The 71536-nt window shown below is 43.4% G+C and overlaps 3 protein-coding genes across 7 annotated transcripts in view; 1 reads left to right on the plus strand and 2 right to left on the minus strand.

Moving 5' to 3' along the window:
• Positions 1 to 6025: 6025 nt before the first annotated feature.
• Positions 6026 to 18641, minus strand: LOC109887474 (ribonuclease ZC3H12A). Its single transcript, XM_020507060.2, has 6 exons — positions 18536 to 18641; positions 15257 to 15841; positions 12757 to 12896; positions 9424 to 9658; positions 8829 to 8929; positions 6026 to 8635 (listed from the first exon to the last, which is right to left on the minus strand). The coding sequence occupies exons 2-6, from the start codon at positions 15796 to 15798 to the stop codon at positions 7560 to 7562; spliced, it is 2094 nt and encodes a 697-aa protein (XP_020362649.2). The 5' UTR covers positions 15799 to 15841; positions 18536 to 18641; the 3' UTR covers positions 6026 to 7559.
• Positions 18642 to 41504: 22863 nt separating this feature from the next.
• On the plus strand, positions 41505 to 51113 carry LOC109907150 (protein eva-1 homolog B). Of its 4 annotated transcripts, none has more exons than XM_031795070.1 (4): positions 41505 to 41759; positions 42274 to 42456; positions 48489 to 48614; positions 49195 to 51113. In XM_031795070.1, exons 3-4 carry the CDS (start codon positions 48548 to 48550, stop codon positions 49617 to 49619), a joined length of 492 nt encoding a protein of 163 aa, XP_031650930.1. In that variant the 5' UTR covers positions 41505 to 41759; positions 42274 to 42456; positions 48489 to 48547; the 3' UTR covers positions 49620 to 51113. The 4 variants fall into 4 exon arrangements, with proteins under 4 accessions (XP_031650930.1, XP_020360531.1, XP_020360532.1 ...); XM_020504942.2 differs by having other exon boundaries at positions 41507 to 41759; positions 42274 to 42562; XM_020504943.2 differs by lacking the exon at positions 41505 to 41759 and having other exon boundaries at positions 41984 to 42456.
• Positions 51114 to 51724: 611 nt separating this feature from the next.
• LOC109907151 (thyroid hormone receptor-associated protein 3) overlaps positions 51725 to 71536 on the minus strand; it is a 26946-nt gene continuing 7134 nt past the window's right edge. The window contains exons 3-11 of one of the 2 annotated variants that reach the window (XR_004203840.1): positions 63356 to 64192; positions 61857 to 62492; positions 60508 to 60683; positions 57795 to 57906; positions 55677 to 55752; positions 54727 to 54890; positions 54190 to 54469; positions 53641 to 54037; positions 51725 to 53367 (exon numbers count right to left, since the gene is read on the minus strand). Coding sequence is in view for 1 of the 2 variants with exons in the window: in XM_020504944.2 (XP_020360533.1) it covers positions 53131 to 53367; positions 53641 to 53808; positions 54190 to 54469; positions 54727 to 54890; positions 55677 to 55752; positions 57795 to 57906; positions 60508 to 60683; positions 61857 to 62492; positions 63356 to 64192 (2686 nt within the window). In the remaining variant the exon portion in view is untranslated. The remainder of the gene's footprint in view (positions 53368 to 53640; positions 54038 to 54189; positions 54470 to 54726; positions 54891 to 55676; positions 55753 to 57794; positions 57907 to 60507; positions 60684 to 61856; positions 62493 to 63355; positions 64193 to 71536) is intronic. The other variant, XM_020504944.2, reaches the window with a different exon arrangement.

Raw genomic sequence — 71536 nt, forward strand, 5'->3', positions numbered from 1 at the left:
TAAATGATGTTTAATTGTTGGAGTGTGCCCCCTGGCTGAGTGTAAATGTTGTCTAATTGTTGGAGTGTGCCCCCTGGCTGAGTGTAAATGATGTCTAATTGTTGGAGTGCCCCCTGGCTGAGTGTAAATTATGTCTAATTGTTGGAGTGTGCCCATGGCTGAGTGTAAATGATGTCTAATTGTTGGAGTGCCCCGTGGCTGAGTGTAAATTATGTCTAATTGTTGGAGTGCCCCCTGGCTGAGTGTAAATTATGTCTAATTGTTGGAGTGTGCCCCTGGCTGAGTGTAAATGATGTCTAATTGTTGGAGGGCGCCCCTGGCTGAGTGTAAATTATGTCTAATTGTTGGAGTGTGCCCCTGGCTGAGTGTAAATGATGTCTAATTGTTGGAGGGCGCCCCTGGCTGAGTGTAAATGATGTCTAATTGTTGGAGTGCCCCCTGGCTGAGTGTAAATTATGTCTAATTGTTGGAGTGTGCCCCTGGCTGAGTGTAAATGATGTCTAATTGTTGGAGTGTGTCCCTGGCTGAGTGTAAATTATGTCTAATTGTTGGAGTGTGCCCCTGGCTGAGTGTAAATGATGTCTAATTGTTGGAGTGTGCCCCTTGGCTGAGTGTAAATGTTGTCTAATTGTTGGAGTGGGCCCATGGCTGAGTGTAAATGATGTCTAATTGTTGGAGTGTGCCCCCTGGCTGAGTGTAAATGATGTCTAATTGTTGGAGTGCCCCCTGGCTGAGTGTAAATTATGTCTAATTGTTGGAGTGCCCCCTGGCTGAGTGTAAATTATGTCTAATTGTTGGAGTGCCCCCTGGCTGAGTGTAAATTATGCCTAATTGTTGGAGTGTGCCCCCTGGCTGAGTGTAAATTATGTCTAATTGTTGGAGTGCCCCCTGGCTGAGTGTAAATTATGTCTAATTGTTGGAGTGCCCCCTGGCTGAGTGTAAATTATGTCTAATTGTTGGAGTGTGCCCCTGGCTGAGTGTAAATGATGTCTAATTGTTGGAGTGCGCCCCTGGCTGAGTGTAAATGATGTCTAATTGTTGGAGTGTGTCCCTGGCTGAGTGTAAATGTAAAAAACAAGAAAATTGTGTTGTCTGGTTTGCCTAATATCAGGAATATGATGTATAGTATTTCCTTTTACTCAAGTATGACAGTTGAGCACTATTTCCACCACTGACTAATCTACACTGAGAGTACAAAACATTAGGAACACATGCTCTTTCGATGATATATACTGACCAGGTGAATCCAGGTGAAAGCTATTGTAACCGATGTGAAATGGCTAGCTAGTTAGCGGTGGTACGAGCTAATAGCATTTCAATCGGTGACGTCACTCGCTCTGAGACCTTGAAGTAGTGGTTCCCCTTGCTCTGCAAGGGCCGTGGCTTTTGTGGAGCGATGGGTAACGATGCTTCGTGGGTGTCAGTTGTCTATGTGTGCAGAGGGTTCCTGGTTAGAGCCCGGATAGGGGCGAGGGGACGGACGACAGTTAATACTGTTACACTATGATCCCTCATTGATGTCACCTGTTAAATCCACTTCAATTCGTGTAGATGAAGGAGAAGAGACAGGTTAAAGAAGGATTTTTAAGAGACATTGAGACATGGATTGTGTATGTGTGCCATTCAGAGGGTGAATGGGGAAGACAAAATATTGAAGTGCCTTTGAACAGGGTATGGCAGAAGGTGCCAGGCGCACCGGTTTGACTGTGTCAAGAACTGCAAAGCTGCTGCGTTTTTCACGCTCAACAGTTTCCTGTGTGTATATTTAAATCCTGTTTCCATTGATGATCCTTGAGATGTTTCTACAACTTTATTGGAGTCCATCTGTGGTAAATTCAATTGATTGGACGTGATTTGGAAAGGCACACACCTGTCTATATAAGGTCCGACATTTGACAGTGCATGTCAGAGCAAAAACCAAGCCATGAGGTCAAATGAATTGTCCGTAGAGCTCCCAGACAGGATTGTGTCGAGGCACAGATCTGGGGAAGGGTACCAAAACATGTATGCAGCATTGAAGGTCCCCAGGAACACAGTGGCCTCCATCATTCTTAAATGGAAGAAGTTTGGAACCACCTAGATTCTTCCTTGAGCTGGCCGCCCGGCCAAACTGAGCAATCAGCGGAGAAGGGGCTTGGTCAGGGAGGAGACCAAGAACCCAATGGTCACTTTGACAGAGCTCCAGAGTTCCTCTGTGGAGATGGGAGAACCTTCCAGAAGGATAACCATCTCTGCAGCACTCCACCAATCAGGCCTTTATGGTAGAGTGGCCTGACGGAAGCCACTCCTCAGTACAAGGCGCATGACAGCCCACATGGAGATTGCCAAAAGGAACTTAAAGGATTCTCAGACCAGGAGAAACAAGATTTTCAGTTCTGATGAAACCAAGATTGAACTTTTTGACCTGAATGCCGAGCATCACATCTGGAGGAAAACTGGCACCATCCCTATGGTGAAGCATAGTGGTGGCAGCATCATACTGTGGGGATGTTTTTCAGCGGCAGGGACTGGGAGACTAGTCAGGATCAAGGAAAAGATTAACTGAGATCCTTGATGAAAACCTGCTCCAGAGCGCTCAGGACTTCAGACTGGGGCGAAGGTTCACCTTCCAACAGGACAACGACCCTAAGCACACAGCCAAGGCACCGCAGGAGTTGGTTCGGGACAAGTCTCTGAATGTCCTTGAGTGGCCCAGCCAGAGCCCGGACTTGAACGCGATCGAGCATCTCTGGAGAGACCTGCAGCAACGCTCCCCATCCAACCTGACAGAGCTTGAGGCTCCCCAAATACAGGCGTGCCAAGCTTGTAGTGTCACACCTAAGAAGACTTGAGGCTATAATCCCTGCTAAAGTTGCTTCAACAAAGTACTGAGCAAAGGGTCTGAAAACTTATGTCAATTTAATTTCATTTTTTTGTGGAATTTGTGTTTTTTGCTTTGTCATTATGGGGTATTGTGTGTAGGTTGATGAGGGAAAACAATATTTAATCAATTTTAGAATAAGGTGTTGTTTCTAAGCGGAGAAACACAGGGGAACTCAAGAGCAGACTCAGATGAGGAAACAGGGATGAGTGAATCAAAATATGTATTGTTACACAGGGATATATGGAGTGCAGAACCGGTGAAGCTTAGATGAGTTACAGAAAAACCAGATGTGGAGACTGAAGTTGGAGTTGGCTGAGTAGAACAGGGTAAACAGGTCCTGAGGGGAATCCAAGGTAGTGGTGGTGAGGAAAATCAAGAGCAAGGAGGGCCTCAAGGGAGGGGCAGTGGACTGACTGCATCTCAGTGCTAGCTGTGCCACCAGAGACTTTGCGTTCGCGCCCAGGCTCTGTCGCAGCCGGCTGCGACCGGGAGGTCCTTGGGGCAACGCCTAATTGGCCTAGCGTCGTCCAGGTTAGGGAGGGTTTGACTGGTAGGGATATCCTTGTCTCATCGCGTACTAGCGACTCCTGTGGCTGGCCGGGCGCAGTGCACACTAACCAGGTCGCCAGGTGCACGGTGTTTCCTCCGACACATTGGTGCGGCTGGCTTGGTTGGGTTGTGTTTTGGGAAAATGCATGGCTTTCGACCTTCGTCTCTCCCGAGCCCGTACGGGAGTTGTAGCGATGAGACAAAAGAGTAACTACTAACAATTTGATACCACGAAATTGGGGAGAAAAGGGGGTAAAATTCACACAAAAAAAAAAAATCCAGAGCAAGGTAGTTGGTTGGTGAGATGTGGATCGGGAGACAGGAGCCAGAGACAGAGCGGTAACTGCAATGAGAGGAAAACCGGTGTCAGGCAGAGTAACAGGATCTTGAATAATCATAAATGGCTATAATCATGAACTGACTGAGCAGAGATTATGATCTGGCAGAGTGGAAGTGGCAGGACGGTGTATTTGTAGAGGTCTTGATTATGGAACGAGTTGCAGCTGGTAGGGATCTGCTCTGACTCCAGCACACCTGTCTCCAACCACACAATCGCACAGAGAGGGAGAGAGAGAGCATGTACTGGGGGAGTAACTGCAGGTCAAGAAGACACCGGATGAATACCAGAGGGTGTAGCAGGAGCAGATGTGACAATTGTGGGTTCTGCTGCCATGTTTGTAATAATACGCATTTTATTTGAATTCACAGATGGTGCCTAGAGGAGGATGGCTAGGCTGACACACCCATCATCTTCTTCGGTGTTGATATACTCATGTGGGGTATCTATTTGTGCCATCATGCCACTCCTTGGTAGCCTGGGTACCAGTCTGTTTGTGACATCATGCCACAACTTGGTAGCCTGGGTACCAGTCTGTTTATGACATCATGCCACAACTTGGTAGCCTGGGTACCAGTCTGTTTATGACATCATGCCACAACTTGCAAAACATTAAAATATTGGTCACTATGAACTATTTCTGTATTCAAAAACCAGGAACTTAATTCAGTAATTCAGACCATGTTTTACAAATAAATCTGTGAATGCCATTCAAAGCAGGTGTTAAATTGTCTTGACAAAGAAGACATGCTTTCACCTTTCACCTTTCTGCTTCTCCAGAACAACCACTTTACTCTCACACAGACCTCTCTCTTTCTCTCTCTCTCTGTCTGTTTAGGCGAGTTCACAGGTCAGTGCTTTCAACTCCCTGCCCTGAAAGTTCACTGACATACAGTATACTCCGTCAGCTAAGGACAATCTTTACGGTGATGCTAACTGAAGGTTAAGTGATCTCCTATGACTCTAGTATGCCTTGTCACTTGTCAAAGGGAGAAACCTGTAAAGAGAACACAATGTAATGTACTCTGAGTACCACACCTAGTTTTACAATAGATACAGTACGTAATGTGCTTCCTCCAGTAGCCTAGAGCAAGTACACCACGTTTTACGATCAGTGCAAATAAAAACGTATTTCTCCACAATGGAATGTTTATGAGTATCGTGTCTGAGCTAGCTTCTTTCAAACATGTGATCGTGTTAAAATTGAGTGACAGGGGAATTCACTTGTGCAGACGAGACACAGGCTCAGCTTTTGTAACAGTACAATAACAACACTTTATATAACGATGAACTGTATGTGCGGATGCGGCATGTGCCTCTTAAAGGGGCAATCAGCAGGTGAAACAATAACAAAGCAGTTTTGGTAAAAAGCTGAGGGACAGGGCTGGAGAAATGTAACCACTCTCAAATTCATAGACTGAGCTATGGATGTAAGACTGACCATCCATGATATACAAAGTATAGTTTTAACCATGTTTTGAGGCTATATAGTGTTTGTTTACGTTTACTTTGTTTAAAAACATTGGAGTTAAACAAGCTTATATTTTGGGGGTTCTGATGGGGAACGACAGTTGAACTAAGCTCATGAAGCATTTCTAAGTTATATTCTTAAAGAATCAATGGGTGCATATGATACATTTATCAAAAATACATGTAGAAATTGCAGATTGCCCCTTTTAAGGTTTTGTTCATACCTTTCCAAGTTGGGTTGTCTGTGGTTGGATAGGTGCGTAGAAGCCTTTAAGCTATAAAAATCACAACATGTTGTGGTCCTATCAAAAAATAATTAGGCAGGATTCCATCCCAGTGGTGTTGTAGAGCGTTGTCAACAAGGCAGTATAAAGGAAATGTCCCAGTGGTGTTGTAGAGCGTTGTCAACAAGGCAGTATAAAGGAAATGTCCCAGTGGTGTTGTAGAGCGTTGTCAACAAGGCAGTATAAAGGAAATGTCCCAGTGGTGTTGTAGAGCGTTGTCAACAAGGCAGTATAAAGGAAATGTCCCAGTGGTGTTGTAGAGCGTTGTCAACAAGGCAGTATAAAGGAAATGTCCCAGTGGTGTTGTAGAGCGTTGTCAACAAGGCAGTATAAAGGAAATGTCCCAGTGTTTGTTGAGATCGCATTCAGAGTAAGCGCTGCAAAATACCTTAAAATGTCAATCGCTCTAGAACGCACCTCGGGTTGAATCCCGGCATTACTATAGTTATAAAAACAAGGCGATTTCCTATATTCTGTATATTGTGAGAATCCATATGTCAAAAACAGCAAGATTCACAAACCTTTAAATATATTTAGGTTTTTATTTAAAATGTTTGCACAAAACACTGACATGATTAATTGACTAATTGATTGACCACAATTCCATGTACACTGAAGAAAAGAAGAAACAAAAGCTCACAGCAGGGAACTAAAACAGGGAACTAAAACCTGTCACAAATCAATGATCTGGAATTATAGCCTGTTCTCTCATTGCTGCACACAAGTAGATTTTAAAAAGGTTTTGTTATGGTTATTTATTAGATAGTGGCAAATCACAACGTCTTTCTACTCTTCTACTTCTGACTGTAAATATTTGTATTTTATTTTTAGACTTTAGATATATTCGTGTGCTTTTTTTGTACTACTTCAAATGCCTTTTTATCATTAAAAAGAAATGCATATGTTGTTCTGCTCAGAACATTACAACTGGAATCTGCATAAGGTGAAACAGCACCACTGTTATTGTTGTTGTTTTTGTTGAAGAAAGGAGGAGAGGAACGTCTTGAAAACACAATTCATATTCTGCCGATTCTATCTCTGAGGGGGGGGGGGGGGGGGGGAGAGGGGGGGACTGTGTTGGTCGTTTGAAGTAAAATCTTTGTTTTTGTAAGGTCTCAAATGGACGTGGCTGTATAGCCATGAATTCCAGCTTTAATGTTATTCAAAAACACAAGACCCATAGGGCATCTACTTCACTAGCGTACTAGCTAGATAGTTAGCTGTGACCCACCATAATGGCACACAGTGCCAATAAAACTCTTTATGCCATAACTCATCTTGATACATAGACCTCAGAACACATCATACATATGTAAATGCATACATCCATTTTTTTTTCCTATTGTGTTATTTGACTGTTCGTTTGTTTATGTGTAACTCTGTGTTGTTGTTTTTGTCGAACTGCTTTGCTTTATCTTGGCCAGGTTGCAGTTGTAAATGAGAACTTGTTCTCAATTGGCCTACCTGGTTAAATAAAGGTGTTCTCAACTGGCCTCCCTGGTTAAATAAAGGTGTTCTCAACTGGCCTACCTGGTTAAATAAAGGTGTTCTCAACTAGCCTACCTGGTTAAATAAAGGTGTTCTCAACTGGCCTCCCTGGTTAAATAAAGGTGTTCTCAACTGGCCTACCTGGTTAAATAAAGGTGTTCTCAACTAGCCTACCTGGTTAAATAAAGGTGTTCTCAAATAGCCTACCTGGTTAAATAAAGGTGAAATAAAAATATAAAAATACTGTAAGAATATTGTTTCTCAATTACATTACATTTTCCCATCAAATACATTCAAGAGTCTAGAAAAAAAAAAAAAATCCCCCCCAAAAGATGCAATTTGCATCAACAATCCATTGCCTCAGGTTCCACGCTATCAGAAGCGCTATAAGCAACATAGTTCCTGAAACACGTGGCAAGAACACATTGAGCAGAGCACATACAGTAGGAAGATCAATGCACATGCAGTAGGAAGATCTTTACAGTAGCTTGCAGTTTTTTACAAGAGATTCTTTCAATTGAAAGAAACTAAAATTCCCAGTCCCCACCATAGCAGAGCAACGAGCCAATCACAGGCCCGGAGACTGCAGGATGAGGATCTCAGCAGCCAATCTCTGTGGGTCCATGAGCTGGGGAAACATGTCCATGACCTTGTCCACCAGACGGCCGTTAAAGATAGCCAGCAGCTTCTTCCTGACCTCCTCTCTCTCCCTGCTCTCCCCGTGGGGGTGGGGGTGTGTCTGAGGGAGGAGCCAGTGTCTCTGCTTCTCCATTTGATCAGTGCTATGGAGAGTCTGAGGATAAGTCCCGAACGGATCGGACCAGTAGGTCTGCTGTGGAGGGTGGGCCCTGTTCTCCTGTTGGAAGTCATTGGGATACCTGTACTGATGCTTCCCAACTGGATATATCGGTGCCCCATAGCTGAGGTAATAGGTGGGGCTGTAGGTTATCTTGCCTGGGTGGTAGGTGCTGGCTGGGCCCATGCTGTGATGTGGGCTGTGGGTGTTGTTGTGGGTGCTGGCTGGGCCCCTGCTGCGATGTTGTTGGTATCCTGTGCTGGGGCCCAGTAAAGGCTGAGGAGGATGAGAGCTGCAGCTAGAAGGCAGGTTGCTAGGCAGGGAATAGATTTGTTGTCTCATACTGGGGGGGGACAGGCAGTTCCTGAACCCAGCATTCCCATAACGGTCACAGTGGTCCCTGGAGGGGTCAGACACCTGGCTCTCGAAGGAGCCCAGACCAGAATCTAGTCGCTCCTGAGAGCCACTGGGCAGGGCCGAGTCCAGGTCTGTCGGGGATTGAGAGCCACTGGGCATGGCCGTGTCCAGATTGGTCAAGTGTCGGTTGGTCTTGTCCTTCTTAGTTGGGGACCTCTGGCTGGAACGATGGCTTCCCTTGATCAGAAGCACATTCTCACTGATGTGGCCTTTCTTCAGGGAGCCATTCCTCTGTTCTAGAGGCAGTTTCTGAGCCATCCCCTCCTCCAGAGAAAGGCCATAGGCAGGTCCAGCACCTGCAGTGGGGTGTTTTTGTTCTGATAAAGATAGTTTGGCCTTCTTCCGCAGCTCGTCAGCCAGAGAGCAACGGGATTGGTTGGCTCGTTCCGGGTGGTAGAATTTACACTTCATCCCATAAGTGCATTTCCTTCCTAGATTCATGAAATGTAAACAATAGTTCATTAGTACCGTTGAGTTTCAGCACATACAGTACAGTACATTTATTACATTCATTACAGTATTGGTGTCAGTTTGTCAATAATTATTTGACAAACCCCCCCCCCCCCCCCCCCCCCCATATGTAAGGTCAACCACAGGATGACCCTAGTAGAGATATGACCTCACCATAAGGGCACGGCTGTTTCCGTGGCAAACGAGGAACCTTCCGTAGAAAGTTCTCCAGGGTGGGACCATGACGACCCAGAGGGTCATCAGGGGGCATGAACCTGAGATAAGGGGGGGAGTAGAGTTTAGATTCCCACTACACTGTGGCTAATGTACACTGAACAACAATGCATAATTTGCATACCTCAATTGTGCAGTTATACAGATTTATAAGTATAAAATATTTACAACTTATACATCCAAGCAATGGGCGGCAGGGTAGCCTAGTGGTTAGAGCATTGGACTAGTAACCGGAAGGTTGCAAGTTCAAACCCCTGAGCTGACAAGGTACAAATCTGTCATTCTGCCCCTGAACAGACAGTTGACCCACTGTTCCTAGGCCGTCATTGTAAATAAGAATTTGTTCTTAACTGACTTGCCTTGTAAAATAAAAAAAATGGCTTATTCATGATATTTGTAGAACTGTAACCATATACCTGTATTAGCTATTATTTAAAACATTAGTTATTTGTCTACTGTAATCACCTATTAGTTAAAACAATTTATTTGTTCACTGTGTATTTCAAGGTTAATAGTAAGCTACCACAAGACTTACTTGTCATTGACGAAGGAGTACATGAGTAGCCTCTCCTCAATGAAGCGCTTCCAGTCCTGTCTCTCGCCCTGAAGGTCACGGTAGGTGTCGTTGGACACGATGATGCCGGCGGTCTCATGCGCCAGCTTGACGATGAAGCGATCGTCATAGCAGACCACACGTTTGCCCGCTACACGCCGCGAAGGGGTGAACACCACGATCTTCTTCCTCTCCAGCTCACGCAAAATGTGTTGATCTTTAGAAACAGAGAAAAATACTTAAATTAGATAATTGATGATTAACTCATTGAATGGTTATGTATTATTTAAGAGATGATTCATGCATTAACCACCCCTAATCCTGGTCTGTATGTTAAAGTATTGTTTCCAGGAAACAGATTTCACAACTTGTTTAGCACACTTTACTTTATCACTCACATTCTACCTCTCACATTGTCATATTTTGTTGCCAAACTTTTTAAGATTTAAATTTCACTTTTATTTAACTAGACAAGTCAGTTAAGAACAAATTCTTATTTTCAATGACGGCCTAGGAACAGTGGGTTAACTGCCTGTTCAGCTCAGGGGATTCAAACTTGCAACCTTTCGGTTACTAGTCAAACGCTCTAACCACTAGGCTACCCTGCCGTATTTGGGTACAGATGGATCCGTGAAGATCCTTGAAGTACATTTTTGCTCTGATAGCGAGCCGGGTATAGCGTGTAGGCTCAAAGTTTATATGATATTTGGCACACATGAATAAAGTTGGATAAAGTTTAATTAAGGAGCTTCAGATAAAGAAAAATATTTTAAATATGAGGTTAACTCAATTAAACTCTATCCATCATATTAACGTTGAGCGTACAGGCTCTAACCAGCTCTTGGCAATGGATAAGGCATGAGCAAAATGTACTTCAAGGTCTTCACGGATCCACCTGTACCCAAATACGCAAGACCCGATCCGGGAAGCGAGTGAGTCCGGATCGATAATTCTAAATAATGTCAAGGGTCGTATCTGATATGATTTTCATGGGTCTCTGGTATGTGTAATTTTAACTGACTTATCCGGAAGGGTCCATACAGATCCGAAAGCGAGTGCTGCAATAGAGAGAGAAATTGTATAAATCATGCTGCTGCTCTTTGCTTTTCACAGGAGTGGCGAGTGTAGCTTGTTGTTGGCCAATCATAAGTCATCAAAGCGGCAATAAGCTACAGTCATTGAGCCTCCATGTGGGGCAAAAGTTAGGAGATATCTAATCAATGGAAGACGGAATTAAAATTACGGAATTAAAAGTTAAAGGAGGACAGGCTACAACGACCAAGAGCCAACAGGTAGGCTGTTACTTCATATTGAATGGAATGGAATGGAATAGAATGGAGTTTCAACTGTGTAGGATGAGAAAGCGAATGCTTCCTCAATTAGCCTTGCTAGCTAGCTCAACTAGCTTCTCCCAGTTTGATGCAGTCAAGACCGGTACTACGTAATCATATCGGATGATATAGAACCTAGCTATATTAGCCTACTATAATGCGAGTCGACTTGGTTGGTTGCTGCTTCTCGTCTCTCCCTCCCTCCTCCCATGTCACTTGCTGACACTCACAGTAGCCTATACACACAGCACTGCCAGGGGCTCTCTACCTCCTCTCCCTCGCGCTTTTAGTAGCTTATAAAATGACTCGTCAGCTTCCCTCACTCTCATCGGGTCTGGATCCGATCAGGTCTATACAGAACGGGTGTAATTATCATCGGGCCCGTTTGGAATTGGTCTCTATATTTACAAAAAAACATATTTATGCATATCAGGTCCAGATGGGGATGCCCCAGGCCCATTTAGGAATGGGTACAACTCTTTGGACCAGTGAAGGCCTCTAATTGACAGTAACTAGGTCAGCCATGCTCACCATGAGAAGACGGTTTTTACATGCTACTGCAGGAAGTGATAAAATGCGCTGATAAAAGTCCCTAGTTTAATCAGCTGAATGAGAGAGAGATGTAAGTGAAACAGAAATATCAGTGTTGGGGGTTTTCCCCTCCTGCTCTCCACTGCTGTCACTTCCCAGAGTTGTGGAGTTGCATCACTTTGATCACTGATCTGATCTCAAGTTCAGCAACTGGAAAAAGCCAAACAAGTCCATATGCCAAAGGTTTCCTGCTCACACATGTTCAAAGAGACACGCTCTCTACTCAAACATTGTGCTTGTATGCATATTTCCTGAAGTCAACATATCACATAGCGTATTATATATTAGAAACTAGGTGATTCGAGCCCTGAATGCTGATTGGCTGAAAGCCATGGTATATCAGACCATATCTTGCCTGTGCCGCTCTGTACCATCACTCATTCATATATCTTATGTACATATTCTTTATCCCCCTTACACTTGTGTCTATAAGGTAGTAGTTTTGGAATTGTTAGCTAGATTACTTGTTGGTTATTACTGCATTGTCGGAACTAGAAGCACAAGCATTTCGCTACACTCGCACTAACATCTGCTAACCATGTGTATGTGACAAATAAAATTTGATTTGGATTTGATTTGATACCACGGGTATGACAAAACATGTATTTTTACTCTTCTAATTACGTTAACCAATTAACCAGTTTATAATAGGGGATTGTGGTATGTGGCCAATATAGACCTCCAAGATGCGTCGTGCATAAGAAGAGCCCTAAGTGTGGTATATTGGCCATTTACCACACACATTCAGATGTTATTGCTTAAATATACTCTATATTGGGGTGGTTAGAGCTTTGGACTAGTAACTGAAAGGTTGTAAGTTCAAATCCCCGAGCTGACATGGTACAAATCTGTCGTTCTGCCCCTGAACAGGCAGTTAACCCACTGTTCCTAGGCGGTCATTGAAAATAAGAATTTGTTCTTAACTGACTTGCCTGGTTAAATAAAGTAAAAATAAAAAAATGCCATCTCTGATTAAAATAACATAGAAACTCAATGTTTCATTGTGTCTAAAACAAATGTCTGCCCAACTTTGTCCCACTGGGCAAAAACAGGTTGAATCAACATTGTTTCCACGTCAATTCAACAAAATAATTTATGTGAGGATGTTGAATCGACATGGAAAACTGATCTAATTTGCAAAAGAGTCGTCTTTTTTTTATTTTACCCAACTTTATACCCAAATCCAATGACATGGTGACATTTTTTTGTTGATTTCACGATAAATTCACGTGAGTTGACAACTCAACCAAATCAAAACTAAAGATTGAAATGATGTCTGTGCCCAGTGGGATGGCTTGAGGAGGAAACTGTATTCAATACAATGAGGGCTGAGATACAGACGAGGAAGTAGACATCGGGCCCCGTGACTGGCAGTGTATTCCCGACATCTTACCTGTGATGAGGACATCTGGTCTAGGCTGCTCCTTCCTCCATGAGGGAACAAACACAGTGATGTCCGTATGACCTCTGTCCAGGAAGAAGTTTACCGCCAGTTGGATTCCCAGGCAGGAAAACATTTCCTTGTTCCCGTGGCTACAACAGAAGGGCAATAGAAATAAATATTGTTTAGCAAGCAAGCCACTCACTCCATTCCTTGCACACTTCCTTGATTCCCGAGGCTACAACAGAAAGGCAATATAAATAAATATTGTTGAGCAAGCAAGCCAATCCCATTCATAATGACTTACCTGTGTGGTAAGGGTAAGGAAAAATAACCTCCTACGCTGACTCATTGGCTTGCATCCCAATTGGCACCCTATGGGCCCTAGTCAAAAGAAGTGCACTTTATAGGGAGAGGGTGCCATTTGGAATGCAGCCTGTACCTCAAGAGCTATATCAATAGACACATTTGGAGAGGGAGGGCCCGCGATTACTACAACAGTTATTTTTCATTTGAAAGCACTTAGCTACATGTACACACAATATCACAGGCATTTGCAATGCAAATGTTTTAGCTGTGTATACACAACTCAAACGGTCCCTGTTCTCACAGTAGACCACCTACCAACTAGCTACAGTAGGACTATTACTAGAATCTAGACCAGCGATAATCAACTAGATTCAGCTGAGTGGATGGTCAAGGGGCTGGAACATAATTACAAATCATTTGTGGTCCGTGAATTGACTGCAAGAAGCCCAAACAGATATAATATATTCGACTAAAACATAAAAATTCAAACCTTGCTTACATTTGAATACGATCATATATCTCTCTATTATGTGTGGGAATACTTTGGGACACATTTCCAAAATTAAAATCACTTGGAGCTAATTAGCTGATGTATGTCCAGTAGGGCAGGCAGGGCATAAAATGCAGTCAGGTCTGTTCCTGTTGCACTGTGCACTGATTTGCATGCTCAAATTTGCATGTCAGAGCAATGAGGGAGAGACATGCCTGTACGAATGTTGTATCAAAGTGGGCAGAAGGCCAAAGGAGACAGAGGAGCAGCAGAAGGGAGAGTGATGGGGGGGGTGAAAAGGTTAACTCTCCCCCAGGCTAACAGTGACACTGAGTGGCTGGTGGAGTGTTGAAACAATAGACATAAAAGCAGGGCTGAAACAGTGTTTCCATTCCCGCTAGATCCTAATTATGAGGTGTAAGGGCTGGAGTTTAGCTAGAGAAGTAATTATGAGAGGTAAGGGTAGGAGTAAATCTAGAGAAGTAATTATGAGGGGTAAGGGCTGGAGTTTAGCTAGAGAAGTAATTATGAGAGGTAAGGGTAGGAGTAAATCTAGAGAAGTAATTATGAGGGGTAAGGGTAGGAGTAAATCTAGAGAAGTAATTATGAGGGGTAAGGGTAGGAGTAAATCTAGAGAAGTAATTATGAGGGGTAAGGGTAGGAGTAAATCTAGAGAAGTAATTATGAGGGGTAAGGGTAGGGGTAAATCTAGAGAAGTAATTATGAGGGGTAAGGGTAGGAGTAAATCTAGAGAAGTAATTATGAGGGGTAAGGGTAGGAGTAAATCTAGAGAAGTAATTATGAGGGGTAAGGGTAGGGTTAAATCTAGAGAAGTAATTATGAGGGGTAAGGGCTGGTTTATATAGAGAAGTAATTATGAGGGGTAAGGGTAGGAGAAAATCTAGAGAAGTCTTTATGAGGGGTAAGGGTAGGAGAAAATCTAGAGAAGTAATTATGAGGTGTAAGGGCTGGTTTATCTAGAGAAGGAATTATGAAGGGTAATGGCTGGTTTATCTAGAGAAGTAATTATGAGGGGTAAGGGCTGGTTTATCTAGAGAAGTAATTATGAAGGGTAAGGGCTGGTTTATCTAGAGAAGTATGGGTAGGAGTTTAACGCAATAAGGAAATGATCTGTTCTTGAAGACAGTGAATTCTTCTGGCACAGCTTCTTTACAGGCTTTCTGCCAAACCACAAGCTCCTAGAAATGCTTAACTACAACTACTGGAGAGAGATATGATGAAGGCTGGTCTAACCTGTATCTACCTTTTTCCCATGAACATAATCTGTTTTATTACATTTTTATTTAACTAGGCAAATCAGTTAAGAACTAATTCTTATTTACAATAACGGGCAACCCCGGCCAAACCCAAACGGCGCTGGGTCAATTGTGCGGCGCCACATGGTACTCCCAATCACGGGCGGTTGTGATACAGCCATGGAATCGAACCAGGGTCTGTAGTGACACCTCTAGCACTGAGATACAGTACCGTAGACCACTGCGCCACTCTAGAGCCCGTTAAAGGCAGTATGCCTTTTATATCAATACTAAATCATTTCTGGGTAACAATTATGTACCTTTACTGTGATCGTTTTCCATTAAAATGGACACATATTTATTGATAACTATTTCTCAACCAAAAATTTTGCTAGCAATGTCTGGGAGTGGTGAGTGGGGAGGGGGAAACTTAAAACTAGTGAAACTCTGTGCTCACCTCATAGCCACGTTGCTCCCATCGATCACTATGGGTCTCAGGGCATCTCCCTCCTCACTGGGTACATCGCCCCGGCTGGGTGGAGGGGTGAGGGGCAGGTTACTGAGGGTCTCCCCTCGGTCCACCAGGAAAGACGGGGCTCCCTCCTTCTCCTGCTCCTTCTCAAGCCCTTCTAGACTGGCTCCCGTCCGCACCAGCTCCCCCAGAACCCTGTTAGTGTCTGTGTTCAGGCCAAACTTCTGCAACACGGTCCAGACCTGCGCTGGGGAGTAGCCCAGTTTAAGGTAGAAGTCCAACTGAGCCTCTCCAGGTTCTGTGGAGGTCTTGCCGCTCTCCTCCGGGGCAGAGCAGTGGGTACCACTAGGGTGCATTCTCTCGCAGATGGGACAGGGTGGATGATGACTGTGAAGGGCAGGCAGAGTGGACAGCCATCCGACTGTGTCGTGGGGCTCTGTGGGGCTCAGACGGGCTGCGTGGGAGAACTCTTTCCATGGTAAGACATCTTTGACCGGGCTCAGCATTGAGATAGCACCAATCTTCATCTCTCTCTCTCTTTCTCTTTCAGGCAGGTCTCATATATGACACCTGTTTAAAAAAAAGATGTCGGGGTCCCAACTTACTATTGATAGTAAGAATAGGGCAATTCCAAAATGGCTGCAGAGAGAATGGGGTATCAGCTATGACATGACACACAGACTTTGAAAAAATCTATTTAGCTTATTCCACTAGAGCGAGGTGGATTTACACCCAGTAACAGAATTGCAGTAACGTAATTTCATCATTGGTCCCTGATCTGTACTACACAGAAATACATAACTATGGATATTAATGTCATTCTCTTCATGGTGATGTACCTATTACACAAAGGTATAAATATACATTATCCTCCTTTGCATATTTGGGTATTATTCTAGACACTGGCTTTAATTTTAATGAGCTCTGCCCCGAAAAAGACCAAATTTCCTTGGTCCGGACAGTACCAATCATATACATCTATGTTTCACAAGTTTAGACATCAAAGTACAGCACAGTAAAGCTCTGTAGAGTACAGAACAGTACAGTACAGAACAGTACAGTACAGAACAGTACAGTACAGTACCATACAGTACAGTACAGAACAGTAGACAACAGTACAGTACAGTACCATACAGTACAGTAGAGGAGTGCAGAACAGAAGAGTACAGTACAGTAGAGTACAGAACAGTACAGAACAGTAGAGTACAGTTCAGTAGAGAACAGTACAGTACAGTAAAGCTCTGTAGAGTACAGAACAGTACAGTACAGAACAGAACAGTACAAAACAGTAAAGCTCTAGAGTACAGTACAGAACAGTAGAGTACAGAACGGTACAGAACAGTAGAGTACAGTTCAGTAGAGAACAGTACAGTACAGTAAAGCTCTGTAGAGTACAGAACAGTAAAGCTCTGTAGAGTACAGAACAGTAAAGCTCTGTAGAGTACAGAACAGAACAGTACAGAACAGAAGAGCACAGTAAAGCACATTAAAGCTCTGTAGAGTACAAAACAGTAAAGCTCTAGAGTAGAGTACAGTAGAGTACAGTACAGTAGAGTACAGAACAGTAGAGTACAGTACAAAACAGTAAAGCTCTAGAGTATAGTACAGTACAGTACAGTACAAAGCAGTAAAGCTCTAGAGTATAGTACAGAACAGTAAAGCTCTGTAGAGTACAGTAGAGTTCAGTGTAGAGTACAGTGTAGAGTACAGTCAAGTTCAGTGTAGAGTACAGCTGAGTCACGGAATTGCGTTTTAATCACTTAATTATTCATAAACAGAATGTAAATCAGTAAAAACACTAATTGATTTGTCCTTACGAAAAGTGGATCAACCCCAACAAAAAATGCCCATTAATTACAATCCACATAAAAATTCAAATTTAATGTGGCTGCAGGATTATTTTCCTGCTGTAGCATGCTGGCTCAAATTAAGATTCTACATCTGTACCTTTTTAACTCTTGCTGACAAGTGCTCCTGTCTGTCGGTATCATCGGATGCGACCTAACAGCATGGTCTCATAGACTAGATGTAGAGTAGTAAATGTAAATCAGGGACACTCAAATATTATGATATTTTATGTTTGGTATGGTTACATACTGTAAAACAGATGGCTACTTCAGACAAAAGGGTTGGGGTGGATAAGCGGGCGTATAACGCAAACATTTAGCAACTCAAAGTTTGCGCGTTTGAATCTCATCACGGGCAACTTTGATATTGTAGCTAAATAGCAACTCTTCAACTACCTGTTAGCTAACCCTACCCATGACCTTAAAGCATCTAACTCATAAACTTAACCCTAACGTTAGCTTGTATTCGTAACATGTCATACGTTTTCAAAATTATAACGTTTTTCAAATTCGTAACATATTGTACGTTTTTCAAATTCTTAACATATAATACGAATTGTAATTCGTAGCATATCATACAGAATGGGTGATGGACATCGACAAAATTAATACATACAGTACCATACGAAACCTATCGTATATGCGGTGTCTTGGATTTACATATAGAATAATACGAAAAACTGAGACAAAAATGTGTATATTGTGTATGGTCTATTATCTATTATATTCCTTTACTGTGACTTTACAGCAGACCTACAGTGCAGAAAATAAAAGTTATATATGTTGTTCATCTTGTGCTATTTAACTAGGCAAGTCAATGACGGTCTAAGAACAGTGGGTTAACTGCCTAGTTCAGGGGCAGAACGACAGCTTGTCAGCTCGGGGATTTGAGCAACCAACCTTTCGGTTAGTGGCCCACCGCTCTAACTACTAGGTTACCTAATAGCGACTAATAGACTACACTCCTGTTCAATAGATAACATTATTTATTGAGTAGTCATGTGTTTTCCTAACAGGGGATTTAAATGCCTGAGCTTGACCAATATGTTTTGCTGAAAGTGAAACGTCATTTTTCCGCACCTAAAGTTATGAGGTCCAAAAGGCAACGTACAGTAGGCCTAGGAATGACCCGTTGGTTTACTGTATCAATAGCCTAAATGTATATTGTCGACCACTCGAGAATTTAAAGGAAATTAATTAAATTGCCAGTGTTCATTCCCAGAAATGTTGTAGGCGAGATGTTAAATGTAGCCTATGAGTATCAACCCGAGTTATCCTTCTTTGATTTGTTCCGCAATTTAGTCCGTTTCGGAAAACCTTTAACACATAGTCTAACTTCCTGAACTTTTGACACCGTAATCAGTCAACACGTTGCCAGATAAGAAACAAAGTTAGCCCGTCAAATGTAGTTACTTACCAGTATTTCATAGCCCAACAGTTTCGCGATTGAATGTAACGTTCGTGCTGCTATCCATGTGAAATGTCTCTCTCTCTCTGTGAGCAGTGTCAGTACAGACAGTCCGCCACCACGCAAATATTTTCCCCTATGACGTCACACGCTTCAACTCCACTGGAGGAAATAGAGGGGTTTTCCCGTCTTCCTTTCTCGAGGTAACGAAACAGGCCAACAGCAGTTGATCATAAAAAATTACCTAGGTAAAGTCAATTCATATGACGCCCTAGTTCGGCCAAACCCGTGCCCCGCTATATGGAACTTTAAATCACGGCCAGATGTCATACAGCCTGGATTCGAACCAGGTACTATAGTGACGCGGAGATGCAGTACCTTAGACCGCTGCGCCACTCGGTAAACCAATTCAGTAATTGACCAGCTAACTAAACAGTTTTTTTTTCTCAAAACCTTTTACAAACAAGTTTCAAGTGCAACTATATTATTATCAACTGATAGACCATGGTATGATAGTCTCTGGCTGAAATCATTGCTCCTATTAGCTATGATAGCTACTGCCTAGCCTACTGAATACAATATTTGTGTAGTCTCGATTCCAAACTGAGCAGCAGCTGCTGAAATAAATGAGCTACAAATATTGAAATTTACAATGGTTTTTAGAGTGAAGTACATTGGGAAAAAAGCAAAAGAAAACTGCAAGACTGAATTGGAGACAAAACAAGCAACAAACAAAGAAGAAAGGCTTTGGAAAAAGTAACTATTTTTCATAAAATTGTACAGTTATCTTAGCTAGCTGAATTGCTTACCAGTTGCTAGGGACTCTCGTGGAAGTAGCTAGCTAGCTAACAAAGAATAACAAAGAATATCTAGTTAACAAGAAAAGAAAGACAAAATATGGCCTAGGATTGTACCATAAAACATTTGTATTTATTTTAATAACATGTTTTGAGCCACATCATATAGTTCCTAGTGAATCAGCAGTTTCTCATTATTTTCTGTATAGATTTCTGCCAATGGATGGATCTTCTTTTCTAAGGGTTGTTGATGACATCAAGGGGAAAAAGGCTGGTAATCGCGGTGAGTTTTACACTGTCATAAATACTATTATAGTGCACTGTCTATTATCTACCATCTATAGAGCCACTGTATGGTCCATAATCAAAAAAAGGAAGTATGCATTTGAGATTCTATTGACAACGCTGGAAAATAACTACTCTACATCTTCCTACACCATAACAGGAGGATAAAGGCCAACTCATTGTTTGTAGAAACTTTGACCCAGCCCAGCCAGCCCATGTTAGACCAGACAGAGAAGTCACCTGTGTGGTCTGATGACCTATGTGACAGAACAATACACCCTTTATCTGCACTGTATGCCTAAAGCTCTTACCTGACTTCATCATGTAGGTATGTGTCTGAGGTGTTTTTCATATTCCATTCTCAAGAGCACTCAGAAAAAATCCTGTTATGCAGTACCTGACTAATGCATCGGCTATTTTCTTATGGATCATAATGTATGCATTACAATTAATAATATCTGTGTGTCTGCTGGACATATCTAGTTGTTTTTGACTTACCTTTCAAGATAAACTTTTAGAAACTCTGCTGTATGACCTTTTTTAAAACTTATTTCCTGTTTCATCTCAGAAAACGATGATAAACCCCAAATCTTTGAATAGATACATTTCAAGAGGGAGGATCTGGTCATTTGGAAGACTACATTAATGTGACGTTTTATTTCCAGTAGAACCATTACATTTAACCCTCTAGGAGTTACTGACTGTGGGTTTAGTTATGAGTTAGAAGTTGCAATATTCTTTGGGTGGGAAACAAATCATCAAATAGTGCCAAGTAAGCAGTAAGTTACCAGTAACCATCACGTTTTCAACTGCAAGGTAGTGTAACATTTGTCTTCTCTATTAAACATGCAATTGCAATTGTACTCAAAACATCACACTGTGTATTGGAATGACAGTGTTGCTTCCAGCAGAGGGGGAACTTACTGGTTGCTTCTCACGCTCTCACTCAAGCAACTCTAGCTCTCGCTCTAGCCTAGTCGTTCAGTTGATGAAGATGTACATGAAGGAAGACCAGATAAATGTATTGGTTTAATCTTTATTTCAAATGTTATTAAGGTGAAATGTACATGTAATAGGGAAGAAGAGAGCCAACCGTAATTGTAATGTACATAAAGAAGAACCAGATATACTGTATCACGTGTCAAACTCGTTCCACGGACGGCCGACTGTCTGCGGGTTTTTGCTCCTCCCTTGTACTTAATTGATAAAATAAGGTCAATAATTAGTAAGGAACTCCGCTCCACTGGTTGTCTAACCTGCAGACTCTAGGCCCTCTGTGGAATGAGTTTGACACCTCTGCTGTATATTGTTTCAAACTGTATTAGAAGAGTGGAACTCTCATCTCACAACACATCAACTACAGTCTATTTAGCTGCCTCTTACCATGGCCTCAGTCTGGACAAATAAATGTTTGGAAGATTTTACATTGTATATATTTTGGGGGGTTTGGACACAGGTCTGAGTTTCATTGGACAATAACTGAATTGTATGTTAATACTTATATGTTAGTCTTATGTTTCTTATGACATTTCTTCTTCTTCCTAGGTTTTTCCTTAGGTTGTTCAGGCTCCCGTGGAGGTTCAGGCTCCCCAGGCTCTATTGGTTCAGGTGCTACTGGATCAGGCTCTGCCGGTTCAGGCAATGGGGCATTAGGCTCAGGTTCTGCTGGTTCAGTCTTTACTGGTTCAGAATCTGCAGGTGCAGGCTCTACTGATTCAGGCTCTGCTGGTTCAGGCTCTGCTGGTTCAGGTTCTGCTAGTCCAAGCTCTGAAAGTTCAGGCTCTGGTGGCTCAGGCTCTGCTGGCTCAGGCTCTGCTGGTTCAGGCTATACTGGTTCAGGTTCTGCGGGTTCAGGCTCTGCGAGTTCAGGCTCTGGTGGCTCAGGCTTTGCTGGCTCAGGCTCTGCTGGTTCAGGTTCTGCGGGTTCAGGTTCTGCGGGTTCAGGCTCTGCTGGTTCGGTCTCTGCTGGTTCAGGTTCTTCATGCTCTGCTGGTTGTGGTTCTGCTAGTCCAAGCTCTGAAAGTTCAGGCTCTGGTGGCTCAGGCTTTGCTGGCTCAGGCTCTGCTGGTTCAGGCTGTACTGGTTCAGGTTCTGCGGGTTCAGGTTCTGCGGGTTCAGGCTCTGCTGGTTCGGGCTCTGCTGGTTCAGGTTCTTCATGCTCTGCTGGTTGTGGTTCTGCTAGTCCAAGCTCTGAAGGTTCAGGCTCTGGTGGCTCAGGCTTTGCTGGCTCAGGCTCTGCTGGTTCAGCCTGTACTGGTTCAGGTTCTGCGGGTTCAGGCTCTGCTGGTTCGGGCTCTGCTGGTTCAGGTTCTTCATGCTCTGCTGGTTGTGGTTCTGCTAGTCCAAGCTCTGAAGGTTCAGGCTCTGGTGGCTCAGGCTCTCCTGGTTCAGGCTCTGCTGGCCCAGGCTCTACAGGTTCAGGCTCTGCAGGCTCAGGCTCTGCTGGTTCAGGCTCTACTGGTTCAGGCTCCCCTGAAGGTTCCGAATCTACTGGTACAGGCTCTGCTGGTTCATCCTCTTCTACTGGCTCAGGCTCTGCTGGTTCAGGCTCTCTTTGTTCAGATTCTTCAAGCTCTGCTGGTTAAAGCTCTGCAGGTTCAGGCTCTGCAGATTCAGGCTCTGCGGGCTCAGACTCTACTGGCTCAGGCTCTGCTGGTTCAAGTTCTGCGAGTTCAGGCTCTGCTGGTTCAGGCTCTACTGGCTCAGGCTCTGCTGGTTCAGGCTCTACTGGTTCAGGCTCCCCTGAAGGTTCAGAATATACTGGTACAGACTCTGCTGGTTCATCCTCTTCTACTGGCTCAGGCTCTGCTGGTTCAGGTTCTCCTGGTTCAGGTTCTTCAGGCTCTGCTGGTTCAGGCTCTGCTGGTTCAGGCTCTACTGGCTCAGGCTCTGCTGGTACAGGCTCTACTGGTTCAGGCTCCCCTGAAGGTTCAGAATATACTGGTACAGACGTTGCTGGTTCATCCTCTTCTACTGGCTCAGGCTCTGCTGGTTCAGGTTCTCCTGGTTCAGGTTCTTCAGGCTCTGATGGTTCAGGCTCTGCTGGTTCAGGTTCTCCTGGTTCAGGTTCTTCATGTTCTGCTGGTTCAAGCTCTGCAGGTTCAGGCTCTACTGGCTCAGGCTCTGCTGGTACAGGCGCTACTGGTTCAGGCTCCCCTGAAGGTTCAGACTCTACTGGTACAGGCTCTGCTGGTTCATGCTCTTCTCCTGGCTCAAGCTCTGCTGGTTCAGGTTCTTCAGGCTCTGCGGGTTCAGGCTCTGCTGGTTCAGGCTCTCTTTGTTCAGATTCTTCAAGCTCTGCTGGTTCAGGCTCTGCTGGTCCAAGCTCTGCAGGTTCAGGCTCTGCGGGCTCAGACTCTACTGGCTCAGGCTCTGCTGGTTCAGGCTCTACTGGCTCAGGCTCTGCTGGTTCAGGCTCTACTGGTTCAGGCTCCCCTAAAGGTTCAGACTCTACTGGTACAGGCTCTGCTGGTTCATCCTCTTCTACTGGCTCAGGCTCTGCTGGTTCAGGTTCTCCTGGTTCAGGTTCTTCAGGCTCTGCTGGTTCAGGCTCTGCTGGTTCAGGCTCTGCTGGTACAGGCGCTACTGGTTCAGGCTCCCCTGAAGGTTCAGAATATACTGGTTCAGACTCTACTGGCTCAGGTTCTGCTGGTTCAGGCTCTACTGGTTCAGGCTCCCCTAAAGGTTCAGACTCTACTGGTACAGGCTCTGCTGGTTCATCCTCTTCTACTGGCTCAGGCTCTGCTGGTTCAGGTTCTTCAGGCTCTGCTGGTTCAGGTTCTGCTGGTTCAAGCTCTACTGGTTCAGGCTCCCCTAAAGGTTCAGACTCTACTGGTACAGGCTCTGCTGGTTCATGCTCTTCTCCTGGCTCAAGCTCTGCTGGTTCAGGTTCTTCTTGCTCTGCTGGTTCAGGCTCTCTTTGTTCAGATTCTCCCAGCTCTGCAGGTTCAGGCTCTGCTGGTCCAAGCTCTGCAGGTTCAGGCTCTGCGGGCTCAGGCTCTACTGGCTCAGGCTCTGCTGGTTCAGGCTCTGCTGGTTCAGGCTCTACTGGTTCAGGTTCTGCAAGTTCAGGTTCTGCAAGTTCAGGCTCTGCTGGTTCAGGTTCTTCTACTGGTTCAGGCTCTTCTACTGGCTCAGGCTCTCCTGGCTCAGGCTCTGCTGGTTCAGGCTCTGCTGGTTCAGGTTTGTCATGCTCTGCTGGTTCAGGCTCTGCTGGTTCCGGCTCTGGTTCAGGCTCTTCTATTGGCTCAGGTTGTGTTGGTTCAGGTTCTACAGGCTCTGCTGGTTCAGTCTCTGATGGTTCAGGTTCTTCATGCTCTGCTGGTTCAAGCTCTGCTGGTTCACGCTCTGGTTCAGGCTCTGGTTCAGGCTCTACTAGGCGTTCAGATGAACCTCTTCCTTGTTGCCTATTTATCTCAATGATGTTCTGGATGAGGTCTGGACTGGGAAAGTCATGCTGATTACCCCCAAGCAGTTTGGTTTATCAGAGCCTGTCTTTAGTTTACCTAAGAGCTTATTGAGCTGATCATTAACCACTCTGGCCACAGTTTTAGGGCCTATGAAAAAGCCTGTGGCGGATGTGTCAGTCAAGGAAATTGTATGAGCACAATTATTTTGAGCTTCTTTCAGATGTTTTGTGATCGTTTTCATCTTGTTTTCAATGTTTTTGAACCATCCATCGTAAGTGCCGAAAGTGTTATGGTTAAGGGTTCCGACATTGAAATTGGTACTCTGCACAATCTTCCTTCTCGCGTCTCGCATGTGGGGGACCAACGTCTTTGTCCATACATTATCTTTGGATTTCTTAATCAAATCCTTGATAGATTCTCTAGCATTCCAGATACTCATCCCTTGCAGTGTCACTCTCAAAAGTACAGTCTCACTGTCATGTTTGCCCAAGAACTCCCACAGAATGTTTAGCACGTCATGGAACATGGTATGTTTTATATACCCATCCATGACATCAAGGGTGTTGTGGAAAATACTGGCCTCTATATGTAAATCAAAGTACCGCAATCCTGCTTTCAGCTGGTTCTCCAAGGTCCAAGCCTGACACTGTATAAGAGGTCCACCATACAGAGTTAGGCTCTCATGAGTTCCGGGAATAGTAACAGCTGAAAGGAGTTGGTCATCAGGTATAGATGCCATCCACTTTTCCTTATAAGAGTTTGCATGAAGCGCTGTGTCGTCACTAAAACCTGAACCAAAAGCAGTTGTGAAAATCCTGAAAGTGAAGAGATATAAAAATCAATCTTCTATCAACCTACATTAATATTATGATAATGTCATATTCCTTTTTATGGCGAACTCCATGTGGCAAAAACAAGAGTATTCAAGCAGATAACTCTTACTTACAAAGAGAGAAGACATAGGCATAGAGGGAAGCCCATGGTTGTAGTATTCCCAATGAAGCCAGTCTGGGGAAAGGAAAGAGTGGATATGGAAATACACTCATCTATTCTAATGTATAACAATGACTACATAAAAATGAGTTTAGTATGTAGTCATTGTTATACAGTAAATGAGATTTGTATGTAGTCTTTGTTTTACAGTAAAATAGTTTAGAATGTAGTCATTATTATACAGTAAAGGAGTTTAGTATGTAGTATTTGTTTTACAGTAAAGGAGTTTAGTATGTAGTCTTTGTTTTACAGTAAAGGAGTTTATTAAAACAAAGACTACATACTAAACTCCTTTACTGTATAATAATGACTGCATACTAAACTCCTTTACTGTAAAACAAAGACTACATACTAAACTCCTTTACTGTATGACAATGACTACATACTAAACTCCTTTACTGTATAATAATGACTACATACTATACTCCTTTACTGTATAACAATGACTACATACTAAACTCCTTTACTGTAAAACAATGACTACATACTAAACTCCTTTACTGTAAAACAAAGACTACATACTAAACTCCTTTACTGTATAATAATGACTACATACTAAACTCCTTTACTGTATAATAATGACTACATACTAAACTCCTTTACTGTAAAACAATGACTACATACTAAACTCCTTTACTGTATAATAACGACTACATACTAAACTCCTTTACTGTATAATAATGACTACATACTAAACTCCCTTACTGTATAACAATGACTACATACTAAACTCCTTTACTGTTTAATAATGACTACATACTATACTCCTTTACTGTATAACAATGACTACATACTAAACCCCTTTACTGTAAAACAATGACTACATACTAAACTCCTTTACTGTAAAACAAAGACTACATACTAAACTCCTTTACTGTATAATAATGACTACATACTAAACTCCTTTACTGTTTAATAATGACTACATACTAAACTCCTTTACTGTAAAACAATGACTACATACTAAACTCCTTTACTGTAAAACAAAGACTACATACTAAACTCCTTTACTGTATAATAATGACTACATACTAAACTCCTTTACTGTTTAATAATGACTACATACTAAACTCCTTTACTGTAAAACAATGACTACATACTAAACTCCTTTACTGTAAAACAAAGACTACATACTAAACTCCTTTACTGTATAATAATGACTACATACTAAACTCCTTTACTGTTTAATAATGACTACATACTAAACTCCTTTACTGTTTAATAATGACTACATACTAAACTCCTTTACTGTAAAACAATGACTACATACTAAACTCCTTTACTGTAAAACAAAGACTACATACTAAACTCCTTTACTGTAAAACAAAGACTACATACTAAAGTCCTTTACTGTATAATAAAGACTACATACTAAACTCCTTTACTGTAAAACAATGACTACATACTAAACTCCTTTACTGTTTAATAATGACTACATACTAAACTCCTTTACTGTAAAACAATGACTACATACTAAACTTAAAACCCATGGAATGCAATAGCTAAACTCACATTGTGAGAATTGTTTTAGCTACTTTAAAAAAGAAAAACATATCACTCCTCTGAAGCCGAATAATCACAGAATTGAAATTGACCTGAGAGTTGTTAAAATATTCAACAGTAATTTGTCCATGATAAAACAATAAATTGATGATATTTCCTTACCTGTAAAGGTGTTGTGTAGTATTCTTATCCCCCGGTTGGTAGGAGAGGTTAAAAATGATCAAGTTCATGGAACCGTCTTTGTGGCTCATACATTTCCATAAAGATACTACAGTAGAAAGAATTTGCATCCTTTACTGTCCCTGTTCTGCCTTAAGTCACACATGAACATCCACACACACTAATACTTCCCATCCCATGATACTGTACCCATGATAAGTTAATATAGATTTGAAAAATGTTTACCAAAAGATGAGGATGATGATGATGATGAGAGAGTTGTTGGACATTTTTACTTTGGATTCTTTCCTTCATCATTACAGAAACATTTGCTACACCCAATAATTAAAATGTCCTTTCTAAGGGTTGATGATGACTTCAAGGGAAAAAAGGCTGGTAATCGTGGTGAGCTTTACACTGTCATAAATACTATTATAGTGCACTGTCTATTATCTACTGTCTATAGAGCCACTGTATGGTCCATAATCAAAAAAAGGAAGTATGCATTTGAGATTCTATTGACAACGCTGGAAAATAACTACTCTACATCTTCCTACACCATAACAGGAGGATAAAGGCCAACTCATTGTTTGTAGAAACTTTGACCCAGCCCAGCCAGCCCATGTTAGACCAGACAGAGAAGTCACATGTGTGGTCTGATGACCTATGTGACAGAACAATACACCCTTTATCTGCACTGTATGCCTAAAGCTCTTACCTGACTTCATCATGTAGGTATGTGTCTGAGGTGTTTTTCATATTCCATTCTCAAGAGCACTCAGAAAATCCTGTTATGTAGTCCCTGATTAATGCATCGGCTAGTTGACCTCCAATTGACTCAAATGATGTCAATTAGCCTACCAGAAGCTTCTAAAGCCATGACATTATTTTCTGGAATTTTCCAAGCTGTTTAAAGGCACAGTCAACTTAGTGTATGTAAACTTCTGACCCACTGGAGTTGTGATTAAGTGAAATAATCTGTCTGTAAACAATTGTTGGAAGAATGACTTGTGTCATGCACAAAGTAGATGTCCTAACAGACTTGCCAAAACTATAGTTTGTTTACAAGATATTTGTGGAGTGGTTGAAAAATGAGTTTTAATGACTCCAACCTAAGTGTATGTAAACTTCCGACTTCAACTGTACATTTCAAGAGGGAGGATCTGGTCATTTGGAAGACTACATTAATGTGACGTTTTATTTCCAGTAGAACCATTACATATAACCCTCTAGGAGTTACTGACTGTGGGTTTAGTTATGAGTTAGAAGTTGCAATATTCTTTGGGTGGGAAACAAATCATCAAATAGTGCCAAGTAAGCAGTAAGTTACCAGTAACCATCACGTTTTCAACTGCAAGGTAGTGTAACATTTGTCTTCTCTATTAAACATGCAATTGCAATTGTACTCAAAACATCACACTGTGTATTGGAATGACAGTGTTGCTTCCAGCAGAGGGGGAACTTACTGGTTGCTTCTCACGCTCTCACTCAAGCAACTCTAGCTCTCGCTCTAGCCTAGTCGTTCAGTTGATGAAGATGTACATGAAGGAAGACCAGATAAATGTATTGGTTTAATCTTTATTTCAAATGTTATTAAGGTGAAATGTACATGTAATAGGGAAGAAGAGAGCCAACCGTAATTGTAATGTACATAAAGAAGAACCAGATATACTGTATCACGTGTCAAACTCGTTCCACGGACGGCCGACTGTCTGCGGGTTTTTGCTCCTCCCTTGTACTTAATTGATAAAATAAGGTCAATAATTAGTAAGCAACTCCCCTCCACTGGTTGTCTAACCTGCAGACTCTAGGCCCTCTGTGGAATGAGTTTGACACCTCTGCTGTATATTGTTTCAAACTGTATTAGAAGAGTGGAACTCTCATCTCACAACACATCAACTACAGTCTATTTAGCTGCCTCTTACCATGGCCTCAGTCTGGACAAATAAATGTTTGGAAGATTTTACATTGTATATATTTTGGGGGGTTTGGACACAGGTCTGAGTTTCATTGGACAATAACTGAATTGTATGTTAATACTTATATGTTAGTCTTATGTTTCTTATGACATTTCTTCTTCTTCCTAGGTTTTTCCTTAGGTTGTTCAGGCTCCCGTGGAGGTTCAGGCTCCCCAGGCTCTATTGGTTCAGGTGCTACTGGATCAGGCTCTGCCGGTTCAGGCAATGGGGCATTAGGCTCAGGTTCTGCTGGTTCAGTCTTTACTGGTTCAGAATCTGCAGGTGCAGGCTCTACTGATTCAGGCTCTGCTGGTTCAAGCTCTGCTGGTTCAGGTTCTTCATGCTCTGCTGGTTGTGGTTCTGCTAGTCCAAGCTCTGAAGGTTCAGGCTCTGGTGGCTCAGGCTTTGCTGGCTCAGGCTCTGCTGGTTCAGGCTGTACTGGTTCAGGTTCTGCGGGTTCAGGCTCTGCTGGTTCGGGCTCTGCTGGTTCAGGTTCTTCATGCTCTGCTGGTTGTGGTTCTGCTAGTCCAAGCTCTGAAAGTTCAGGCTCTGGTGGCTCAGGCTCTGCTGGCTCAGGCTCTGCTGGTTCAGGCTGTACTGGTTCAGGTTCTGCGGGTTCAGGCTCTGCGAGTTCAGGCTCTGGTGGCTCAGGCTTTGCTGGCTCAGGCTCTGCTGGTTCAGGTTCTGCTGGTTCAGGTTCTGCGGGTTCAGGTTCTGCGGGTTCAGGCTCTGCTGGTTCGGGCTCTGCTGGTTCAGGTTCTTCATGCTCTGCTGGTTGTGGTTCTGCTAGTCCAAGCTCTGAAAGTTCAGGCTCTGGTGGCTCAGGCTTTGCTGGCTCAGGCTCTGCTGGTTCAGCCTGTACTGGTTCAGGCTCTGCTGGTTCGGGCTCTGCTGGTTCAGGTTCTTCATGCTCTGCTGGTTGTGGTTCTGCTAGTCCAAGCTCTGAAGGTTCAGGCTCTGGTGGCTCAGGCTCTCCTGGTTCAGGCTCTGCTGGTCCAGGCTCTGCAGGCTCAGGCTCTGCAGGCTCAGGCTCTGCTGGTTCAGGCTCTACTGGCTCAGGCTCTACTGGTTCAGGCTCTACTGGTTCAGGCTCCCCTGAAGGTTCCGAATCTACTGGTACAGGCTCTGCTGGTTCATCCTCTTCTACTGGCTCAGGCTCTGCTGGTTCAGGCTCTCTTTGTTCAGATTCTTCAAGCTCTGCTGGTTCAAGCTCTGCAGGTTCAGGCTCTGCAGGTTCAGGCTCTGCGGGCTCAGACTCTACTGGTACAGGCTCTGCTGGTTCATCCTCTTCTACTGGCTCAGGCTCTGCTGGTTCAGGCTCTCTTTGTTCAGATTCTTCAAGCTCTGCTGGTTCAAGTTCTGCGAGTTCAGGCTCTGCTGGTTCAGGTTCTGCTGGTTCAGGTTCTTCATGCTCTGCTGGTTGTGGTTCTGCTAGTTACTGTTTAATAATGACTACATACTAAACTCCTTTACTGTATAATAATGACTACATACTAAACTCCTTTACTGTTTAATAATGACTACATACTAAACTCCTTTACTGTATAACAATGACTACATACTAAACTTAAAACCCATGGAATGCAATAGCTAAACTCACATTGTGAGAATTGTTTTAGCTACTTTAAAAAAGAAAAACATATCACTCCTCTGAAGCCGAATAATCACAGAATTGAAATTGACCTGAGAGTTGTTAAAATATTCTCAACAGTAATTTGTCCATGATAAAACAATAAATTGATGATATTTCCTTACCTGTAAAGGTGTTGTGTAGTATTCTTATCCCCCGGTTGGTAGGAGAGGTTAAAAATGATCAAGTTCATGGAACCGTCTTTGTGGCTCATACATTTCCATAAAGATACTACAGTAGAAAGAATTTGCATCCTTTACTGTCCCTGTTCTGCCTTAAGTCACACATGAACATCCACACACACTAATACATCCCATCCCATGATACTGTACCCCATGATAAATTAATAATGATTACAAAAATGTTTACCAGAAGACGATAAGGATGATAATGATGGATTAGAATGATTGATTAGAGTTGTTGGACATTTTGACTTTGGAATGCCATTCATTAATGTGACTATTTTTCATGTTGTTATTCAGCCTAAAACACTACTGGAAATTACCACCTTCCCACGTGGTTATGAACGCAGCATTAGACTGCGTTATATTTTCTAACCTTCATTTCCATCAATAGGCTAAATACTCACCTACAGTCATTGGTACCAGCAGTAAACTGGTGTGGATTTTCTAGAATTGAATTACTTCTGGGAGAGTTGTGGTCGGGCCATGTTGTGGTTCAATTTGTCTGATTGGTTGTTTTCTGTAGATGACACGTGATTTTGAGCAAATCAAGAAGTCACCTGTCACGCGCACCATTTGCACAACGTGATTGAATAGCCGACCGGAGGTTGAAGCCCAACTGAGCCCTGCTGGATTAGGCCTTGATGATTTTTTTATTTTATTTATTTATTTTATTTCACCTTTATTTAACCAGGTAGGCAAGTTGAGAACAAGTTCTCATTTACAACTGCGACCTGGCCAAGATAAAGCAAAGCAGTTCGACACATACAGCGACACAGAGTTACACATGGAGTAAAACAAACATACAGTCAATAATACAGTATAAACAAGTCTAAATACGATGTGAGCAAATGAGGTGAGATAAGGGAGGTAAAGGCAAAAAAAGGCCATGGTGGCAAAGTAAATACAATATAGCAAGTAAAACACTGGAATGGTAGATTTCCAATGGAAGAATGTGCAAAGTAGAAATAAAAATAATGGGGTGCAAAGGAGCTAAATAAATAAATAAATAAAATACAGTAGGGAAAGAGGTAGTTGTATGGGCTAAATTATAGGTGGGCTATGTACAGGTGCAGTAATCTGAGCTGCTCTGACAGTTGGTGCTTAAAGCTAGTGAGGGAGATAAGTGTTTCCAGTTTCAGAGATTTTTGTAGTTCGTTCCAGTCATTGGCAGCAGAGAACTGGAAGGAGAGGCGGCCAAAGAAAGAATTGGTTTTGGGGGTGACTAGAGAGATATACCTGCTGGAGCGTGTGCTACAGGTGGGAGATGCTATGGTGACCAGCGAGCTGAGATAAGGGGGGACTTTACCTAGCAGGGTCTTGTAGATGACATGGAGCCAGTGGGTTTGGCGACGAGTATGAAGCGAGGGCCAGCCAACGAGAGTGTACAGGTCGCAATGGTGGGTAGTATATGGGGCTTTGGTGACAAAACGGATTGCACTGTGATAGACTGCATCCAATTGGTTGAGTAGGGTATTGGAGGCTATTTTATAAATGACATCGCCAAAGTCGAGGATTGGTAGGATGGTCAGTTTTACAAGGGTATGTTTGGCAGCATGAGTGAAGGATGCTTTGTTGCGAAATAGGAAGCCAATTCTAGATTTAACTTTGGATTGGAGATGTTTGATATGGGTCTGGAAGGAGAGTTTACAGTCTAACCAGACACCTAAGTATTTGTAGTTGTCCACGTATTCTAAGTCAGAGCCGTCCAGAGTAGTGATGTTGGACAGGCGGGTAGGTGCAGGTAGCGATCGGTTGAAGAGCATGCATTTATTTATACTTGTATTTAAGAGCAATTGGAGGCCACAGAAGGAGAGTTGTATGGCATTGAAGCTTGCCTGGAGGGTTGTTAACACAGTGTCCAAAGAAGGGCCAGAAGTATACAGAATGGTGTCGTCTGCGTAGAGGTGGATCAGAGACTCACCAGCAGCAAGAGCGACCTCATTGATGTATACAGAGAAGAGAGTCGGTCCAAGAATTGAACCCTGTGGCACCCCCATAGAGACTGCCAGAGGTCCGGACAGCAGACCCTCCGATTTGACACACTGAACTCTATCAGAGAAGTAGTTGGTGAACCAGGCGAGGCAATCATTTGAGAAACCAAGGCTGTCGAGTCTGCCAATGAGGATGTGGTGATTGACAGAGTCGAAAGCCTTGGCCAGATCAATGAATACGGCTGCACAGTAATATTTCTTATCGATGGCGGTTAAGATATCATTTAGGACCTTGAGCGTGGCTGAGGTGCACCCATGACCAGCTCTGAAACCAGATTGCATAGCAGAGAAGGTATGGTGAGATTCGAAATGGTCGGTAATCTGTTTGTTGACTTGGCTTTCGAAGACCTTAGAAAGGCATGGTAGGATAGATATAGGTCTGTAGCAGTTTGGGTCAAGAGTGTCCCCCCCTTTGAAGAGGGGGATGACCGCAGCTGCTTTCCAATCTTTGGGAATCTCAGACGACACGAAAGAGAGGTTGAACAGGCTAGTAATAGGGGTGGCAACAATTTCTGCAGATAATTTTAGAAAGAAAGGGTCCAGATTGTCTAGCCCGGCTGATTTGTAGGGGTCCAGATTTTGCAGCTCATTCAGAACATCAGCTGAACGGATTTGGGAGAAGGAGAAATGGGGAAGGCTTGGGCGAGTTGCTGTGGGGGGTGCAGTGCTGTTGACCGGGGTAGGAGTAGCCAGGTGGAAAGCATGGCCAGCCGTAGAAAAATGCTTATTGAAATTTTCAATTATGGTGGATTTATCAGTGGTGACAGTGTTTCCTATCTTCAGTGCAGTGGGCAGCTGGGAGGAGGTGTTCTTATTCTCCATGGACTTTACAGTGTCCCAGAACTTTTTTGAGTTAGTGTTGCAGGAAGCAAATTTCAGCTTGAAAAAGCTAGCCTTGGCTTTTCTAACTGCCTGTGTGTAATGGTTTCTAGCTTCCCTGAACAGCTGCATATCACGGGGCTGTTCGATGGTAATGCAGAACGCCATAGGATGTTTTTGTGTTGGTTAAGGGCAGTCAGGTCTGGGGAGAACCAAGGGCTATATCTGTTCCTGGTTCTAAATTTCTTGAATGGGGCATGTTTATTTAAGATGATTAGGAAGGCATTTTAAAAAATGATGATGATGATGAAGATGATGAATACTTTAGCTATCGATTTTAGTTTTTGACATTATACATTTACTCTCAAGATAAGCAGAGAAAGTCAGTTACTCAAGTCATCCACAATACAGGACACTATACCAATCAAGCCAGTAAACTAGCTAGCAAGCTAATCCTCTGATTTTAACATGTCTATGAGGACACTCCCCCTGGTTTTTAATAACCTCGGTGTTGAAATACTCTATATTCTCAAACTCTGAATTCCCGCCGATGTTAATACACAGGAAGGTAGTCTGTAGCCAGGTTAACATAGTTATGTTAGTTTATCATGTTAGTTTTTTGTAGGCAGCCAATTAATCCCAACCCTTTCTAAATAGCCTAGCTAGCTAGATGGCTAGCTAATCCCAGACACACAGTCGTGTGATCCTGATCTCTAAACATGTTTTTGTCATTATGCAAATGTATTGACCTAAATATCACTTAATTGCAGGCGTATGGTCAGAGGACGACAGAAAATGAGGTAGGCCACATCCTGTACTAATGTTCTAGCTAGTGGTCCTTGGTCAAATCCCCCCAAAACTGTTTACCTTAATTTACCTGGGTTAAGAACAAATTTTATTTACAATGACAGCCTACTCGGGCCAAATCCGGACAACGCTGAGCCAATTGTGCGTGGCCCTCTGGGACTCCTTGTCAGCTTGGGGCGGCAGGGTAGCCTAGTGGTTAGAGCGTTGGACTAGTAACCGGAAGGTTGCAAGTGTAACAGTATAACTTTAGACCGTCCCCTTGCCCATACCCGGGCGCAAACCAGGGACCCTCTGCACACATCAACAACTGACACCCACGAAGCATCGTTACCCATCGCTCCACAAAAGCCGCGGCCCTTGCAGAGCAAGGGGAACCACTACTTCAAGGTCTCAGAGCAAGTGACGTCACCGATTGAAACGCTATTTAGAATAAGAATTTGTTCTTAACTGACTTGCCTAGTTAAATACAGGTTTAAAAAAAAAAGTAAAACATAAATAAAATCACAGCCAGATGTGACACAGCCTGGATTCACAGCCTGGACTATAGTGACACCTCGTGCACTGAGATGCAGAGCCTTAGATTGCTGCGCCACTCGGGAGCCCATGTGAATGGTTCAGAAAGCTTGTCATACAAGACAGCACTGCAATTATAGGCTATTGCGTGTTCAACAATCTGGTATTTGTTTCACAGATGTTGGATATTGGACATACTCTACATGACCAAAAGTATGTGGACACCGGCTTGTCGAACATCTCATTTCAAAATCATGGGCATTAATATGGAGTTGGTCCACCCTTTGCTGTTATCAGAGCCTCCACTCTTCTGGAAGGCTTTCCGCTAGATGTTTGGAACATTGCTGCGGGGACTTGCTTCCATTCAGCCACAATAATTTTTGTGAGGTCGGGCACTGATGTTGGGTGATTAGGCCTGGCTCGCAATCGGCGTTCCAATTCATCCAAAAGGTGTTTGTTGGGGTTGATTTCGGGGCTCTGTGCAGGCAGGTCAAGTTCTTCCACACCAATCTCGACAAACCATTTCTGTATGGACCTCGCTTTGTGCATGGGGGTATTGTCATTATGAAACAGGAAAGGGCCTTCACCAAACTGTTGCCACAAAGTTCGAAGCACAGAATTGTTCTAGAATGTCATTGTATGCTGTAGCGTTAAGATTTCCCTTTACTAAGGGGCATAGCCCAAACCATGAAAAACAGCCCCAGACCATTAGTCCTTCTCCACCAAACTTTACAGTTGGCACTGTGCATTGTGGCAGGTAGCGTTCTCCTGGCATCCGCCAAACCCAGATTCGTCGGTCGGACTGCCAGATGGTGAAGAGTGACTCATCACTCCAGAGAACGTGTTTTCACTGCTCCAGACTCCAATGGCGACTATCTTTTGGAAACGTTGCGGCCTATTCTTCAAGGCCCTTCGAGGCTTCTTCCAGATATGAACAGAGAGACACCAGTCATGTCATCTTGTATTAGGCCTACATTATTTTTCAGTTAACATACTGTCCTTTGTGTTTTCTTCTGTATGATATTGTCTGTGTACCTGTATGAGTTGATGGCTTTCAAATACCAACTCCTGCTCTGCCCACGTCACAGAGACCTGCTACTTATCTTATAGGACCAGAAACACCATCCTGTAGTTTGGGAGAGACACCACCAGTGTTCTTAACCAAGTGGACGAGACACACTGAAAGATCATTGTGGTTGGGTGGAATAGAGGTTCAGTACCCAAACACTGATACTGAAACAGAGTTCCGGGTCAACCTCTTTACCACAGACCAAGAAGAAGAAGAGCGAGGCGTGCGTCTCTCACTACTGGTGCCTTAGTTCTTTGTTTGACAGTGATTGTGATACACATTGCAGCATCTTGATCCTCTATAATTTGGTTTGATCTAAGCAAGTCATTGGTATGATCTTTGCCTTCACCTGTAAAGACTCAGGAGGGAGTGGAGATCAGTCACTTGAAGTGATTCATATTCAAGCAATATGGGGACCTATGGTGGTATTATGTAATTTAAATGCTTTAAGTGATTATAACATGGGTATAGTGCACATGTTAGCCAAGCAATAATGTAAACACAGCCTGAGGTCTGACTGAGAGAAACAGCCTGAGGTCTGACTGAGAGAAACAGCCTGAGGTCTGACTGAGAGAAACAGCCTGAGGTCTGACTGAGAGAAACAGCCTGAGGTCTGACTGAGAAACACAGCCTGAGGTCTGACTGAGAAACACAGCCTGAGGTCTGACTGAGAAACACAGCCTGAGGTCTGACTGAGAAACACAGCCTGAGGTCTGACTGAGAAACACAGCCTGAGGTCTGACTGAGAAACACAGCCTGAGGTCTGACTGAGAAACACAGCCTGAGGTCTGACTGAGAAACACAGCCTGAGGTCTGACTGAGAAACACAGCCTGAGGTCTGACTGAGAAACACAGCCTGAGGTCTGACTGAGAAACACAGCCTGATGTCTGACTGAGAAACACAGCCTGATGTCTGACTGAGAAACAAAACCTGATGTCTGACTGAGAAACAAAACCTGATGTCTGACTGAGAAACAAAACCTGAGGTCTGACTGAGAAACAAAACCTGATGTCTGACTGAGAAACTAAAGACAACCACCATGTGTCATTGGTTTGTATTCTTAAAGGGGAATGGAAACACGTCAGGATTTACAGTTAGCTGGAATCTAAAGCCTAATGTTTTCTTTCCCCTTTAAGACTAAACAGCAGATCCGTGTCAAGCAACAGTTGCACTTAATTATCCTGTGTATAAATGCCTCAAACGACACGTTTTGTTTTCCTCTCAACACAGAACTGACTCGGATCGCTGAACAGACTGAACCACCAGAGGGACTAAGCAGTAAGGGCCGCCTGCCATGATGGATGAACTTGCTGAACTATGACGGTGTTGATGGGTGGAAGGGTAGCCTAGTGGTTTGAGCGGTGGACTAGTAACCGGAAGGTTGCAAGTTCAAACCCCCGAGCTGACAAGGTACAAATCTGTCGTTCTGCCCCTGAACAGGCAGTTAACCCACTGTTCCTAGGCCGTCATTGAAAATAAGAATTTGTTAACTGACTTGCCTAGTTAAATAAAGGTAAAATAAATGGGTGAAGTTTCCCCTTGATGCTGATCTTTGGTCAGTTTTGCATTTCGTCCACTATTGTTTAAGGATAGGAATGGGAAGCTGATTCTCGATCAGCACCTAGGGGAATCTTGACCCTGGACCGTGATGGTGATGTTTGGGTGGGAGCTGTACAATCAGTATTGTAGTTTTGGCCTAATGTTACTGTGGTTATCCACTACACTGCAGCTGGTCACCAATTGATGCACACGACTCACCATTACCTCTGAGGTCCGTTGTCCAAACCAAGTTTCATTTTGTATTACTTCAGGGTTTCTCAAACCTGGTCCTGGGAACCCAAGGGTACACCGATTTTTTTTCCCTCTTGCACTAACACAGCTTATTCAACCAATCAAAGGCTTGATAATGAGTTGAATCAAATGAATTGGTGCTGCTAGGGAAAGAAAAAAACATTTGCAAACTAGATGGGATGGCGTATCGCTGCAGAAGCCATGCTGGTTAAGTCTGCCTTGAATTCTAAATAAATCACAGACAGTGTCACCAGCAAAGCATCTCCACACCATCACACCTCCATGCTTCACGGTGGGAACCACACACCTCCTCCTCCATGCTTTACGGTGGGAACCACACCTGCGGACATCATCCGTTCACCTACTATGCGTCTCACAAAGACAGTGGTTGGAACCAAAAATCTCAAATTTGGACTCATCAGACCAAAGGACAGATTTCCACTGGTCTAATGTCCATTGCTCTTGTTTCTTGGCCCAATCAAGTCTCTTCTTATTGGTGTCATTTAGTAGTGGTTTCTTTGCAGCAATTCTACCATGAAGGCCTGATTCACGCAGTCTCCTCTTAACAGTTGACATTGAGATTGCGTCTGTTACTTGAACTCTGTGAAGCATTTATTTGGGCTGCAATTTCTGAGGCTGGTAACTAATGAACTTATCCTCTGCAGCGGTAAGGTCTTCCTTTCCTGTGGCGGTCCTCATGAGAGCCGGATTGCCGGAGCCATGTTCCGGATTGACTAACCTTCATGTCTTAATGTAATGGACTGTTTCTCTTTACGTATTTGAGCTGTTCTTAGGGCCATCTTCTGTATACCCCCCCCCCCCCCCCTTACCTTGTCACAACACAACTGATTGGCTCAAACTCATTAGGAAGGAAATAAATTCCACAAATTAACTTTTATCAAGGCACACCTGTTAATTGAAATGCATTCCAGGTGACTACCTCATTAAACTGGTTAAGAGAATACCAATAGTATGCAAAGCTGTCATCAAGGCAAAGGGTGGCTCCTTTGAAAAATCTCAAATATATATTTTTTGATTACTACATGATTCCATGTGTTATTTCATAGTTGATGTCTTCACTATTATTGTCAAGTTGTCTAGGTGTTATAATTATTGCAGCTCTGCCCAAACTTGAAAACGGCTTGCTCAACACGTGAAGGATGCAAAGGGACAACTCAATTCCTTTTTAGTGTTTTAATTATGGTTGATGCCATTTGTTGAATAGAGTAGTTGAATGACGGAGGAATAAGGATCAGGGAATAGGTTGATAACCTTAAAACAGAGAATAAACATGCATTATTTTACACAATAAACAAAGCATGGCTTTGAATAAAGTAAACGTTTAAACAATTTAATCTAGCACTTCAAGCAATTACTTCTGCAGTCAGAAAATATCCACAGAAAAGAAAGAAGTCACCACTCCTACCAGAGTTAAACATGTAAATTGTGCTAAGCACTGGATGCAACATAATAAATCATTACAAACATTCCATACCAGTTGCATCTTTATGGTTGAACAATGAGCTGTTTGTATGTTGAGGACCCAAGCAAAGCTAAGCCCAAACATTTTATACCCATGCTTATCTGCCAGGTGCGCATGTAAAAGTAGTCCCTCCAGAAATCCTGGCTCAATTTTTTAGTTCCACCCGTGTTTTTGGGTTATCTGCCCTCTTGAGGCCTGGAGTTCTTTAAAGGAAGAGCTGCCATTTGTGCTCATGTTTTGAGTGTTCCGTTTTTGACGCAACAATTATTCAACAATGTAGAAAATAGTACAAATAGAGAAAAACCCTTGAATGAGTAGGTGTGTCCAAACTATTGACTGGTGCTGTATGTTTCTGAACAATGCATTAGGCTGCCTTGTTGATATGACAGATGGGCATAGATTACAGTTCCATTTGACAAGGGCGTTCCCCCTCCACTGCTTTTGCCTGTTCACATCCCGGGCCAGGCGCGGTTCAGTTGAATAAAACTCCCTCATACTCTTCACCAGAGGTCTTTTCCTGTCCAGGGACCCCTGCCAAGGCAAACCGGTGACCCAGGGACCCCTCATTATATGTTATCTAAAAACAGCTGTTTAGCTGTTTTAAAAAGGTTAGCCCTGTGTTGGCAAAAACGTATGGCTAAGTCAACAAAGCTTACCAGCAGTCAGCGGCACTTGCAGTGACTGGTACTCGCAGGTGATTTTTCAAAGCCAATGTCAGACACCAATGACTAATTTGCTCAATTTATTTTATTCAGAAATAAAGTTGACATCAATAGAAAAAATATATTGTTTTATTTAATATTGTAAATATGTAATTAAAAAAAAAAGACATTGATTTTGTTACTAGTGATTTCCTAAAAAAGAAAATACTTTGGGGGGAAAATGCACTTATTTTCATTGTAAATATTTCCGTGCACCACAGTTTGAATATTCCTGCACGACACCATAGTGAGAGTGTTTTCTCTACTGGACATGAACATGTACTGTGTCTCAAATGACCACCTATTCCCTTTGTAGTGCACTTTAAGGGCCCTGGTCAAAAGTATATAGCGTTCCATTTAGGATGAAATCATGACCAGCAGCCTTGGCTTGGCAGAGACCACGATGCCCGTCTATGTGAGGAACCAGCTCTAGGTTCATGACTGGGCTGGTCTCTCCCACCCGCCAGGCCACCCAGGGAACACATTATTCATGATCAATACCAGTCTGTAGGATGGAACACATTATTCATGATCAATACTAGTCTGTAGGATGGAACACATTATTCATGATTAATACTAGTCTGTAGGGTGGAACACATTATTCATGATCAATACCAGTCTGTAGGATGGAACACATTATTCATGATCAATACTAGTCTGTAGGAGGGAACACATTATTCATTATCAATACCAGTCTGTAGGAGGGAACACATTATTCATGATCAATACCAGTCTGTAGGATGGAACACATTATTCATTATCAATACCAGTCTGTAGGAGGGAACACATTATTCATGATCAATACCAGTCTGTAGGATGGAACACATGATTCATTATCAATACCAGTCTGTACGGTGGAACACATTACTCATGATCAATACCAGTCTGTAGGTGAAACACATTACTCATGATCAATACCAGACTGGAGGAGGGACAAACAAACAGGGCTCAGCTCTCCCTATCACAAATAGAGCCCTCTCATGCAAGCCTTTTGGGTCAATCTTAACTGTGATTGGTGGACTGGTGGTCACGGAACCAGGATGGAACGTCTTGTGGCCAATGGCATTGAGCAGCAAGAGGACGGAATAATTCTATGGCGGTAGAGAGGGTTTGGGAATTAGAGGAATTTCAGAAGGGGTATGTTATTGCTTAGCAGTGTCAAGAAGAGGACAGGCCTGACAAAACACAGGCGGTGGCAGCAGGAGAAGAAGATGGACTGTCCCAAGCACCGTGACCAGTCTGGTACGTGTATAGAGTGTAGTACAAAGCCTAGTTGAATACAGCCGGGGTCAATTTTTCCCTATGGAATTTGGTAAATAAAGTGTATAGTTACACCACTGGCTCTCTGGAATTCCCCTGTGCAGTTCCATCATTGTTAGTCAGGGACCTGTGGTGTGATTTGGGTTTGAGACTTCTTTTTAAAACACAAATGTTTTCTCTAAGACCAGCCTTGAGAAACCTCTCAGTGACATCAACCACATAATAACTGCTTTTGAAGCCATTAGACTGACTGCCACATCAACACTGTTTAGCTCAGAATAGCTCTTTAGAGGAATTCAAAATTCAGTTTTTTGGTTGTAAAAGCCCCTTCGGAATAATAAGAAACAATGTGTATTCACTGATTTCATAATGTGATGTACGTCTATGGTTTACACAATATAACCGCATAAACAACTTTTATGATTTACACTGACAACCGGCTTTTATATTTTCTGTCTCAGACTTCACCTGCTGGTGTGAAACGGTTTATATAGACCTTGCCAGAGACATGTTGTTGAATCCCCAAAACCCTTTGTCTGTTCCAAATGGCACCATATTCCCTATTCTGGTCAGAAGTAGTGGACTGTATAGGGAGTAGGGTGCCATTTGGGACGGAGCCCCTGAGACCACAACACGGAGGTTGTTTAATCCCCAGTCAGTCCCTCCCAGATCAGCAGCACACCAAATCCCTGTGCCAACAGTAGTCTACGAGCTATTTCCTGTTCCACCCTCCTGGCTAAACACTGAACAGAGCTACCGCACTGTGGCATGGCCCACAGCGGAGATCACCATTCATCGTACAGTCACAGGCCCATGTCTTGGTGAGCAGTGAGACCCTGACAAATAGGGACACTCACTACAGCACAAGCATACCTCAGAGTAAGTAGTGTATGAGGATTTTGGAAAGCCATTTTAGGGTGTTTTGGGGTTTACTCACAATCCGTTTTGGGGTTTACTCGTAATCCATTTAACTGTGTTTTGGTTTTTGTGTGCTTGTTTAATGTTATAAAGTTGCTAAATACTAATCAGGCCCCACCCTCCCTCACTCTCTCGCTCCCTCTCTCTCTCGCTCCCTCTCTCTCTCGCTCCCTCTCTCTGTCTCTCTCTCTCGCTCCCTCTCTCTGTCTCTCTCTCGCTCCCTCTCTCTCTCGCTCCCTCTCTCTCTTTCTCGCTCCCTCTCTCTCGCTCCCTCACTCTCTCGCTCCCTCTCTCTCTCGCTCCCTCTCTCTCTCGCTCCCTCTCTCTGTCTCTCTCTCTCGCTCCCTCTCTCTGTCTCTCTCTCGCTCCCTCTCTCTCTCGCTCCCTCTCTCTCTTTCTCGCTCCCTCTCTCTCGCTCCCTCTCTCTCTCTCTCCCTCTCACCCCCTCTCTCTGGAAACACCTCCCTATTGACAGCCTCTCTCGGTCCTGGGTTTGGCTGGTCCTCTTTCTGGTTGTGGTGTACAGCTGGCCCTGATGTCGAGGAGAGAGGCAGCAGCACTTTTCTCTATGTGATTCTGTTTCCAGCTCTACAGCCTTGGATCTGCAGTTCGACAGTCTGATCGGACTCCTACTCCTCTACACCTCAGGGATCCTCAGGTTTCTCCTCCACTTCATTACAGTCTGATGCGATATTTGCTTTACCTGTAGATCGATGCACAGCTGCTCCTTCTAAAATCATTGTTGTATCTTTATCAGGATTAAGGTGAGTGTGTGAGATTAGTTTTGCATTCACTTGTCACTTCAGTTCCATCTGTAGGTCCTACTGTTGATGTCCTCATGATGATGATGATGATGATGATGATGATTGCATGGTGATGAGGCTTTATCTGTCTTGCCTTTTTACATTTGATGTTTTCTATGGAAAATATTGGTTTCCTAACCATTTAGGAAATAACTTTATTAGCTTACCTAATAAAGTGATCTTGTACACTGGAAGTAACACGATGGCATGGAGGTTTATTAGTAGACTGTTCCTCATATTAATGTCTGTGCTTTATAATGACAGACTATAAAAACACTTTATAGGCTCAGTAGCAGGTATGGCAGAGAGCCAGAGAGCCATAGCGCCTCGACATCCACTACACACTTAACACAGCAACCGGATGAGAGCCGTCCGTCTCCCGGCATGACACACATGTATGTTGTTAAACAACACCAGCGCTTTTGGCGGTTTTTGTTGTCATTATGTTTGTTGTATTATGACAACAGAATCACCTCGTCCCTCCAAGTTACTGTGTTGTAAGCTGCTATCTGTTTCAAGGCACCAATGATAAGAATAATACCTATAAATGCAAAGGTTTAGAATTTCATTGTTTGAATCCAATTGGATTATCTAAGCAGGAAATGTGTCGGGTTGAAGGCAAGAGCGGTTTATGAGGTATATAAACAATCCCAGCTGTTGACCCTGTGCAAGTTATTGGGAGGTGTTAAAGAACTGTGTGAGTGAAGAGACATGTGTCTTCTATCACCAGTTACCACTGATATGTTGCCGCCAGATATTTTGAGACTTTGAGAGAAACTTTTATCACGGTACTGTTTCTTGTTGGCTGTGACAATGTTTTATGGTTGTTTGTGATAAAAACTGTCTGGAGAATGTGCCTTGGTGGGAAGAAAGAGAGGGACAGGAAGGGGAATCCACAGGGAGTAGAATGTGTTTATAAGGGATTACATTTCAAGATGCCAACACATGCCCACAAGTACAGAAATGTTTCTAAAATATGAAGAAACTAATGTAAAAAAGGAAGCCATGGACCTTTTTCAATCTGCCGGACTCATAGCAAAGAAACACTACCGTGGTCATTTGTAGGATTTGAGAAATGAAAACTGAGGCCATGCAAGGCCTAATTAAATGAAAACATTGTTTGTCTTTGAATGAACTGAACTCAAAACAACATTACTCACAGCACTTATGTCATTAAACCCTGGGGGAAAAAACAAGGATGGAGTTGGTGAGATATTTCAAAAGTCAAATCAGTTATCCAGCCTAAATAACTCAGTAGATTACTCAGTAGATTACTCAGTCGATTACTCAGTCGATTACTCAGTCGATTACTCAGTCGATTACTCAGTCGATTACTCAGTCGATTACTCAGTCGATTACTCAGTCGATTACTCAGTGCTCTGATAGGGCAAGGCAAGTATGGGTAACTGCATATGTGTCTGAAAGTGGGTTTTGCAAATCAAATGGGAGGATCAACACATTGGTTGCCACTCAAGGCTTTCCTTGTAGCATTTTAACTAAACCGGTTAGGCAGGTTAGGCTTATTAACGTGGCAGGTTAGGATAATTAACATGGCAGGTTAGGCTTATTAACGTGGCAGGTTAGGCTTATTAACGTGGCAGGTTAGGCTTATTAACGTGGCAGGTTAGGATAATTAACGTGGCAGGTTTGGAGAACTAACGTGGCAGGTTTGGATAATTAACATGGCAGTTTATGAGAACTAACGTGGCAGGTTAGGATAATTAACATGGCAGGTTAGGATAATTAACAATGCAGTTTATGAGAACTAATGTAGCAGGTTAGGATAATTAACATGGCAGGTTAGGATAATTAACATGGCAGTTTATGAGAACTAATGTAGCAGGTTAGGATAATTAACATGGCAGGTTTGGATCATTTACAGAGCAGGTTAGGAGTTTTTTTTACCTTTATTTAACTAGGCAAGTCAGGGGCAGAACAACAGATTTTTACCTTGTCAGCTCAGGGATTCAATCTGAAACCTTTTGGTTAGAAGTCCAACGCTCTAACCACTAGGCTACCTGCTACCCGCTACAAGGAAGTAGCAAGCAGTCACACAAAATGGTCTTGATTGCCAACCAATCTACCCAATTAGCTGTTAGGTTTCAATATATTCACTGGTCTTGATCCTCCCACTTGTTTCACAATGCCCACTTTCAGACATATTCCACGTATGCAGTTAACTATGGGCTTGTTCAACATTGTAGCCGACAGTGCAGGCGACTGCCGACTGACTGATCTACAAATCACCTTGCATCATAAATAACTACTCATTATTATTTTGTAGGTCAGTCATCATTTACCCACAATGCATCATGAATTTGATACTCTCGAACACAGCCCATGACTCGGGCAAAGCAGCAAGACCCATCATCTCCCATGAGTCTGTGGGCCAACAAAGCAGCCACGCTGCCATGGCGACCACCATTTAATTGGCAAAATGTGCCTTTGAGAGTTAACAGGGTCAGGGTCTACTGCCAAGAGTCGGCGGGATAAAGATCAGGGTGGGAAAACGCAGGGTCCTGATGGGCATGATTTTAAACTGAGGAAAGAGGCAGAGAAAAAAGAACATTCTGCCATTCACTCACTGTTGTTGAATTGCATGCAATGGACTGATTGTTATGAGGGAGGAAGTCAGTCATCAGTTACAGTGGTGGGAAAAGTCCCCAATTACCATACTTGAGTAAAAGTAAAGATACCTTAATAGAAAATGACTCAAGTAAAAGTGAAAGTCACCTGGTTAAAGACCTACTTCAGTGAAAGTATAAAAGTATTTGGTTTTAAATATACTTAAGTATCAAAAGTAAATGTATAAACCATTTGACATTCCTTTTATTAAGCAAACCAGATGGCACAATCTTTTTGTTATTTTCATTTACGTATAGCCAGGGGGCACACTCCAACACTCAGACATCATTTACACTCAGCCAGGGGGCACACTCCAACACTCAGACATCATTTACACTCAGCCAGGGGGCACACTCCAACACTCAGACATCATTTACACTCAGCCAGGGGGCACACTCCAACACTCAGACATCATTTACACTCAGCCAGGGGGCACACTCCAACACTCAGACATCATTTACACTCAGCCAGGGGGCACACTCCAACACTCAGACATCATTTACACTCAGCCAGGGGGCACACTCCAACACTCAGACATCATTTACACTCAGCCAGGGGGCACACTCCAACACTCAGACATCATTTACACTCAGCCAGGGGGCACACTCCAACACTCAGACATCATTTACACTCAGCCAGGGGGCACACTCCAACACTCAGACATCATTTACAAACAAAGCATTTGCGTTTAGTGAGTCCTCCAGATCAGAGAAAGTAGGGATGACCAGGGATGTTCTCTTGATAAGTGTATGAATTGGACCATTTTCCTGTCCTGTTAAGCATTTAAATTGTAATACGTGTCAAGGGGAAATGTATGGAGTAAAAATAACATTATTTTTTTTAGGAATGTAGTGAAGTAAAAGTACAAGTTGTCAAAAATATAAATAACAAAGTTTTAAAAAACTACTTAAGTAGATTTATGATTGATTTATGATTGAAACCATGGGATTTCATCAACACTTGGGATTTCATTCTATTCCCTCCCCAGGTCCCCAGGTTCACCCTCAATCTCTGTCTGAAGCCTATGTTTGTTTGTCTTTAAGATCTCTCCTCCTCCCTCTCTCTTCGGCTCTCCTCTCTGGAGTACGACATCTCTCCCATTTCCCAGAGGAAACCCCACACTGTTCTTCTTAGCATTCATGTGTGTTTCTGTGGGAAAAGTGAAACCCCCGCTCTGAACACACAAGAAAGGGTCAGCCAGGTCACTGCTACAGAAATACCATAAATACAAACATATTAACAGGTAACTGGACACCGAACTCGGTTAGGAAAGCAAGCTGACTGACTATTGTGTCCTCAGTGAGGACTATTGTGTCCTCAGTGGGGCATATGGTGTCCTTAGTGGGGCATATAGTGTCCTTAGTGGGGCATATGGTGTCCTTAGTGGGGCATATAGTGTCCTCAGTGGGGACTATGGTGTCCTCAAGTGGGGCATATAGTGACTTCAGTGGGGACTATGGTGTCCTTAGTGGGGCATATAGTGTCCTCAATGGGGCATATAGTGTCCTCAGTGGGGACTATGGTGTCCTTAGTGGGGCATATAGTGTCCTCAATGGGGCATATAGTGTCCTCAGTGGGGACTATGGTGTCCTTAGTGGGGCATATAGTGTCCTCAGTGGGGCATATAGTGTCCTCAGTGGGGACTATGGTGTCCTCAGTGGGGCATATAGTGTCCTCAATGGGGCATATAGTGTCCTCAATGGGGACTATGGTGTCCTTAGTGGGGCATATGGTGTCCTTAGTGGGGCATACGGTGCCCTTAGTGGGGCATATAGTGTCCTCAGTGGGGCATATAGTGTCCTCAGTGGGGACTATGGTGTCCTCAGTGGGGCATATAGTGTCCTCAGTGGGGACTATGGTGTCCTCAGTGGGGACTATGGTGTCCTCAGTGGGGACTATCCCAGATAACACACATACATGTCTTGCCGACGTCGGCCCGACGTCTACATGATACATCAGGCCGATGTAGTATGGAGAGCGTTTGCACATTGGCAACAAGTCGCTGAGACGTCGGCATTAGATCGCATTCGCCCCTCAGCCGCTGTTTGGATGATGCACGTTAAAGCTGCATGCTGCCTAGTCGCTCTAATACAGACATTAAAAAATACCTTTATTTGAGGTCGGAGCCAACAGCAAATCATGTTTCACTACATGGTTTGAATTACCCTTACCAAATGAGTGTAAACATCGAATTTGAATGGAAAATTTAAGAAAGATTATTAGATAAATTATACTGGCAATAATACAACCAATATGCTTTACTAGAATATAGGTGATTTTGTTTATGGGTAAAATGAAGAGAGAAGATTCAAGCTAATGTCAAGTTTAGGAGGCTATTGCTATACCATCAAGTTGTTAAAAGAACTCCAGCACAGAGAAGAGAGAAACAAGAAACGGAGAAACATAAACATCACATTTAACAGAGAGATTGCTTGTGCAGAGGGTGTTGCAGTTAGTTTGATAAAAACTAAGGTTTTATTACAGGCTAAGAGCAGTGAATATGTGATGAATATATTTACACAAAAAAAAATGTTACATTTGATCCACATATGGTGAAAAGAATGCATGGGCCAAGTACTGTAATCAGAAAGTGTTTTATTCATTTATTTAAGCCTATAGGTTTTAGACATATTTTCTGATAAAAGTATTGCCAACCATGAACCGAAAATGTTTGACTGTCCATAGGTAGGCTATGCCTAAAAGATGTGAAACGTGCCCCCCCCCCCCGCGCAGGTGAGGAATTATAATGCATCGATAGGAGGCAGCTAATTCAAGCATTGTGACACTCGTCCCAATTTCAATGTCTACACGATCTACGGCTGACTCTGTGATGCTGATGCTGACTCTGTGATGCTGATGCTGACTCTGTGATGCTGATGCTGACTCTGTGATGCCGACTTCGGCAAGATATATGTGTGTTGTCTGGGTATTGTGTCCACAGTGGGGCCCTAGTGAAGAAACTTACCAGGAACACAATGTCCCCATCACAATGACCCTTGACACTTCATTGGCCTGTAGTGGTGATTGCTGGGTGGGGATGGGTAATGCGTGGAGGCATTCTGTTACATTATCATCTCTAAGCCTTCTGAGACTCAGTGGAAGAGAGAATGAACTCAGACAGTGAGACACAGCTGGCCGTCAGAAAATGACACAGTTCCTCCCATTGGAGATGACGCCAAGTGTCATAGTAGAAGATAAAATGGTGATTACTTCCTGTCTGTGGGGGGGCGGTTCTAACACGTAAATTATTTTTTAACCACAGGACCTCGTATTGGAGACAGGCTGGTGAATGGTTGTCAACAAACAAGCAGAGAGGTCAAAATGGAACCAATTAGGAAAGACATGGAGCTGCTAAGTAACAGCATGGCTACCTATGCTCACATCAAAGGTAAGACCCCCTTGTTATTTCTGCTTATAGTTCTAGGATAAAGAGACCCTTTGTTCATTCTTTTAAAAAAATATAATTTTGTCTTTTTTTTATACATTTTTTTTATTCATTCTGATGCTTTGAGAATAGATTCAACAGCCACAATCTGTTGTAGAGACATGTGTACTGTCTGCTTTGGCGTGACACCCCTGTACTGTGAAAGTATCTGTACTGTGAAAGTATCTGTACTGTGAAAGTATCTGCATGCTCACCCTCTCAAATATTGTGTAAACGTCCTCGTTTCCTGCACTTCTATTACTGCTCAAGGAAAGTGGCTTGTACAGTCAGAACAGACAGGGGCCTCGTACTCATTGTGAAGAGATTTGACAGGAACTGATACCCATCCAGGCATTCTCAAAGCAAGGACAATTCACATGCTGTTGTTATATTTAGATTAAATGAGAATACGAATGGCCCTATTGAACCCCTGTCAATGTAGGTGATAGCCTCTAAAACCTGCCTGATCTCACAAGCTCACAGTCAGTGTGGATTTACGAGGCTTTTGTAGGTGAGTGATCTAACAATCTGTTTTCCCATCCAGCTAACCCAGAGAGCTTTGCTCTGTACTTCATGATGGGTGTGTGTTTTGGCCTGCTCCTGGCCCTGTGCCTCCTGGTCACCGGCATCACCTGTAGGACCCACCGTACCAATAAGCCTCCCCCCTCCCCAGAGAGGAGACAACTGAAGGAGTCCAGTGAAGAAGAAGAGGAGGATGAGGAGAGTGTGGATGTGGAAGAAGGGGAGGAGGCAGAGATCCCTAAAGTGACGGTTGCGCCCATGAGCGACCGCAACAGCCAATTGAACGGTACTTTGAAGAGCGTGAATGTGTTTGCCTCGGCGGAGGAGCTGGAGAGGGCGAGACGACTGGAGGACAGGGAACGCATCGTCAGGGAGATCTGGAGGAACGGACAGCCAGATATACTGACCACTGGAACAGGGACCATCGGACGGATACACTACCACTAATGGACTAAAGTGACTTAAGGACCTGAAACACATGGTCTGAACCCTGAACTAATTAGAACTAATTAGGGTTGATCTACTCCAGACAGACATTGTAGCTGACTGTATTAGGCTGGCACAGATTCACCTTCATCTTTTCATTCAATGATTATTTTTTTATACAAACTAATTTCATTATCATTCATGTACTGGCCTATGACAAAAGTACAAACTAATTTCATTATCATTCATGTACTGGTCTATGACAAAAGTACAAACTAATTTCATTATCATTCATGTACTGGTCTATGACAAAAGTACAAACTTATTTCATTATCATTCATGTACTGGCCTATGACAAAAGTACAAACTAATTTCATTATCATTCATGTACTGGTCTATGACAAAAGTGTGTTGCACAATACAATGTACACTTTAACATGTAATTATTCAATTAGTATTGAGATAAATAGAATGTCATAACCACTGCTCCCAATCGACACACATAATAAGTAACATGAAAAATACCCCACAATGTTTTACAATGCAGACAGCTTGAAGAACCAACCACCAACATTGCTGCCTCTTCGTGTATAATGTCAACATTTGCTTATGGACTCTTCTATGGTTGTAACGGTGCTCCCACACAGAGTCAGTTCCAAGCTCCAACCCTCCAGGCTAATCTTAGCCGGCTGGAAGTCTTCCCACAGAATCCTCCCAGCCTTTAACCCAGCATTTAGCCACCACCTCTGACCCCATCACTTCCTGTGTTACAGCAGCAGCAACACTCCCCTCAAGGGAAGATTGTTGAGGACTTACGAAAAGGCCACATATACCTGTTCTGCATTCCAAATGGAACCCCATTCCCCACCTCTTTCACAGGAGGCTGGTGGCACCATAATTGGGGAGGACGGGCTCATGTTAATGGCTGGAGTGGAATCGGTGGAATGGGATCAAACACATGGTTTCTATGAGTTTGATGCTATTCCATGAGTCATTATTAAGAGATGTCCTCCCCTCACCAGCCTCCACTGACTAGTATATATGGATTAAAGTACCATTTGGGACTCATCCCTTTAATAGCGCTTCAGTGAGTGACTAGTCTTTGACTTGAGAGGTTATGTAACTTCAGTCTGCACAACGTTGCATACTGATCATGTGATCATTGCCAAATGCTTTATTTGAAATTGGCCCGATGAAGAATATTTCAGTCCACCGCTAAATTCCTACAGTCCTAAGCAGACTTTTCTTTGGCCTTTGGTTAGGAATGATGCAAAAAATATCCTGTTGAGTCCAAAGAACTTCAGATACTACAGCTTTGAATGTTAGTTCAGCATTTCGGCAATGAAGCCCTTTAATATCCCCCTTCCGCCTTCATTTCCTTCCCCAGTCAGATGAACTTGTCGATACCATGTTTATGTCTCTGCATAGTGTGAAGTTGCTAACCAGTGTTAGTGCAATGTCTGGAAGTCTATGTAAGTCAGTATTATAGATTGTGAAATAAACAAATTGAAATGAGAAAAAAAAATTGTTTATGTGCAGTTCAATCACAGATAAAAACAGTAGAATATTTGGGGGGGGGGGGGGTGTATGGATGGGTGTAGAAAGCAAAAATCTAGCAACCCAAAGGTAGTGTTCGAATCTCAACACGGATAACTTCAATTTTAACTACTTAGTTAGCATGTTACCTAACCTTAACCCCAAGCCTAGCTAACATGAGCCACAACAAAATTGGAATTCATTTAATATATACTGTGTTAAGGAAATTGTGTAAAACCCACAAAATGCAGTGTGGAAATAATTTAATACACAATCAATTTGTGTGCCTGTCACAAATTTCTAAATAGGTAATTGTACAATAAGTACTAATTGTGTTGGAACAGAGAACGCGGTTAGCATTAAGCTTGTGAAACTGCCTCAAACTTCCTTTACACTGGACGCAGACATAAAAATGGTAACCACAAGTTCATCTGATAAAGGGCTTAAATACCCAAATCCCAAACTTTAATACTAGATCGAATGACTTTTCATCAGGGGTTGATTTCACAGGTCAAGCTTAAGAATGTGGAAAACTAACAAAACTTTAAAATGAGAAGTACTGAAGGAAAACGCAATAATTGACAAAACAATTCAAGCGAACATATTTATTGAACATTTAAGAATAGTTCAAAGCTCTGAAGTAACAGAAATGTTAGCGTCAGTTTCAAATGTAGCATAAAAAAAAAAACATTTAAATCACAGTCCTACAGTACAGGACAGTCTGGATAGGCCAAACAAAGCAGCCCAGTACCTCACTAAACCCTACTCACCTGTTTAAACGCCACCAACAATTATACTTTGACAGTACTTGCCACATACAGGGAAATGTTCTCTACTTCTTATGCCATAAACCTCAAACAGTCCAAGTTTACCTTTTGATAAAGAACATTACTGAAGGACTCCAACAAGCCCATAAACTGATCCATTTTCAAACATGTTATTAAAACATACAGTATCCTATTTAAACACTTCTCTCCCAAGTTAAAGGCCTCAATAACAATAGACTTTTTTTTTTTTACTTACTTTTTAATTTACTCTGAAACAAACTATTTTTTTGTCACGGTCCTTTCATTTTACACAGTGAAAATCCTTGCTTTAAAAACAGAAAAACATCCAGTATCAACAGGAGGGAGGCACCACATACAAAACCTCAACCCCCCAAAAAGTAGGAGAGCAGAAGTATTGGCGGTAATGAAAATGCTTAGGATATGATGAAGAATTCTCAAATGGGACAATGTGAGAAACTCTAATGGGGAGTTCTCAGTACACACAGTAGGTTGGTCCAATGGGGTGGGGAGGTTCAGTACCCACAGTAGGTTGGTCCAATGGGGTGGGGAAGCTGAGTCCAAATGGTTATGCAAATACCCTCAGAAACGTATCATTGCCCAAAACACCTGTTTAGCTAAAGGCTTGCGTTAGCTAGTACAGCAGAACATTTGCACAAAATTAGAGCAATGCACATATAATCACCATGTATGAATATAAACCTTAAGGCACAAATGCATGTAATTTCAATGTCTTAAGAGGGAAAATAATTTGTCCTTGAAGTTTTAAATCAATGTAGCTGCAATACCATCACCATTGCAGACCCAGAAAACAACTGAAAACCAGTCAGCTGTTCGCAAAACAAATAAGCAAATACAGACAGATAAACAAACAAAGACAAATTACTGGTAATTAAAATAAAATAAAAAAGTATTGCTCTTAACTCAAGTTCAATTCAACATCTCTTTCACAACTTACTGAAAGTGGCACTGTCTCAACAATACAAAGACCAGTGTATCATGTATGTTCTGATGTGACTGTGTGCAGGCTCCTATAGCCTACACAGAGATGATCTCAGAGGATCAGATGACCTCTCACAAATGGACAGAAAGCTCTGGTGGTAGAAGATGGGTGAGGAGGAGCAAGAGGATGGAGGAGGAGCAAGAAGATGGAGGAGGAGCAAGAGGATGGAGGAGGAGGAGCAAGAGAAGTAACAGGGCCTAGTCCTCTACTACAGTTTGGAGGAAGCTGAGGGGTCTACGGCAGCCTGGTTGTCTTTCTGGTCCATCTCTTTGTGGTGCTCCTCCTCCTTGTTCCCGCCCCCTTCCTCGCCAGTCTGGAACATGTCATGAGTCCACTTGTTGGGGCTTCTGCCCCCCTTGCGGTAGATGAAGCGACCCCTGCTGTGGGGAAAGACCCCTCGGCCACAGCTCTCCAGCCATGTCTTCTCATCCTCACGGTCATCATGCTGTAAGGTGGATGGGCCAGAGAGAGGTCAGTGAAAACAACCACTGCACCAGCATCAGTATAGGAACATGTTTGAACGTATTCATGTTCTATTAATGTCCCTGAGTGCTAAGAAGATCAACGATCACAATACTGAAACATAATTAAGACCAGGTTTCCATTTTCAAATCAAGATCATCACTGGTCACATGTAGTGTACTATAAAAAAAAGGAAAAGGGTGCCATTTCAGACAAAGAAATAACATGTGCTAAGACAGGAAGTGGTGAAACTCACAAAGTAGTATTTCCTGCTCTTGGGGGTGTACTCTGGGTCCCAGTCCTCATCTGGGGGACGCTCTGGGGGGGCGGCGTTCATATTAGGAGGGGGGTTGCCATTGCTGCTTGTGTTACCTTGGTAATTGCCTCTATTCCAGCCCCTTCCTCCTCCTCTTACTCTGGGAAGCTGAAACCACCAGAACAAACTTGGTCAGACTATGGGCAACTTCACTCTACAGCCCCAGACACCGATCTTGGGTCAGTTTTGCTGTGGGAGAGAGAAAAAGACAGCTATAGGGGGGAAAGAAAGAGGGAGAAAGAGTAGGGGAAAGAAAGAGGGAGAAAGAGTAGGGGAGAGAAAGCGGGAGGGGGAGAGAGGGAGGGAAAGAGAGAGAACACTAGGGGCTCTCAGTTGGCTGTGGAGAAAAGAGGAATCAGGCCTATTGTCAGAGTGTTGTGTTTTTGAATGTCACTGATGTATATTGCAAGACAATCAATCACATCATTCCAATTGTGCAGTTAGGCTATGTGTAACAGTAGAATACACCACACGGAGAGCAGAACTTACAAATCCTCCACCACGTCCTCGGCCCCTATCCATGGGGCCCTCATAGTCGCGGGGGGGCCCCCTATCCATGGGGCCCTCATAGTCTCGGGGGGGACACCTATCCATGGGGCCCTCATAGTCACGGGACCCGAAGCGAGGCTTACTGTAGCCCTGGTCCATATGCTCCATTTCCTCCCCCATCATGTGGTCTTTACCTCGGAACCCTTCTCTGAAGGGAGAGGGAGAGGAGGAGGAAGAGGAGGAGGAGGATGGAGAGCGATTACGATTCTTCTTGTTTTTTCTGAGAGTGAAGGGTAAAGAGCAAATCTGAATTAGTCTCCATTTTGACTGCCTCTATAGTTGGGAGTGCAAAACAGGAAATCATGGATAAGGGTGAAAATGTGTCACATATAGCTTGTATCACTACATTTTAATCAAAGATACAATTTAAGGCAGATGGCTTCATTCCAACGCTACCGGCTCATCGGGATGTCTGACGTAAGACAATGGGAAGAGACTATAGGGAGGTGATTTTACATTAAGATATAATAAGCCTACTTTGATTTCTTGTGGCGTTTGGAAGATTTCTCTGAGGACCTCTCTTGGCTGGGTCCCTGGGATCCCTTGCCCCCGTCCCGTTGCTCCTTCCCAGAAAACCTTTTACGGCGCTCTATATCCAGACGCAGGTCCATTGGGTCAGTTTTCGCTGTTCTACCCCGATCCTGTGTAGATATAGAAGTGTTGTCTATGTTAGTGATCGCTTTCGCTTCGGACAACATAACTTCTAATTTACCATCCTACGACTGAACTTTATCAATGGACAAAATATAATGAAGTCTTTTCACATACAAAAGTTTTTTTAAAAGACAGAACTTGTTAAAACAGTTTTAGTTTTGGACCCCATCTGATGATGACACAAAATGTAGCCCTCCTGAGATATAAGGTCAACTTGATGTTAACAGCTTTTCTTTCAAATAACTATGTTTTATATCAAAGTATTTGGTATGTACTCAAGTATAATGTGTGTTAATGGAAACTAAGTTAATCTTCTCAGGCTTCTATTAAACTGAGTAACTTGGCCAAGTAACAGACACACATTTACAGACAAGACATCTACACACCTCATAGTAAAACAGCAGCTTTTAAGATAAGATTTTCAAAAAACACAATCATTTGTACTGAACTTGAATACATTTTGCTTGTTTGTTTTGAGAAAAATACTTACAACGGCATTGCTTAGGGTCCCTTGAGATGCTTGGACACAGCAGCTTAAGTCACTTCCTGTTAGCCTTTGCTTGGGTGGGTACGTATGTACGTACATAACAGCTCAATAACCATATGATCTCTTAGGCTCGGGGGGCTCGCTTGGCATTACAATACACAACTGGGCTCTTTTGATTTAGACTCTTATCTCCTTTAAAAGAAAAGCACAAAGCTGAACACTGCTGCTTTGTTTGGGTCGTCTCAAATCCCCTGTTTTACTTCAAATGCCAAAAGAGGCCGTTCACCTTGTAGCTGCAGTCCTCCAGCTCCTCAAGCAGGTGAGAGTGTCTGGTAAAAGCACTGGGGGAGACATCGATTCTCCTGGGAGGGGGACACAAAACAAAAGGACAGTTGGATACAGCTACACTAAACGGGTGTACGTACTGGTCACACAACGGTCTCAAAGAATATTCAGTTATTTCTCAAAACTATTTTGGAGTAACAGCGACACACACAACTTTATAAATCCACATGGAATGTTTGATGTGTGTTAAATAAATCTCATAATGTCAGTCAAAAGGCAGACCAACAGGTAACTGCCAAAATAAGAAAACACTAAACAAACAAAGTGTCTTAATATGGAATTGGGCCACAAACCAGAATTGCTTTTTACTGCTGACCTACAAAGCATTACCTACCCATCTTTCCGATTTGGTTCTGCCGTACATACCTACATGTACGCTACGGTCACAAGACACAGGCCTCCTAATTGTTCTTAGAACTTCTAAGCAAACAGCTGGATGGAGGCAGGGCTTTCTCCTATAGCGCTCCATTTTTATGGAATGGTCTGCCTACCCATATGAGAAACGCAGACTCGGTCTCAACCTTTAAGTCTTTATTGAAGACTCATCTCTTCAGTAGGTCATATGATTGAGTGTAGTCTGGCCCAGGAGTGTGAAGGTGAACGGAAAGGCTCTGGAGCAACGAACTGCCCTTGCTGTCTCTGCCTGGCAGGTTCCCTTCCACTGGGATTCTCTGCCTCCAACCCTATTACAGGGGCTGAGTCACTGGCTTAATGGTGCTCTTCCATGCCGTCCCTAGGAGGGGTGCGTCACTTGAGTGGGTTGAGTCACTGACGTGATCTTCCTGTCTGGGTTGGCGCCCCCCCTTGGGTTGTGCCATGGCGGAGATCTTTGTGGGCAATACTCAGTCTCGTCTCAGGATGGTAAGTTGGTGGTTGAAGATATCCCTCTCGTGGTGTGGGGGCTGTGCTTTGGCAAAGTGGGTGGGGTTATATCCTGCCAGTTTGGCCTTGTCCGGGGGTATCATTGGATGGGGCCACAGTGTCTCCTGACCCCTCCTGTCTCAGCTTCCAGTATTTATGCTGCAGTAGTTTGTGTCAGGGGGCTAGGGTCAGTTTGTTATATCTGGAGTACTTCTCCTGTCTTATCCGGTGTCCTGTGTAAATTTAAGTATGCTCTCTAATTCTCTCGGAGGACCTGAGCCCTAGGATCATGCCTCAGGACTACCTGGCATGACGACTCCTTGCTGTCCCCAGTCCACCTGGCCGTGCTACTGCTCCAGTTTCAAACTGTTCTGCCTGCGGCTATGGAACCCTGACCTGTTCACCGGACGTGCTACCTGTCCCAGACCTGCTGTTTTCAACTCTCTAGAGACAGCAAGAGCAGTAGAGATACTCTCAATGATCGGCTATGAAAAGCCAACGGACATTTACTCCTGAGGTGCTGACTTGTTGCACCCTCGACAACTACTGTGATTATTATTATTTGACCATGCTGGTCATTTATGAACATTTGAACATCTTGGCCATATTCTGTTATAATCTCCACCTGGCACAGCCAGAAGAGGACTGGCCACCCCTCATAGCCTGGTTCCTCTCTAGGGAGTTTTCCTAGCCACCGTGCTTCTACACCTGCATTGTTTGCTGTTTGGGGTTTTAGGCTGGGTTTCTGTACAGCTCTTTGAGATATCAGCTGATGTACGAAGGACTATATAAATACATTTGATATTGGAGGGATGATACATGAGAAATTTCATCATTTGGTGTTTTGTTGATGGTGGTGGAAAACGATGTCTCAGGCGCCGCACCAGAAGTGTTTAATTGGGTTGAAATCTGGTGACCGAGACGACCATGTCATATTGTTCAAATTGTTTTCATGCTCATCAAAACATTCAGGTGACCACTCGTGCCCTACGGATGGGTGGATTGTCGTCCTATGAAGGCATAGCCATTTCTATACATGACCCTAAGCATGATGGGACGTTAATTGCTTAATTAACTCAGGAACCAGAGCTGTGTCAAAGCACCTGCTTTCAATATACTTGGTTCTGCTGTATAAAAGGGTTTCCTTTATTTTGGCAGTTAACTGTATTTTCTACAATGTTGGTTGAGAATGACTTACCTGTGGATTTCTGGACTCTTCCTTTGTTTAATCAATTCCATCTCAGCTGCTTTTCTTTGGTACATGGCAAATCGCTCACTTAAAGTCATGCCTGAAGAGTGGAAATGTTGTGCTGGAGGACAGATACAACATTCATATTTTGACACCACTAACGCAGACAATACTTACATACAGTGGCCTTCAGAGGGTATTCATACTCCTTGACTTATTCCACATTGTTGTGTCGCAGCCCAAATTCAAAAAGGAGTTAAATTGATCTAGATACAATACCCCATTAATGACAAAGTGAAAACATAGACATTTTTGCAAATTGATTGAAAATCAAACACATGCATCTAAATTTACATCATTTACATACATTGACATAAGTTCTCACACCCCCTTTGCTATGACACTCAGGTGCATGCAATTTCCTTCGATCATCCTTGAGCCGTCGCTACAACTAGATTGAAGTACACCTGTGGCCATTTTAAATTGTTTGGACGCGATTTAGAAAGAAACATCTGTCTATATGTATATATCTATCTAGTCCCACTGTTGACAGTGCATGTCGGAGCCAAAACTATACCATGAAGTCCAAGGAACTGTCTGTAGACTATAAAACAATGTCTACAGTGAATGTTTCCAAGAGCACAGTGGTCCTCCATCATTGGGGAAACTGAAACAATACGGAACTACCCAGACTCTGCCTTGAGCTGGCCGTCCGACCTAACTGAGCAACTGGGAGGTGACCTTGGTCAGGGAGGTGCTGCCAGAAGGACAACAATCTGGGATTTATGGGAGAGTAGCCTGATGGAAGCCACTCCTGAGAAAAAGGCATGTGAAAGACTCAAGAGCATGAAGGCAAAAGATCCTGAATGTAAAGCACTATGTGTGGAGAAAACCAGGCACAGCTCATCACCCGTCTAACACCATTCCTAAAATGAAGCATGGTGTTGGCAGCATCATGCTATGGAGGTGCTGTAGAAGCAGGGACTGGGAGACTGCTAAGGATAGAGGGAACAATGAATGGAGCCAAATACAGGCAAATCCTTGATGAGAATCTGCTTCAGAGAGCAAACATTAGATTGGAGAGCGAAGATGTACGTTCCATCCACACATGGACCTCAAGCATACAGCCAAAGCAATGCTGGAATGGCTTCACAACAAGAATGTGAAAGTCCGAGTGACCCAGCCAAAGCACAGACTTGAATCCCATTGGAAATCTGTGGAAATACTTGGTTGTTCACCGCCTCTCCCCAGCTACCTTAACAGAGCATGAGAAAATCTGCAAGGAAGAAAATCCCCAAAATATAGATGAACAACACTGATACAGACACACTCAAAGCTGTAATCGCTGCCAAGAGGTGCTTCTACAAAGTAATGACTCATGGGAGCGAATGCTTATGCAAATTAGACATTTCTGTATTGAATTTTTAATAAATTCCTAACACATCTACACTTAGTCATTATGGGGTTATAGTGTATAGATGAGTGAGATTTAAAAATGTATATCTAATCAATTTTGAATTCAGGCTGTAACAGCATGTGGTATAAATCAAGGGGTTTGAATACCAATCTGTAGGCACAGACAACCTTTCTTAGTCCGTGGACGTCTCCAACTCAGACAATTGTTTAAATTCAAAAAGGACTTAAAGAATGTCTCACACTGAGTGTGCTGAAACATTGGTTAGGTGTCTCCATTAAACTGTTGGGAGCACAGCGTGACTTCCCTTCATTTGCATACAGTTAGTCAGCACCTCTACAAACGGAGGAGGTGCGTCAAGCTCATCTTTTTTATACTTGAAAATGTTCTCACAATGCCAGAATTACATCATATCCTACAAAAGGACTAGTGAGTCAACACTCCATAGAACTACTGAACATTCCGAATCCAAGCCCCACGGCTGTGTCCTCCTCAGTATCCGAAGCCACAGACAACGTCATGGTAACCAATAAATACCCTGTGTGAGTCCCAAATGGAACACTATGCCCCATTATAGTGCACTATAAAAAGGGAATAATGTGCCATTTGGGATTCAGCCCGTTTTAATAATCAACCCCTAGATCTGCTATCACTGACTTCATTCACCGAGTGGTTACTGTTTAGGTGTTGTTGTGGGTCAGAGTAGGGCTGTGGCAGTCATAACATTTTGTCAGTCGGTGACTGTCAAGTATATAACTGCTGGTCTCACGGTAATTGAGTGTTAATTAAAATACAGTACCAGTCAAAAGTGTAGACACCTACTCATTCCAGGGTTTTTCTTTATTTTTTACTATTTTTGACCACTATGCATAGCAAATGGAGGGTGCTTTTCTGTGGTTCATTTTCAATCCAGCCAGGTTGTAAATATATACAAGCCTCCAGTTGTAAATATAAGCAATGAGGTTAATATTAGGAAAGTTGAGAAAAATATAGGCAAAGTTTCTAGAAAGCTGATGGAACACTTCAGGCCATCACTCTGTTTTCTTAAGCAATTGCATAGCCTATAGAAATGTTGCACAACATGAGCTCATGCTGTCATGAAGTGTTCGATGACATTTGCATTGATGTCAGAGGGATTAGAGGGACTGTAGAGTGCTGAGTACCAGACAGTTAGCAAAATTTGGTAGGCTACCATTGACCATCAGCAGTATCAGAGCTTGGAGAAGCCTAATTACCGTGACTAAACGATCACGTGGAATCTGACTTCCGTCATGACCGGTAATACAGTCAACCATAAGCAGCACTTACCTTTGATGTAGTGCACAATGGTGACAATATGCTGCGCAAACAGCTCGGAGGGGCTGCGTTGGAGTTGAGCAGCCTGTATGTGTTGGAAAATGGAGCGGAACTGTCCGGGATCTTTCTTACTGGGATGCACCAGATCCCTGGACAAACCACGCTCCTTAGTCAGACTTCCAGAGGCGCTGAGAAGAGAAAGACAAGCTGAAACTGTTGTGTTCAAGACCGTGACAAGAGTTCCATAAAAATGTTAACCCCTCAATCATATCCAAAACTATACGCAGTTAACTTTGAGACTAGGGGGGGGCAGTATTTTGATGTTTGGATGAAAAACATGCCCAAGTGAAACTGCCTATTTCTCAGGCCCAGAAGCTAGAATATGCATATAATTGACAGATTAGTATAGAAAACTCTAAAGTTTCCGAAATTGTCAAAATATTGTCTGTGAGTATAACAGAACTGATATTGCAGGCGAAAACCTGAGGAAAATCCAAACAGGAAGTGCCTCTTATTTTGAAACCTCTGTTGCATGCCTATCCTCCATTTAAAGGGATATCAACCAGATTCCTTTACCTATAGCTGCCACAAGGTGTGAACAGTCTTTAGACATAGTTTCAAATGAGCGAGAATGATCACATCGTGTCAGTGTATAGCTGAGTGTCCCCAGTTTTGCATGCGCGAGCAGACCTTTTCTATTCCTCTCCTATTGAAAAAGCTACCGTCCGGGTTGAAATATCGATTATTTATTGTAAAAACAACCTGAAGATAGATTATAAAAAACGTTTGACATGTTTCTACGAACTTTACGGATACTATTTGGAATTTTCGTATGCCCGTCGTGACCTGCACGAGCCTGTGGAACAAAACGCGCCAACCAAATGGAGGTTTTTGGTTATAAAAATAATTTTTTGCGAACAAAAGGAACATTTATTGTGTAACTGAGAGTCTAGTGAGTGCAAACATTTGAAGATCATCAAAGGCAAGCGATTCATTTTATTGCTTTTCTGACTTTCGTGATTAATCTACTTTGCTGCTAGCTGTTTGTAATGTTTTGTCTGCTGAGAGAAATGTCATCACATAAACGCTTGCTTTGCTTTCTCTGTAAAGCTTTTTTGAAATCTGACACGCCAGGTGGATTAACAACAAGATAAGCTGTGTTTTGGTATATTCCACTTGTAATTTCATGAAAATTAAATATTTTCAGTAATTTAATTTGAATTTGGCGCTCTGCAATTCAGCGGATGTTGACGAAAATGATCCCGCTAACGGGATGGGTGCGCCAAGAAGTTAAGAACTAGGCCAGTTTCAGAAACTATTAACCATCCAGTCTGTTGGACACCATTGGTGATGCTGCTTACCTGGGCATTTCATCAAATGTGTTGATACTGTGCTCCAAGCCCTCCCTCTTCCCAGAGGACCTGGGTAGGTGTGACTCCAACCTATTGATGGGGAACAGGGCTAGGGGCCTGTCCTTCTCCCCGCTGCCTGAACCCCTAGGGGGCACTGCTGCGCTGACGGGAGATGGACTCCTCCTGTTGCTCTTCTCCTTCTTCTTCTCCTTCCTCTTGGACTTCTCTTCTTTCTTGGAGGCCTGCTTGCGGCTGCGGTAAAGCTCCTCTTCCATGTGCTCCAGGTCTTCATCCACGTCTTCGGCCGTGTCTCTCCGTCTCTCCTCGTCCTTCCCCGGGGGGTAGTAATGGGGCTCGTCTTCCCACTTCCCAAACACATCCCGTGTTGTCAGGGTGGCTCCTTTGGGCTTGACCACCTCCTCCTCCTCTCTTTCAGCAGCCTGAGACTTGAGGAAGGCCTCTTCGGCTCTTTCCAGGAATGGCAGAGACTTATCGGCCTTGGAGCTGAAGGAGGCTGCTGTTATGTTGAAAAGGCCTCCTCCAATCTTGCTGTTCCCTTTCTCTCTGCTGTCTCCGTCCTGGCCATTCTCCCACTCTGCCGCCGCCTGCTGCTGCTGCTTTTTATTCTTGTTTTCTGCCAAGAACCTGGGCAATCAGACAGAGAAGCATATGGACCTTTACATTGTGTTATACAAAAAGGAGAATGTTGATTCAAATCTATTATCGTTACAGAATCCAGATTTTCTAACAGGGCGGTGATATTAAAATGAAAGACATTTCATCACGTGGTAGAATGTTGGATGATCTAATGAAACAAGACTACACAACCACAGAAGACTGACAATACCAGGGAATGACATTGAACACTTAGAATAGACTGACCAGGACTCATATTGTAATAATGATACTTACATAACCATCACCCTTTAAGTTAGAGGGTTATCATGTATCATGCTGCTGGAAGGGGTGCTGGAGGGCCAGCAGGAGGCACTTTCCTCTGGTCCCCCCCCCCAAAAAAATATTCCAATGCTCCACGGCAATGATTTGGGATATTGCCCTGCCCTGCCCCCCCCCCCGTAGGGTGCAGGTAAACGGATGTCCGGACTCTCTATGGTTACTAAAGATCCCATGGCACTTATTGTAGGGTTGTTAACCCTGGTGTCCTGGCTAAATTCCCAATCTGACCCTCATACCATCATGGCCACCTAATCATCCCCCGCTTCCAATTGAGTCATTCACCCCCCCCCCCCCCCCCCTCCTCCTCTCCCCTGTAACTATTCCCCATGTTGTTGCTGTAAATGTGTTCTCTGTCAACTTACCCAGTAACATAAGCATATAATAAAAAAATAAAAAAGTGACTTTCAATTTTGTTATATGCATTAAAATTGAGAAGTGGCAATGGCATCCATTCTTTTAAATCTATTGTAGCTGTGCAGACTGAACAATCTTAAAATAAATCATTACAATCACAAACTGGAAAGGAAAAGGAAAGAAAAAGAGGAACATACTTTTTGAAAGCAGAGGAAATAGCAGTCTTATCGTCTGCTCTGGTGGGATCCTCCTTGCCAAAGAAACCAAACCCACTGGTGGAGGCAGTCGGCCCGGCCTTGGTGGAGCCTGGTGGGCTCTTGGTAGAGGGAACACTGCCAGTGCTGCCCATGGTTCTCCACAATGACCCTTTGGGGTCCGACTTCCCCTGTTTGGCACCAACAGCCGGACTGCTGCATTTGGGGCTGTTGTTATAGTCACTCAGACCCTGCCATTTCCCAGCAGAGGCCTTATCATGACTGCTGCCTTCTCCCCCAGGTCCTCCTACCTGCTCCCCAGCCCCTCCCCTCTCCTCCTTGACCTCTACTGGTGTAGTCTTGTCCTTTACATCTTTAGAGCCAGGCTTCCCTGAGCCGGGGCTGCTGCGGCGATTCCGCGGGGAAGAGGAGCGGGAAGAGGAGCTGTGGTGCCGCCGGGACCGTCGGGAACCCCTGGAGGACGAACGGTCGGAGTATCGAGACCGGGAGTGGCTGCGGCTGCCGGAGCGTTTCCTGGGCGTGCGGGACCGAGATCTCCCTCTCCTGGGGCTGTGAGGACCGTGGTGGTCCTGGTCATGGGGCGGCCCGTCCCGGTAGCCCCCCCCCTGCCAGTTGTTGGCTCTGTAGCCGTAGCTGTTACCTCCTCTCTGGTAACCCTGGCGAGGGTAGAAGCCCCGGGTTCTACCGCGGAAGTAAAAGGGTCTGCGGAAGCCACGGTTGTAGCCCCTCTGGTAACCCCGGTTGTTCTGGTAGTCTCTGGTGGGATAGTTCCTGCCGTGGGACGGAGAGTGAGATCTGGAGCGGGAACGTGACCTAGAACTAGGAGAGAAGTCTGTTAAAGATACTGTGTAGCCAAGTCAATGTTGGTACACTTTTCAGAAGGTTGCCAAAACATTACAAAAACAGTAAACATATGTACACCTTGAGACAACCCTGTCTGGTTAAGTTGGACTGAGTAGGAGTATACAGTCAGAGTAAAATAATAAAATGGTTGTGTTGTTTCGGCAGCCTGCACCTCGCCAACTCAGGTGTGCCTTTTTCATTCTCCAGACAATTCACTCAGAGAGAACAGACGGTCAGGCTAAATAACCTACACCGTCGGTTTGTTAACTGGCAGTGGTCCCAGTGGATGGGACGGAGGGACTGCGTTAGAGTATTCTGTCCACGTGGAGGAGCTACTAAACCACACACTAGCGCCTTTTAAAAACACAGCCAGGGACCAACGCAGCCAGGATCCTCCTCCAACCTTTTCCCTCTGAAGACACTCAACATTCAAACAACTTCACTTCAAGGTGCTCTTTGAGTAACATGATGGACAGAAAAGGAGAAATCCCCAATCAGGCACCATATGGAATACATGTTCATACTGCTTATCCTGTGACATTCTAAACCAACAAACGAAGACTTAGCCAATGTATTTGGTTAAAAATGCTGGAGGTTTTAGACATGAAGAGTATTACCTCCACCACATATAAAGGATTCTAACATCGGTGCTTAAATCCATGGAAATAATGTGAGGCAGAAAAATAACTAACAGTGAAAGTAGCGTCCCCATAGTACATCGGCACACTACTCCTAGAAATCCAGGAAAATGCAAAGTAGCAGGCACATTTTAGAAGGACGAAAGTGAATTAGAACGACAACCCAGACAGCAAGCGAACAGGATATTGGTTTCTACCCATGTACAGCAGTGGGAAAAACTGCCAAATCCAGTGGATAAAATCCCCCATCCACTTACCTCTTGAGCTTTTTCATTGAAAGAGTCTGGGCGCAGTGAGCTACATGGCGTACTCACAGTAGTTAGTGAGGGACTCCCTTTATCTGACGAGTGTGTGAGTGGAGGGACTGGAGCAGTGGAAAGAGTTGGGCCAAAATGGGAAAGCATTTCTACTCTAATCCCTGTAGGAGGAGGGAGTGGGAAGAGGGTGTTTGACCTGGCTAGGCAACACTTCCTCTCCTTCTGACACGTCTCTCTCTTTGTGAAAGCACTTCCAGCCATCCTTTTGGACAAGTCATTTATTATGGACGGCGCTTGTCTTGTGCATTGGGGCGGCAGGTAGCCTAGTGGTTAGAGCGTTGGACTGGAAGGCTGCAAGATCAAATCTCCGAGCTGACAAGGTAAAAATCTGTTGTTCTGCCCCTGAACAAGGCAGTTAACCCACTGTTCCTAGGCCGTCATTGAAAATAAGAATTTGTTCTTAACGGACTTGCCTAGTTAAATTTTTAAAAGGTACAATTGAACAGAAAGAGGTCCCGAGCATCCTGTTATCAAGCTACTGTATGGCAAACACACACAGTGGCTTGAGGGGGATCCAACTTTAAACAATAGCCAATCAATAAAAACATGCTCAGTCATATAACTAAGTTGAGATGTAACCAACACTGGGCCCATAATTCCTCATGGAAGTCATTACAGATGCACAAAGTGCTGAATGTTGTTTGACCTCCCTTCTCCAGGGCAAAGAACTGACCCAAATGATGACTCACTCATCTTAAAATGTAACAAAAGGATAATAATATTCAATAATGAATAAAACTTATGGGTCACTGACTGCATGTTATGTAGGTGCATTAGTTCATTCTGTCTCAGTTCAAAACAGAAGACGGATGGGAAATAGATTGTATAATATAAAATGTGTTTTCTGGTTAAGAGGCGGCCATTTTAACCCCATCCTAAATATGAAGTTACATTTTTATCCTAGCAAAGAAAAAGGATAAAAATGAACCTTTTACTCAACAGTGTACCAATAGTATATCTTAAAAAGGTGCAAGACAGGATTTCATTTATTTGCATTATCATTTCAGAAAATGTCCATTATAAATATATATATATATATAGCGCATATATATAGCGCTAAATTATTTCACAGTATTACTTAGGGCTGGGCGATATATCGTATTCATTTGAATGTATGATGTTGATCGAAATGCCTAACTGTTATATTGCATGAATCCTGGTTGTTATTTTTATGAGCATTTATGTCCGTTGTTCTCATGTTATCTTTTTGGTCTCGTCAGCTTTGCTCCCTCTGTGCTGTGTGAACCTTCCAATTTACACCAGCAATATGAATAGAATGACGGAGCAGTCACTGAACCAGGACCAGCTCCCTACCGCCAAGCCGCCGAGAATGACGAAGCATCCACTGAACCAGGACCAGCTCCTTACCGCCAGGCTGCCGATACAGAGGCCAGAAATCCTTCATTCCCACACGGAATTACGGACTGTATCCATGTGTTGTCTGCTGTAGTTATTGCTGGTGATTTATGTATGTATTTATGCACCCAATGGTGATGCAGTGCTTATGTTTGTTGATTATGCAAGACAAACTTCCCGAAAACGGACACACAAATAAGCCCACAGAAATGCATAGGGTTTATTTTTGCAAGGGTGAAACATGTCACGTCGCCTCTTCCTCTCACGCTCACCCCCCCCCCGGCACTCACAACAAAGGTGAGAGATCACATCTTCCTCTGACAAGCGGCTTCAAATCGCTATTTGCATTTGAGGTTTGGTCCAACAGAATGGTTCATATGAACAGCACAACATATAGAAACATTATTATGCTGTAATGGAGAAAGTTAAGCTTTCTACCGACACGCTTTCATGTCTCAACTCCTCAAATTGCGCACAGAGCAGACACTACTACCACAAGAGTATGAAGATTCTGGAAAATTAATGCTCAGTTTGTCACACATGGCACTGCGGTACCACTATCAGCATTTTGACCAACTACTGCTATAATAGCTGTCTAAAACGTGCAATAAGCATGAAAAGAAAATGCATTTCAATATGGAATTGGCAACTCGTTCTCATTCTGAGAAATAAGGTAGGCCACTTGCTTTCAACATGTTAAAAGTCCACGGGCTAGCATGCTGTTCAAACAGCTGGAGACAGACAGGGGGGTGTGTTCTTAACAATTTAACAGTTTTACCTTGTTAACTAGTAAATAGATGCAAGTTGGCTATACTTGAAATATTAAGATTAGCTGGCTACTCACTAGCAACGTGGACTTGAGCTTGAGAGATTGTTTAAATGAGACCCCTGTTCATTTTCTATAATGCCTGCTACAAGTAGTTAGCCATTATTTGTGAATGTGCATTATGCAAAGTTCTGGTTAAATTTGTAACAAAATGACTGGCAGCTTCATTGAATAGTACCCGCAAAACACCAGTTTCAACGTTAACAGTGAAGAGACGACTCCGGGAGTTCCGCAAACTCGGTCTCAACCTTTAAGTTTTTACTGAAGACCCATCTCTTCAGTGGGTCATATGATTGAGTGTAGTCTGGCCCAGGAGTGTGAAGGTGAACGGAAAGGCTCTGGAGCAATGAACCGCCCTTGCCGTCTCTGCCTGGCCGGTTCCCCTCTTTCCACTGGGATTCTCTGCCTCTAACCCTATTACAGGGGTTAAAACTGGTACTCTTTCATGCCGTCCCTAGGAGGGGTGCGTCACTTGAGTGGGTTGAGTCACTGATGTGATCTTCCTGTCTGGGTTGGCGCCCCTCTTGGGTTATGCCGTGGCGGAGATCTTTGTGGGCTATACTCGGCCTTGTCTCAGGATGGTAAGTTGGTGGTTGAAGATATCCCTCTAGTGGTGTGGGGGCTGTGCTTTGGCAAAGTGGGTGGGGTTATATCCTTCCTGTTTGGCCCTGCCCGGGGGTATCATCGGATGGGGCAACAGTGTCTCCTGACCCCTCCTGTCTCAGCCTCTAGTATTTATGCTGCAGTAGTTTGTGTGTCGGGGGGGCTAGGGTCAGTGTGGAATATCTGGAGTACTTCTCCGGTCTTATCCGGTGTGAATTTAAGTATGCTCTCTCTAATTCTCCCTTTCTTTCTCTCTCTCTGAGGACCTGAGCCCTAGGACCATGCCTCAGGACTACCTGGCATGATGACTCCTTGCTGTCCCCAGTCCGTGCTGCTACTACAGTTTCAACTGTTCTGCCTGCGGAAATGGAACCCTGACCTGTTCACGGGACGTGCTACCTGTCCCAGACCGGCTGTTTTCAACTCTCTAGAGACAGCAAGAGCAGTAGAGATACTCTCAATGATCGGCTATGAAAAGCCAACTGACATTTACTCCTGAGGTGCTGACTTGTTGCACCCTTGACAACTACTGTGATTACTTTTATTTGACCATGCTGGTCATTTATGAACATTTGAACATCTTGGCCATGTTCTGTTATAATCTCCACCCGGCACAGCCAGAAGAGGACTGGCCACCCCACATAGCCTGGTTCCTCTCTAGGTTTTGGCCATTCTAGGGAATTTTTCCTAGCCACCGTGCTTCTACACCTGCATTGTTTGCTGTTTGGGGTTTTAGGCTGGGTTTCTGTACAGCTCTTTGAGATATCAGCTGATGTACGAAGGACTATATAAATACATTTGATTTGAGAGGCGTCTGTTTCTCAAACTAGACACTCTAATGTACTTGTCCTCTTGCTCAGTTGTGCACCGGGGCCTCCCACTCTTTCTATTCTGGTTAGAGCCAGTTTGCGCTGTTCTGTGAAGGGAGTAGTACACCGCGTTGTACGAAATCTTCGGTTTCTTGGCAATTTCTCGCATGGAATAGCCTTCATTTCTCTGAACAAGAATAGACTGACTAGGTTCAGAAGAAATGTCTTAGTTTCTGGCCATTTTGAGCCTGTAATCAAACCCACAAATGCTGATGCTCCAGATACTCAACTAGTCTAAAGAAGGCCAGTTTTATTGCTTCTTTAATCATATCAGTTTATCTGTGCTAACATAATTGCTAAATGTTTTTTTTTAACGATCAATTAGCCTTTTAAAATGTTAAACTTGGATTAGCTAACACAACGTGTCATTGGAACACAGGAGTGATGGTTACTGATAATGGGCCTCTGCACACCTATGCAGATATTACTTTTTAAAAAATCAGCCGTTTCCAGCAACAATAGTCATTTACAGCATTAACAATGTCTACACTGTATTTCTGATCAATTTAATGTTATAATTTTCGAAAGAAAATTAGATTAAAAATACATTTATAAGTGACCCTAAACTTTTGAAAGGTAGTATATACAGTGAGGAGAACATGTATTTGATAACCTGAAACAGGTTTCCTACTTACAAAGCATGTAAAAGGTCTGTAATTTTTATCATATGTACACTTCAACTGTGAGACGGAATCTAAAACAAAAATCCACAAAATCACATTGTATGATTTTTAAGTAATTAATTTGCATTTTATTGCATGACATAAGTATTTGATCACCTACCAACCAGTGAGAATTCCAGCTCACAGACCTGTTAGTTTATCTTTAAGAAGCCCTCCTGTTCTCCACTCACCTGTTTCAACTCGTTACCCGTATAAAAGACACCTGTCCACACACTTAATCAAACAGACTCCAACCTCTCCACAATGGCCAAGACCAGAGAGGGTGTAAGGACATCAGGGATAAAATTGTAGACCTGCACAAGGCTGGGATGGGCTACAGGACAATAGGCAAGCAGCTTGGTGAGAAGGCAACAACTGTTGGCGCTATTATTAGAAAATGGAAGAAGTTCAAGATGACGGTCAATCACCCTCGGTCTGGGGCTCCATGCAAGATCTCACCTCGTGGGGCATCAATGATCATGAGGAAGGTGAGGGATCAGCCTAGAACTACACGCCAGGACCTGGTCAATGACCTGAAGAGAGCTGAGACCATAGTCTCAAAGAAAAAAATTAGTAACGCACTACGCTGTCATGGATTAAAATCCTGCAACAAACGCAAGGTCCACCCTGCTCAAGCCAGCGCATGTCCAGGCCCGTCTGAAGTTTGCCAATGACCATCTGGATGATCCTGAGGAGGAATAGGAGAAGGTCAACTGGTCTGACGAGACAAAAATAGAGCTTTGGTCAAAACTCCACTCGCCGTGTTTGGAGGAAGAAGGATGAGTACTACCCCAAGAACACCATCCCAACCGTGAAGCAAGGAGGTGGAAACATCATTCTTTGGGGATGCTTTTCTGCAAAGGGGACAGGACAACTGCACCGTATTGAGGGGAGGATGGATGGGGCCATGTATCGAAAGATCTTGGCCACCAACCTCCTTCCCTTAGTAAGAGCATTGAAGATGGGTTGTGGCTGGGTCTTCCAGCATGACAACGACCCGAAACACACAGCCAGGGCAACTAAGGAGTGGCTCCGTAAGAAGCATCTCAAGGTCCTGGAGTGACCTAGCCAGTCTCCAGACCTGAACCCAATAGAAAATCTTGAGGGAGCTGAAAGTCCGTATTGCTCAGCAACAGCCCCAAAACGTGAAGGATCTGGAGAAGGTCTGTATAGAGGAGTGGGCCAAAATCCCTGCTGCAGTGTGTGCAAACCTGGTCAAACCTGGTCAAGAACTACAGGAAACATCTCTGTAAGGTTTCTGTACCAAATATTAAGTTCTGCTTTTCTGATGTATCAAATACTTATGCAATAAAAGGCTAATTAATTACTTAAAAATCATACAATGTGATTTTCTGGATTTTTGTTTTAGATTCCGTCTCTCACAGTTGGAGTGTACCTATGATAAAAATGACAGACCTGCTTTGTAAGTAGGAAAACCTGCAAATCGGCAGTGTATCATACTTGTTCTCCCCACTGTGTGTGTGTGTGTGTGTGTGTGTGTGTGTGTGTGTGTGTGTGTGTATATAGTGAATCGTCCATAAGTTTGACAAAATAAAAGATATGATTTTTTTAGTACTTGGCTATGATATTGGCCTATTGAATTCTCCAGCCAGAGCGGTTTCAGTTATCAAACTGGGAAAGCTGTTCAGACTTTGTAGCTGTGTTATCTAGCATAAATAGCTCAGTGAGAAAACAAGCACCGAAGTATCTAAACCCAATGCGAAATATTTTTTTAATAACAAATTCGCTGTGAAATATATTTTCAGTAAATAAACACAAAATATTGCTTTTACAGCGGTTTAAAGTTGGTGGACCAATGTAGAATTTCACAGAGATTTAGATTAATTGACTTTGTGAAAAAAAAGAACCGAGTGAACAATGTAGAATTTCAGCAACCAGGAAATGTGGGTGTATTATCTAGTGGAAATCGCAGTCAGAACAGCTTTCGCCCATTTGACAACAGATGTCAATCCAGCAGGGGAAAATCAAATATCACAGCCAATCACAACACTGGCGAGTAATTCACAAATGTGAAACTATCATTCCACT

This window comes from Oncorhynchus kisutch, linkage group LG17 (genome assembly GCF_002021735.2).
Source record: "Oncorhynchus kisutch isolate 150728-3 linkage group LG17, Okis_V2, whole genome shotgun sequence".
In the NCBI taxonomy this organism is placed as follows: domain Eukaryota; kingdom Metazoa; phylum Chordata; class Actinopteri; order Salmoniformes; family Salmonidae; genus Oncorhynchus; species Oncorhynchus kisutch.

Bases quoted from the DNA above. Each gene is read 5' to 3' on its own strand.
- LOC109887474 (XM_020507060.2), bottom strand. From the start codon at position 15,798: ATGAAGATTGGTGCTATCTCAATGCTGAGCCCGGTCAAAGATGTCTTA. The intron at 12,897-15,256 runs GTGAGCACAGAG...CTTCTGTTGTAG, and splicing joins GGGAGCAACGTGGCTATGAG to CCACGGGAACAAGGAAATGT. The intron at 9,659-12,756 runs GTAAGATGTCGG...CTGTTTCTAAAG, and splicing joins ACCAGATGTCCTCATCACAG to ATCAACACATTTTGCGTGAG.
- LOC109907150 (XM_031795070.1), top strand. From the start codon at position 48,548: ATGGAACCAATTAGGAAAGACATGGAGCTGCTAAGTAACAGCATGGCT. The intron at 48,615-49,194 runs GTAAGACCCCCT...TTTCCCATCCAG, and splicing joins TACCTATGCTCACATCAAAG to CTAACCCAGAGAGCTTTGCT.